Source organism: Camarhynchus parvulus, chromosome 8 (assembly GCF_901933205.1).
Source record: "Camarhynchus parvulus chromosome 8, STF_HiC, whole genome shotgun sequence".
Classification (NCBI taxonomy): Eukaryota; Metazoa; Chordata; class Aves; order Passeriformes; family Thraupidae; genus Camarhynchus; species Camarhynchus parvulus.
This window is the reverse complement of record NC_044578.1, coordinates 8,339,872-8,391,339: the sequence shown is the minus strand read 5'-3', so window position 1 is coordinate 8,391,339 and position 51,468 is coordinate 8,339,872. Positions and strand designations below refer to the sequence as shown.

Below are 51,468 nucleotides of genomic sequence, written 5' to 3'. Positions count from 1 at the left end.
CAGAAGGTCAAGCCAAGCTTCTGTTCCCCCTGGCAGCCTCCGCAGACCACTGTGGCTATCAGAAAACCCTGGTACCTGCTTTTTCATGCTGAGATCTTCTTCTGGAGTCCTCCATCACCAGGGCTGTAGATTCTCTGCTAAAAGATGGTTCTGGACTTGTCCCAGGGCCTTACAATGATCAAACCAATACTGCCCCTTTCCGCTTTTCTTCATTTGCAGCTCTGCAGCAACTTTGCCTTTTGAACTTTCATTGTTTCTTCCCCAGCAAAACCCCCTGAGTTTTCTTCCCCAGGCTGTGAGTGTTCATGGTTTCTCTTGCTGTGAAACCTCTGAAATACATGAGAAAGGTTTTTCTCTCCCCTCTACTGGTGGAATACAGAATGCAGAGGTTGGAGGCAGGATTAAACCCAGTTTTGCTATCACCAGAGATCAGATTCTTGCTCCAAATCCCCACAAATGGGTTTAGCCAGTTTGTCCCCTATGTTCCCTCCATATTAGCTCATCACTTGACATCTCATATGAACTTCAAGACAAACCATATCCTTTGTCTTCACCAGTAAAACTAAAAAAAATCTGAACCAGTAAACCAGAGTTTACTGGTTAATTTATAACTATAAGGAAGCCAGTTTGGTAAAAATTGACCCTGTTCATGGTCAAACTCGCTCTCCAGGGACTTTGTCAGCACTGAAAATTTCTGTGTTATTATAAAAGTTTCATGTGAAGCTGCACCAGAAGCTCCATCCATCAGCCTGGCCCCTCCACCTCTGAGTTTGGGGGTATTTATGTGTTATTTTGTTGGGGATTGCTGAAAGGTGCCAGCCAAATCAGTCTGGTAGTGATGTAGGTACCACAGGACATTCCAAACAGCTCCATTGGCACTGAACAAATGCTCAGCCATCACACCCCCCCTCTTTTCCTTGTGCAGAGCTTGTGAGGGACCCAAATACACAGCATCATAATATTTATGAATGTTCTGCAGGTCTTCACATGAGAGTTTGTCATGTCAAAGTGGGTCCCTTATGCTCTGGCTGTACCCAAAGCCCTCCCTAAGAGATGCCTAACCTGATTACAGCTTTCTGCCTCCTAAAGATCAACCTTTAACTCTGCCCTGAACTTTCACACAGACACAGATGGCCCGGTACAAAAAGATACACTAATTTTCATGAAGATGGCCAAGTGTGTGAAAAGGTAGCTCTGATCAGTGTAGTGCCTGCCAGGGATGTTCTCCAAGGCAATGACAATGAACCTCAGATAAACGCTGGTTTTGTCAGCAAAATGACCCTACAAGCAGAAAATGTGGGACATGGCTATTTTAGACTAAAACTAAAGGGAAGTGCCCAAACATCAGAAGTCCTCTGTCTCAGAGATGTGTTACACTGAAAGGAAGCACTCACAGAGTTCAGCAGCCCCTGTGCTGTAGCCTATCAGACTATGAACCTCCACAGCTGATAACCCATTTGATCCTCATAATATCCCAAGACACAAATGGGACATTATTTCAGCCCATCTGGGGATCCTGACTTTTACAATATGCATGGAAGGCACCCACACATGTCAGAGTTCCACCAACTCCACATTGCCATTCCAGGTTTCTGGGCTTATGGGATGGGAACCCAGGTAAGCAGCAGGATCTGCACAGGGATTGCAAGGAGGGTCTTACCTGGGCCCAACCAAGCGCCCATTGGAGAGGTAAATGCAGAGATGCTCTTTTGGAGAAGGTGAGATGCCATGTGGACAGAGGAAGGAGGGCTCACCAGGCCTGTAGAGAGAACATGGCCCTGCCATCACACCTCCCCATCATGTGCTCTCAACTTTCCTGCAACTCACTTCCCTGCTCTGCAGCTTTTCCTCTCTCATCTACTGACCATGGTGATTCCTCTGGACAGCAGTTTTGTCTCCTGGCTTGTCTGTGGAAGGAGCCCTTGGGAAGCAGGGCCACATCCCTTGTGTGCTGCTGGAGTGATGCCCACTGGCAGCACAGAGCTCAGCCAGAGCCCCAGCCTGCCTGCATCTCACCTTCTCCCTCCTCTGGCTTCATCCACCTGGGCATGGAGGGCTGTGGGTCTCTCAGGATCTTTGCTGGTCACCGTGACCCCAATAAATGTTCAAAGTCTCTTTTCCCAGCCCAAGTACTTGAAGAATGAGTTGGAGCTCTTCAGTTCTCGGTCTCAAGGTTGTTTATTGTATTTTATCTATAAAATTCTTTCTCCTGCCCTGCCGAGGTCTGTCCTGCAGGACAGTTCCAGGCACTCTGCCTGTCCCTGGGGCAGTGTAATGTCTTTATACTAAAAACTATGTATACAATGTTTACAATTATTTTCCAATACCCATCACCTATGTTAGACAGTGAGCTTCTACTCTAAACCAATCTGTAAGTGCCAACATCACAGCAGAAGATGGAGGCCAAGAAGAAGAAGGAGAAAGGCTGGACATGCCCAGATCCCTCCATCTTGCCCCCTGAATCCCCATTCTAAAAACCCCAAAATCTACTTTTTCACCCAGTGATAGCTTCACTATTATTCTACCTAAACTGTTGTGGCTTGCTGATCTTCATATAAGCTTGGTAATTTGCTCCATGGGCTATAATCAAACCCACAGGTGTTTTGGGCTCTGTGCCAGGGCTTCTGAATCCCCTGGCAGGGGTCCTGGCCATCCTGGACAGCCAGAGAGATGTCCTGGGTTCCCACATGGGTGGGTGTGACAGCCCTGCTGGCACTCCAGCAAAAGCAGGAAATGTTCAGAGGCTGGTTGTTCTCCAGGTTGCAGGGACAGGCTGCAGAAAGCAGGTCAAAGGGGGACTGGGTGCACAGGCTGCCGGCCCAGCTGACGCAATGTTTGCCCTGATGTTCCAGCAGCTATAAATTGCTGCCAGCTTCACTTCACCAGTCTCAGCTCCTGCACACGAGGAGGGAGAGGATTTTTACCTGCACTGAGTTCCCCACCTGGCTCGGGTGTGTGAGGAGCAGGTGAGAAACAGGGGGGAGAAGGCAGCGTCCCAGCCCAGCATGGCATCTCTGCTGGACAACATAACCAGACCTTTTGCTGCCATCCTGCAGCTGTCTGTGCTGCTTGGTGTAACCTGTGTGCTGCTGAAGGTGCTCCAGTTCTACTGGGAGAGGAAGAAGCTCATCAAAGCTCTGGAGGCATTCCCTGGGCCCCCAAAACACTGGCTCTACGGCCACAATCACCTGGTAAGGAGTAACTGGGCTCAGCCAGGGTGGGTTTGTCCCAGCTGTGCAAGGTGTCAGTCATGATGGGGAAGGGCTGGATGGGGTGTGCTTGTGCCCTGCTCCTGTCTCCTCCTACACGAGAGGACTTCTGCACAGGGAGTGCCAAGGCTTCAGCAGGGCAGGAGGAAAGGGTGCTGTAAATGTGGTGTGCATCATTTGGCAAAAAAGAATCATGCTTTTTTCAATCATGTCGTTAAACAAAGAGTCATGGGGCTTCCATAAAGTTATTTAAATATGAGCAATCATAATTATTATCTCTTTGCTACATTAAACCTTCTACCAAAAGGAGTGTCTTACCCTATAGCTGCTGAAGAAGACATGGCCACAAAGGCAGGGTGTTTTAATGCAGCCATTTTCATCAGGCTATAGTGCAGATGCTTTGCTTTTTCACACTGCATGCCCACCTTGCACTGCTGAAACTGGGGAACAGGGTTGTGACAGCCTTGGTCCTCCTGGCCTGTCCACCAGTCATCCTGGCATTGCCTGTGCCAGCCGCAGCTCCCAAGGGCAACACGGAGCTGCTCCAAGCCCAGGCCATCCTAAGGTGTCTCAGATACCACCAGCCCAGCAAGGGATTTGGTGGCTCAGGCAGCTTTGCCTCGGGTGCACAGTCCCTTTGCAATGTTCATCCTCTCCTCCACCTGCAGCATAAAAGTCCCTGTGTGGCAAGTCCGCCCACTCTTCCTTCATTTCCCAATAGACAATTCTGCTCTCCCTGGCTCTTTTTCTGCCTTTATTAATCCTTGATTAACTCTCATTGCAGTTAAAATCTGAAAATTTTTTACACCAAGTAGTGTCATGGGGAGAAGAATATCCCTATGCCTTTCCCAGGTGGTTTGGACCAATCCTGCCGTCTATAATCATTCACCATCCTGAATATGCCAAAACCATACTTGGCCGAGCAGGTGAGTCTCTGCCTCCAGTTCTGAGAAGTCTTTGACATTTTCCTACCAAGAAAATACTGGGAAACTTGCCTGGAGTTATCCCCTCTGCCAGCTTCCTTCACAGCTATTGCAATTCTTCTTTTGCTCCTCTTCACACACTCCCAGGTTTCATGGAGCAGTGTGTATTCCTGTGCACAACAGAGACCAGGTGCCTGTTCCTTCCAGTTTCCTGTCAATTCCCAGTTTGAGGGTCATCTCTCTTACTGCCTTCTATGGCTTCTAGCACCACAATATTTGTGCTTCCCAGTAAACCCAGTAAAAGGTGTGAGCTGCCATGGCAATGGCTCTCAGAAAGCATCTTAAGTCTTCTCCTCTTCTCCCTCCTGTGCATTATATCAGTGGTACATACTTGGCCTTTCCCAGTGACTCCCATCCATTGTTCTCAGTTTTGGAATTTGCCATGGCTGTTTCTTTTCCACACACATTTTCTCGTTCTAACTTTCCCTGATTTTTCAAGTCCACTGCAATCCTAATTGTAGATGATCACTTTTAAACTCTTACCTCTGGTGGTACAGTATTTAAATGAGATTATTTATATCATGTGATTTAAAGGGCAAAATCTAATGCAAATTTATCCTGAATTTTCTCTTTCGTTGCGTTGAATTCATCAGTTATTCATACATTTCTGACATTTATTCCATTTTACAGATCCCAAGGCTAGTGCAGTCTACAAACTCCTAGTTCCCTGGATTGGTAAGCCAAAAGCAGTAGTAAGGCTGTCAGAGCTGTGATCAAAGCCTGCAGGAGCTGACTGTGCCTTTGCTCTTTGTGCTTCAGGGAAGGGGCTGCTGATCTTGGAAGGAAGAAAATGGTTCCAGCACAGGAAGATGCTCACTCCAGCCTTTCACTACGATGTGCTGAAATCTTACGTGACCCTGATGTCAGACTCAGTCAAAGTGATGCTGGTAAGAATCCCCACTCCTGCTACTTTTACGTTTCAGCTGTGAAACAGTGAAAATAAAAAATGAGTAAGAGATGGCACTTAGAGAGTTTCTACTTTCACTGAATTTTTGGAGTAGTTTTGAAGTTCTAAAATTGCTCCCCTCACCTTCCTTTGGACATTCCACTTATTCTCTCTCTTTGTTTGCCAATAAAATCAACCACTGTAAGAATATCCTTTCATACCCTCATGTGTATCCTTTCATACCTGGGAATAGAAGTGCACAGAGAGTTAGATTAGGTTCACAGAATATATCATGAGTTAGGGCCTCTGCTTCCAGAAAAGAAAGCAATTAGCAGTGTGGATCTGGGAAGAGGGACAGGGAAATATGACCTGACCACAGAAGGTGGTCTGTCTCTCCTTACCTTGGCTCTTCCTCTAGGATAAATGGGACAAGAAGATCACAGAGAGGAGGTCAGTGGAGCTCTTTCAGGATGTCAGCTTGATGACACTAGACAGCATCATGAAATGTGCCTTCAGCTTTAATTCCAACTGTCAGACTCAGAGGTCGGTGCCTGAGGTTCCAGACCCTGGGAGAGTGAGTGCTCCTGTTTCACCACTCATTTTGCTAACACCAGCTTTGCCCTCGGCCTCCTTACAGCAACTCCCACTATTATATTAGAGCTGTTTTTGACCTGAGCTACCTCCTGAGTGATAGGATCCGGAATTTTCCCTTCAAGATTGTCTTCTACGACTTCACTCACAACGGCCGCACGTTTCAGGATGCCTGCAAGCTGGCCCATACCCACACAGGTATTCCTGCCCCTTTCTCCCAGCCCTGTCCCCCAGCTGAACCTCGCTGCCACTTGCCCCTGGAGTGTCTCAGAGTGGGGTTACAGCATGGAGTGGCCAGAGGGTTACACCTTAAACAGAGTCCAAGCTGATGGCTGAGCAGCCAAGCACATGAGGGTGCTCTGGAGGGACAGGATGCACAGAACTGATCTCTCCTCTGTGCAGATCAGGTAATAAAAGAAAGAAAGATGTTGCTCTCCAATGAGAAGGAGCTTGAAAAGATCCAGAAGAAGAAGCAGCTGGATTTTCTGGACATTCTTCTTTGTAGCAAGGTAAGTGTTTGAGATGATTGCACCAAATACCAAAGAACAGAACTGTGTGGCACTGAGGGTGCATCAGCACAAGAAGGGGAACACAAGAGACACCAAATCATACAAGTCCTTTGGGTATTAAAATAAAACACCTGTGTGCTTGGGAATGACGTGCTCTCCTCTTAGGATGAGAATGGAGCTGCACTGTCTGATGAGGACCTGCGTGCTGAGGTGGACACCTTCATGTTTGAGGGCCATGATACCGTGGCCAGTGGGCTCTCCTGGCTCTTCTACTGCATGTCACTGCACCCTGAGCACCAGCAGCGCTGCAGGGAGGAGATCCAGGGCATCCTGGGGGACAGAGACACCATTGAGTGGTGAGCAAGGATTTCTTACTCCTTTAGCTTGAACTCCTTTAATTTACCCTTGAAGGCCTTTGAATAGTTCCTCCCAATATTCTTCTCCCTAAACTGGAGGGAGAAGGATTTGATGGGCGGATTGTTCAGTGGTTGAGGGATTGTTTGGAATGTGGCATCCAGTGGGTGGTGGCCAATTGTCCAGATCAGTGACGAGTGGTTTCCCTCGGGGGTCTGTACTGGGACAGACCAGTAACACCTTTGTCAATGGCGTAGACAGAGGGATTGAGTGCATCCTTAGCAAGTTTGCTTTCAGGGAGGATCTTGGGAAGATGACCTACACCACGATGTGCATCAAAGAGAGCTTGCGCCTCTTCCCACCCGTTGCTGGTGTGTCCCGAGAGCTCTCCAAACCCGTGACATTCCCTGATGGACGCAGCTTGCCAGCAGGTCTGTTGAGTTTGTCCATCCTTCATGCTGCTGTCTGTGACAAGGGGGGCTTCCTTGCTTTGTGTGGAGGGGCTGGAGGGTCTTCCAGACTCCCTTCTCTCTCCTGGAGCTGTATGGAGCTACCACAGCTTGCTGCCACAGTGAGCCTGGAAAGAGTGGCCAGACAGAGTTCAAGGATGTGCTCCAGAGCTCAGAGGGGATTGTGGAGTGTTGTTCCTGGCCAAATGAAAGTGACAGACTGATAGAAAAAAAGAGACCCAGTTCTGAAGTCTTTGTTTTTGGCAGGAGATCCCCGCCAGATCTCCTGCAACGGCCCCTGCAGAGCACAGGGAGGGAGAGCATCCCAAAACCACCTCTCCTGCATTTTCACTCTGAGCTGTCGTGAGCTTTTCCTCACTTTTCTTTTACAGGCTGCCAGGTTGGATTGAGCATATTTGCTATTCACAGGAACCGGGATGTGTGGGAGGACCCTGAGGTATTTCACCTTGCTAACAAGAAGGGAGGATGGTCTTTGAGCCCAGACACCCATTCCCCTTGAAGAAGGCAGCCTGTGCCTGCCTGCTATGGCTTTTTTCCCCCTCTTGTCATTCCAACATCTAAATACAAAGTTCAGTTGAGTTACCAAACACCCCAAAGGCTTTGAACGTGACAAAGGGCTAGGAAAGGGTGTTCAATAGTCACTCTTTGTGCATGGTGACACAGAGATGCTCTGGCTGCTTCCAGCTGCCCTGCACACACTTAGATTGATATGAGTCCCAAGCCCCACAAAAGAGTGTGCGATTTGAAGATGATATTTTAGAGGCTTCAAGAAATCACTGGAAAGTTTGAAGAAGGCTGCATAGCTGCCTTTCTCCAGGCTGTCTGGAGAGCAAGGATCAGACATCTTTGGAATGGAGGGATCCTGGCTTGATCCTTGCTGCTGTGGATGAGAAAATCCCTGCAGGCATCTTGGGCATTGTAGTGGGTGACCTGGGCATGTCCAAGGGGAAGATCCACTCAGTGGCTTTGCAGAGAGATCACTGTCATCTGCAGCTCCCCCAGGAAGAGCAGAGGCCACATCCAGCCCTAACCTGGGCACCAGGGAAGGACCTGGTGCTTCTCAGATCACACCAAATGCTGACCAGATGGTCCTTGTTGCTCCCACAGGTTTATGATCCCCTGAGGTTTTCTCCAGAGAAGTCAGCGCAGAGGCACTCCCATGCTTTCCTGCCTTTCTCTGCTGGATCCAGGTGGGAGATCCTTCATCCCTCTCCTTCCTCTCAGGCTGCCTTGCATGTGAGACCTAACTCAGATGTGAGCTCCTAAGGCCAATCCTCCCTCAGTCTCCACAAGCCAGGCTGGCTTGGCCAACTCAAGCAGGCTTTCCATAACAGCATCTCCTGTAATAGGATTTCCACGCTCCATCAGCTCTGTGGTCACTGTAGGATTTCACACATTTTTTCCCGTGGCTTTGTGGAGATGTTTGCATTTTCTATTGCCTGCATTGGGAACACAACCCCCTTGTTTGGGGGTGAGTCCCAGGGTGCCTCAAAGCCAAGGGGGCCAAGTCTCCATGGGTCCCATGCTGTATCAACAGACAGATGTAGGATACTGAGGTGTCAGTACCTTGCAAGAGGATCACCTCACAGAGCCAGAAATAACCTTTTGGAGGTGTCTGGGCTTTTAGCTGGCTCCTGGCTGCACTTCCTAGTGAAGTGAGCCCCTGTTCTCTAAATCTCATATCTTTCGTCAATGTTTAATAATAAAATAAATAATAAAATAAATTATAAAATAAATAAATGATTACATTTATTTAATAATAAAACAAATTTGTTTTAAAATAAAATAAATATTTAATAATAAAATAAATAATAAAATCAATAAATAAAATTAAATAAATAGATAATAAAATTAAATAAATAAATATTTATTTTAATAATAAAATAAATTAAATAAATAATAAAATAAATAAAATAAATGCATCAGGGGCTTACTAGATAAGCTGTAGTGTTATCCTCACAGGAGCTGGAGGTGCCCCAGCTCTTACATGGGGTGAGTCCAGCTCGGGGGTGGCTGGGGACAAAGGCAGCAAGCAGAGCATGTGTCCCCTCCCTGCAGGAACTGCATTGGGCAGCAGTTTGCCATGAATGAGCTGAAGGTGGCCCTGGCATTGACCCTGCAGCGCTTCGAGCTCTACCCTGACCCATCCAAGATTCCCATAATGAGACCACAGATCGTCCTCAGGTCCAGCAGTGGGATACACCTGCATTTGAAGAAGATTTTCTGATCCCACAGGATACCATGGCAGCGAGGAAAGAGCTCTCCCAAGGGACACTCTCCACCCACAGGTTTGAGAGGGGATCACCAAACAGACCCACATGGACCTCTCCCATATTAACCCCTGTCCTACTGTTGTCCAGAGGGGCTTGCTGAGCCCACAGAGCAACTTCAGTTCCCCTCCTTGCCAGGGGAGCAGCACTGCTAAGGGGGTTCCACAGCATTGCTGCGGCTCATCCTTCACCTCCAGGGCATCCTCCATGTCCTGCTCATCTCCTCATCCCCAAACTGCCCTCATACTCTCCCTGACAGGACTGCTGTCCCCTGCCTGTAGACTTGCCCCATTGTCAGCTCCCCAGTGGGCTTAGCAGTGAGCAACACCCAGCCTGGTTTGCAGGGATGCCTAAAGCCTGGGCACAGCCCCAGCACAGCCCCTGCCCTGCCTCCAGCCTGGGTGTGCCAGGCCAGGAGGGCCCTCCCTGCATCCCCTCCCAACAATTCCTGCTCGGGGGCTGGCACTGAGCCCACCATTATGGAGGTGAATGCTCGTGGTTCTTTTCTACCCCAGCTCTGAACTTCCTTGAGCTGAGGGCGCTCAGGAGCCAGCGCAGAAAATGCCACCAGCTAACCTGAGGAAGCACTTGGCACGCTGGAAACAGCATGTGACCAGCATTGTTCTCCTCTCTGAAATGCAAAATAAAGCCTTGTGGGGATGAGCTCCAAGTGTGACTTTGGCTTCCTTTGCATTTGGGGGCCCAGCAGGGGCACCAGAGGAGTCCCAGCAGGCCAGAGGCAAGGCTGTGCAGTGCTCTTAGTGTTTTCTCAAGGCACAAGCACAGTTTCTATGCACCCTGTTGAGCCTGTTTCCACAGATCCCACACCATCCATCACCTCACCTGTGACTCCAGGCGTTTCCAATAAGGAAACAACTGAAATGATCTGTGCTCAAACAAAGCAAAACAGAAATACCACAAAACTGCTGGCGGTAAGAACAAAGTCGGCTTGCAAAATAAAACAAGAAGAGATGTGAGTCTTCCTCAAAGCCTGTCCTGCAGAGGCTGAGAACTGGCTGCTCAGTTCCAGGGGGGCCTGCCCAAGAGGTGCAGGTGAGCACTGGAACTGGGCTTGTGGTGGGGGTACAGCGCCAGTCCAGGCGGGCCATCAGGATGAGCTGCAGGCCCAGGGTGTGCAATGGATCAGTAGGTGGCAGTGGGACACTCAGAAAAATCCTCCCTGGTCCCCTTTAAAGGCCCCGGGCCTGGCAGGCGGCACAGCCAGGCCCAGCAAGGCCGAGGATGTGTCCTGTCCCTGGGGACATCCCTGTCCCCACCCTCAGCAAAGCAGCTACTCTGTCAGAGTCCCCCGTGTGTCTGGGCATTACCCGAAGCCCAGGGGATGTTTGTCACAGCGAGGGCCTGGGCACTCAGTGGGCAGCAGGGGACACTGAGGCACCAAGGCCTGCATGTGTGCCATGCCACGGTGACAGACAAGGCTGTGCAGCTTTCACCCCCTGCACTGGCATCACCAACACATCCAAACCATGTCTGTCTGCCTGTCTGTCTGCCTGAGCAGCTCTCTGCTGATGGCCAGATCAGGACAGACAAACCTGGGCATCTGGCTGAACTCCTGCAGCCCTCCCGCTCCCCATCTCTGCTGCCTGCTGCATCCTCAGTTTGAGAAACAAAATTCTCCTCGGGCTGGATCCACACCTTTGTTTTGGCTATGTGGCCACCAAAAGGGACAGGGAGGCTGAGACTAACCAGCAAGGTGCAGCCTGTGTTTATTTTGCAAGGCAGCTGAGGACCAAGCTCCTCTTCTCCCAGCCCTCCCCTTCCCACCCACACGTGCAGGTTGTGCAGATGCCAGTGCCACCACCCTGGCACTGCTGGTGGGCTCAGGTCTGAAAGGTGAGACTCCTGCTGTCCTCCTCCCCAGCTCCAGCACAGCCAGGCCTTCTGAGGGCAGTGGTTTAAAACCACCTTTTTGTTACTGAAAAATCCTATTTATCAGGCATTTCAGCCACCCATCTGGGAAGATGCAAACCACCTTGAAGCTCTGCTCACCTACTGTCCAGCAGGAGGTCCAAGAGAGGAGTTTTGGGTGCCCTTGGCCACAAAAACCCATCCCAGTCTCCTTGGTGGTGGGTTCCAAAGAAACCTGGTGACACTTAGAGGTGTCACTACAGCATCTTCTGGTTTGGGAATGGGGGGTAGGACTCCCAGCTGCTGCCCACTCCATTAACTGTACAGTGCCCTGTGTTTTGGGGCCATCACCCTATTCACTGCCATGACCAAAGCTGCCCATTTGGTTTCCAAGTGTCCTTCTTATTGGTAGATTATGAATGGCCAACCCCAACCACTTCCAGCAGAGACTTTCTCCAGGGAAACTGCTCTTGGTAATCTGCTTGGGAGAGAGAGGAGAAACTGCTGACATTTTTGATGCAAAAAATGGATTGTTATTCCAGGCAGCTATGACAGTAATTGAGGTAAACAGACCCAAGCACTTTAAAATCTCTTCCTGTTACCAGATTTGCACTTTGAAGGGCCAAAGCTTTTGAGGGAAGGTCTCACAGCACCAATGCACCGTGAAGCCCTAATGCAGCAGGAGAAAACTCTCCCAGTTTTCAGCTTAGCCAGGTCAAACTGAGCAACACAAACATCCCCCCACCTTCAAACGGTGGCAGTTTCTGGACAGCAGCTTGTACAAGATAACCTCCTCTGCCAAGCCAGCTCCAAACGGCTGGGAGAGCAGCAGAGGAGCTGTGTGAGGAGCGGGGCAGCAGGCAGTGACACAGATCTAATCGCCCATTTGCCCCAATATCTCCCTGGCAGGCAGTGACATTTCTGCGCTGTCTCAGCTCGCTCCTCCGTCACCATGGCTACAGCAGCCGCCAATCCAGGGCGAGCCCTTCCCGAGTACCACAAACCCCTGGGAGATGCTGCGAGAGCCAGCCCCTTTGGCACGGAGACACCTCGGGGACCCCGGGACAATCCACAGCACCAAAAATTTCCCTTTTCCTTTTTTCCCTTCTCCTTTTCATTTTCTCTTTTTCGTTTCCTTTTTTTTTTTTTTTTTCTTTTTGAAGCACAAACAATGGAGCTAAAAGGTTGGGTATCAGGCTGATAATCATGAATGACGTGTCGTTATTACACACCACACATCCATTATCTCCCACTCCAGCCATGTCACAGGCGGCTGGAGGAGGGCAGATAACGGGGTGCCTTCATGCAGATGGCTTATTATCAGGATGTTCCAGGAGGGGCTTTAAGACAGTTAGTGATGCTGTTTGCCAGTTAAAGATTAGAGACCCCAGAGAATAATTAACAATCCCAAAACCCAGTTTTTCTGCTGGATTCTTCAGCTTTCTCCCCCCTCCCCCATTCTCTTTAATCTATTCACTCTAGCAGGTGTAATAAAGTGATAAGGACAGGCTCCGGGGATGTTTGTTTGGCTACTACGGTGTATAAACCAACAATGGATGGCATTTTTCTTCTGGCTTTCAGTGGCTTGAATCGAGACCAAAAACTTTGCAGCCCCCTTGCCCACCCACAGCCACCCCTCCACGCTGTGCTCCTGGATTCCACCTGGGTGGCTGGACTTCTTCCCCATCCAAAGGACCACGAGGGTGGGACAGGCTCCTTTTTTCCTCTGGAGATCCACATCATACCTCCTGGGTGTCAAGGTGCCCAGCTCCAGGATATAAACCCCAGGTTTGCTCAGGTGCAGGGATAGAGCTGCTTGCAGCAGCAGTTTACCTGAATACAGCAAATCTGTAATTAAACCACCTTGGGATAATTTATGTTGTAGGTGTCCACCTGCCCAAACTGCTCCAGTTACAGCTGAAACATCCCAAACCTTCATAGCTAAAGACCCTCAGGAGAGATTGGGGAAGCATCAGAGTAAAGGTGGCTTTCAACAAGATATCTCTGTATCTGGGGCTCCAAGAGATGGGTTGCACCCTCCTAGGTCGCAAAGAAAAGTCATGATACACCTTGTAACGAAGTGGGGATGCAAAAATCCCCCACCCTGAATATCTTCTGCTCCTGTCTGCAGCAGAACACAACCCTGGGCATCTTCCTGAAGCCCAAGGCTTCAGAGATAATGGCATTATAGAATGGGGGGGTAGGATGGAGAACTCGTGGTGTCCTTACCCTTCACTGGTGGGCATGGGGAGGCTTCTGAAGGCCACCTTCATCCCCCTGTGCTGTGTGGAGAGAGGTGTTGGAGGGGATTTGGCCCTCAGGCAAGTTGGCTTAGGGCCCTTCAGAGAGGTCTGTGAGGCTGTGGGAGGTACCCCTCACCCAGGGGTCTCAGGTAGAGCCCAGACTCTGGAGGACGTTCCCCTGCTCATGGGGGCTGTGTGGAAGGCACGAGCACTGGAACGCCAGAAGTTGTCTTCCCAATCACGCTCATCCTGCCAGGGAGGGATGAGACAGCATTGTGCCTTAAAGAGCATCCCGACCCTATCAGCAAGAGATGAGATATCCTAATTATGGCAGTACAGACGAGGATCTGGGCTGTATCAGCCAGCACAGAAAGGTAAACAAGAAATATAACAATGGACCCTTAACACTCATTAGCTGTGTCAGATAATACCTCACTTTTCTCCCTTTGGGGCTTAAAATCTAATTAAGATTTTCCAACAATAAATTTCATTTATGCTCGCTCCCTTTTGTTCTTTTTAGGATCACACTGAGAAGTGTCTGCAACTGCACAGCTCGAGGGAAGGCAGCTTCAATCATCCTCGGCTTGTGCTTCACACAGACAAGGGGAACTGAGGCAGGACAGCACCCTGGGTAGTGCAGAGGTGAGATCCTGCTAGGACATAGCACTGGCCCCTGCACAAGGCACTTTCCCCAGGGAAGTGAACTCCAAAGCGGCAATGGTTGTGATAAGACCAAGTAGGGAAGCTCCTGGGCAAGCCCAGCAGTGAAGCCTTGTCCTTGCTCAGACTCACAGCCATGGCAGGGGTCCATGGGGAAAGCGACACTGAGACTGAGACCCTCTGAGCACACCTGCACTCCAAGCCCTCATCCAGGCATTGCAGGGAGGGCAGCTCGGGCATCTGTCACACATTCACTGTGTACACAGGGCAGGGAATGAACTCCTGTTGTTACTCATTATAAGGATGACATTGTTAACTTCTTTTGCAACTGAGAGGTAAAAAATTAATGGGTTCCCTTCCTCTTGCCACACCCCCAGCCCCAGTGCTGACAGGGCAGGAGCAGGCAATGACTAATCCTTAAACCCTGCTGAGTGCAGCAGTACCACTGAACCTTGGGGAGCTTGGTTTGCTCCAAACCCACGTGATGTTTGGCACCTGGGAGAAGAAAGTCAGGGGGCAGCATCCATCAGGGGCACAGCTGGGGTGCTCCAGGACCCAGCCTGGGGCTGGCCCAGCCTTCAGCTACCCAAGGGAGGGTGGAAGATGGCAACAGCTCTGATGTGATGTTGGAGATGCCACCATCCTGCCTTCATATCTGAGGGCTTGACCCCTCTAACCCTTCTGCCTTGTTTTCTTCTACTCCCATCCAATTTCTCAATGGGAGCTGTGATTTCTCAATGCCAAGGCTTTGAGGGCATTTTCAAAATACTCACCTACCTCAGGATCTGGGGAAAATGCCTTTTGAGGTGGGGCTGTTACTGGAAGACACCTGCCTAAATTTTTGTGTCTCCACTTGCTAGGGACATCAGCAGCTTCATCTGTGGGAAGTGCACAGCAAAGCCCTAGAAACACCTCACTCCCAGGGGCTGCCAAAATGCCCTCTTATAAACCTCCCACCCCAGGGAGTGGGGTGCTGCTCCAGCTGGGCTGCCCTTGATTGCAGAGTCTTTCTTCACTGGTCAGGGAGAGGACCCTTCATGCCACTGGAGTAACTCATGCTCCAGGAATGGCCAAAGCATCAGAGGTGTCTCATTTCAATCTTCAAATGCCACAGCTTAGAAACACTTGTTGCTCCCATGGTGGCCCTGGCACTGTCCCCACCACAGCAAAAGGCAGACCCTGGTTAATGAGCAGCCTGGCAGGAGCAGGTTGCACCATGGCCAGCTGCCCCAGGATAGCCAGCTCTGGCCAGAGTGGCCCCAAGCCACTTCCTGGCAGCATTGATCAATGACTGCCATGCTTCCAGCCTGGAAATGGCTCCCAGTTGGCTGTGGGGCTGCACACTGGGGTCAGTGGGATTCAGGGAGTGCTGCCTTTCACCCATTAAGCAGCATTGAGAAGTGCTGGATTGTTTCTGTGGCTCAGTAACCCCACCTGGCAAACAGAGGGGAATGATGCTCTCACTTCCCTGTAAATCCCTTTGAGGCTATGGGGCAGTCCAAATGCTGAGCATTCCCTGATGTCCTTCATTCTCCCAACTGCCTGAAGGCTGGGAGAGCTGTGAGATGCCAGAAAGTCCTTTGGCTGATTAGCAGAACGACCCTCTTTGCTGTCATAGGCAACAATTCTCTTTATTGCTCACCGGTAAGATATGTACAGAGGGGGAGGTTTGTTCTGACACTAAAATGCATGGTGTAGGCCATAAAAAGGAGGGTGAACAGGGAAGAAAAGAGCAGGTTTTCCATCAGCAGCTCCCTGGAGGGAGCTGGGGATGTCCCAGGCCCCCAGCAGGATCCCCTCTGTGTCTTGAACAGGTCAACACCCTCCTGGGACTTGGGACAACCAGGCGGGGTGACCACCAGGCAGGAGAGGTGGCACCTCCAGACCCCTCCTGGGGACCAATGCTCGTGTGCACAGCAGCCCCAGAGGGATAAGAGCATGTCCCACGGGTGGAAAAGGAGAAGATCAGGAGGTGGTGGTGCCGTGGAGAGGCCAGGGCCCCTCAGTCCCGGGGGTGCCAGTGCAGAGGGTCTCTGTGGAAATGCCCATCACAGCAGCGGGAAGTGGATCGAGGGCAGAGCAGGGTGGTGGGTGGGTGCTGCTACATGGCCGTGGTGATCACCTTCTCCTCAGGCTCCACGGTGTTCTCATAGGCATGCTGGTTCTCTTTGGACCTGCACCAAGAGGGACAAGTGCAATGCTGAGCTCAGCCCCAAGACCAGCATCCCCAAAGCCACCAGTGGTGTCCTGACCCTGTTGGTGCCGGCTGTGCTCAGAGTGAGGGGAGAGATGGGGACCACAGGAGGGGTCACCCTGAAAGGACCAGAGCCAAGTGTGGGGTGGGAATTGCTCTAATCGTTAGTGAGGGCTGTTTTGGCTGTCACCATCCATGTGGTGACTGGTGGTCACTTTTGGTGGCTTCCTGTGTTGGAAAGCTGTGACATAGCACAAGAAAAATGTGGCGTAGCAGGTTGTGAGGTGGAGGATGGATTGTGGGGCTCAGCTGCGAGGATAGGGAAAGATGAGGGAGAGGGGATTACTCCCTCACTGCCTTGGGCTTAGCCCCCGGAAAGGTTAAAAGCCCCCAAAATAGGTGCATGGGACGTGGGTGAGAACACAGCTCTGCATGTCTGAGCTGTCCCCAGGGGAACAGAGCAGAGCCTGGGAGCCATGGGTGAGAAGTCTGAGCAGGTCCTTCACCTGAAGTCAGCTGCAGCTGATATGTATCTGCCTTCATGGCCGTTGGACGTGACAGCATCTGGCTTGTCCTCCACACTCACCACGTTCTCAGCACTTTCCCTGCAGGGAGAGAAGAGAAGAATTTGCAGGAGCAGCAAAGGAGCCGTGCAGGGGAGCAGCCCCTTACTGGTGATGACACCACAGAGACAATAAACGACCTGGATGGGATTCTGTCCTCGCACACCCTGCTCAGCCTCCTTCCCAGCAGGACAAGGACATGGAGAAACACCCTCCCTGCAGGTTGGCAGAGGCTGTGCCAAGTGCCAACCCCTGTCTCCACAGCAGTGACTCCCAGCACCCTGCTGGCAGTCAGCAGGACTCATTGTCAATACGTGGGATTGTTTCCTGCTGCTAACTGGTTTTTCCAGTCTACTTCTGTGTAATCTGTTACAAAACAGTCCCCTGTGGATCCCGATGGACACAGAGAGAGCAGTCAGGGCTCCGCTGGTGCCTCAACCCTGGCACAGGAGGGCTGTCCTTGTGCACATCCATGTGAGAAAAGCTGAGCTGCTCTCTCTCAACAGTGAGCCTGGAGAAGGAGAAGGAGCCACTGGGCAGGGTGGGGTGTTTGGAGGCTCTGGAGTGAGCCTGTAGCCTGAGCAGCACTGGGGATTTAGCAGCAGAGGGTGGGTGCAGGTCCACCCTGCATGCACAGCCCTGCCTCCTCCAGCACTTGCCCAAGGGTAATTTCAGAGGTTTTTCCAAGGAACAGCCTGGCACAAACAGGCAGTGGCTCGAGCTGATAGCTGCTGTCACAGTGACAGCACAGAGCTGGCAGGGCTCCAGGCTGCTGAGCCTTGCTGCTGCTCTTCTGAAGAAAGGCCAGATTAATTAAAACAAGGCACCTTCCCTTCTCAAGCCCTCCTCAGCATCCTCTGCCTCCAGGCTGGGAAAAGGCAGCCAGGCACGGGCAGCAGTGGGAAACACCATCCCTGCCTGCCACTCCATGGGCTGGGGATTCCTTCAGTGTGAGGACAAAGGTTCCTTTTAGGAAACAAAGACCATAGTGGCAAATCAGACCATATAAATATATATACACACATGTTGTATGATGAATTGTCACAGAATGCATCCCAAAGGGATCTGCTTAAAATGCCTCTGGGGCTAAAGCTGACCTGCTGATGCTCAGAGTGTGAGCCAGCTGCCCACCTCCCCAGCCTGGAGAGGCTGCAGGGACGTACAGGTGCAAGGAGACTCCAGCCTAAAGCAACCCCACCAGTGCAGAGGAACTGGGAAACAGATGTGGGGTGCTTTTGGTCTTCATCCCCTGTTGGCTTTGGGCTCAGGTTCAAGATCAGGTTACTGCAACTTAGCTAGCTGGCCTTGCTCAGCTGAGCAGGAGCAGCAGCCTGTGACTCTGCTTGGCCAAGGCAAGAGTTAACCCATCCCACAGAGCCTTTTTCAGATTAATAAGGACACCACATTTGCCTGTGCCATGGGCTCCAGGTGGAGGGTACTGCCAGTGCCACTACCTCCCTTTTCCCCCGGCTCCTCTCAGTGTGTTCTCACAACTTGGCTCTGTCTGATTGCAAAAAAAAGCTGGTTCAGGCTTGTTATCCCATGGATATAAGGCACATGGGAGCTGCACCCCCAAAAGCCACAGAAAACCAGGCTGGGCCAGGTCCCTGAACACGTTCCCATGTGATCCAGCCATGATGCTGTGGCTTTGCTATTCCCAGCCCAGTGCTTTCTTTCCTCATGGCAGCATTTGTATGGTGCAAGCTCCCACCTGGCAATCAGTAACAGGGATCAGAGACCAGGACAGGGACACAAGGACAGGGAGATGAGGACAGGGAGTCTTTGCTCTCCCAGCCCATCTCCCAGCACAGCAAGCGCGGTGTTCCCAATGCTGGCACACGCACAGAGGCTGCTGGAAGTGACACGTGCAGCTCAGCCCAGCTCAGAACCACCTCCCACACTTACACTTTGTCCTTACACCAGAACCTGTTGACCACAAAGCGATGGCCACCAGGACTAGGAACACAACCACTGCGATGACACCCTGCGACCACGGCTGGAGGCTGCCCCGGGCTGCAGGGAGAGAACAGGACATGGTTAGAATTTCATCCTCAGCCCTCATCTGCCCAGCTCCTCCCATCCAGCTTCAGCAAGCTCCAGATGAGAGCTTGATCCTGCAAATCCGAGCAGAGCGTTGGTGTGGGTTCAGGCAGGCTCACCTGGGTGATAGCAATGAAATAAAGTACAATTAACAGAGTTTTCACTGGTGTTTGCATGTGGAGTGTGGTGCCTGGCAGCTCTGGGGCCCCATATCCACAGACATCCACATACAAATACATAAACATGCACCTTGGGGGGCTAAACATGCACATTTGACCCTGTGATGGGGCAGAAAAGACCGGGGGGACACCGAGGAAGGGAGTGAAGGAGAATGTTTGCCAAAGGAAGGAAGGCAGAGGGGTTTCAACAAACTGCTTATTCTCTGTCCCTAGATGCCACAGACACCATTCCTGGGATATTTTCCAAATACTGACCTGTAAAATAAGGATTCTGTAACAGGGTGAGTGTAAGATTTGGTTGCCACTCCCACAGCAAAAAGTTGTCGTTGTGGATTTTGGTAAAATGCACCAGCCAACAAGTTTCCAGAGCAGCAAATGATTTATGGCAGAAATTGAAGGCTGAGGCATTCAGAGGAATAACCTCAGCACAAAGAACAGGAGGGGCTGGTGGGGGCCCAAGCAGCATTGGGGTGGAGAGTGGGGGTCTGGGAGCTGGCTGGGATAGCCCCATTTCCCCCAGGGATGGAACAGACTGACAGGTTCATTTTTCTCTATCCAGACCTAAGCAGGAATCCAGCCATGAGTGGGAAGCCAGTGACACACATTCCTGGATGTGGGCAGGATGCAAGGGCAGGCAGTGAGAGGAGTAAACCTTGTCCCAGCCCTTGCTGGGATGGCTGCTCCTTGCCTCCCACTGGATTTTGGACAAATTCAAAGTTGTCAAACCCATCCTTAAGTGCCATCATATCAGCATTAAAGGACACCTTGTCCACACAGCCTTTGAGATTTAATTACTATTTACTCAGACCCGGCTTTTCCTGACCTGCTGATCAAAACACCAAGCCCTGCGCATACCCTGGTCCCTCTGCAGGGGCAGCTGGGGCAGGTGCAGGGTGACACCTGCCAGCCCCAGCAGCAGCCTCAGGACACTCAGAGCCAGCCAGGGACACCTGCAAGGCTGAGCTGCCCCAGGACGAGCAGTGGATATTTCAGTCTCCCTCAGGAACTCGACACTGAACACTTCGTCTGTCTCACAGGCGACAACCCTCTGCTATAAACAGAAAATAATCTTTACTAGCAGTAGTAAGAGTAGGCTGTGTGCTCCACACGTGCCAACTCCTAACCTACAGGCAACTTCACACTGGCTCTGCTGCTAACAGCTCTCCTCTCCTCCCTCTGATTTTGGGGAGGGAGGCTGTCCTTTGGTAGCATCCCCAGCTCCTGGAGTCTTTACTGCAAGAGACGTATAAATAAAAAATAATAAATAAAACCACAGCAAACCTCAATCCCCAGAACACAGCTCTTTTGTCCTCTTGGAAGTGCAATCAGCCTGGCCAGCTGACTGACCAGCAGTGCCAGTCTGGAAAGCAGTGGCACTGCTGGGCAAGGGGCTGTGAGAACAGCCCTGAGTAGCATCTCTCAGCCCCCTCTCCCCACAGAGACATTTGTCGTGTTTCTGCAAGGTCCCAGGGCAGAAACTCAAGCAGAAGGAGCTCAGACGGAAATTCCCTCACCATTGGATCAGCAGGCTGCCAGGGGTGGTGACATTGGGGAAGAGCAGGGCTCAGTCCCCCCCTGCCCTACCTGGTGGTCAAGGATGCTGCTGCCCTGCTGCCCACCAGTCACCCCTGTGAGTGCAGCCCCAAACACACCTATTGCCTCCTGGCTGAATTTTGGCTCTCTCTGCATCCTCCTCACTCTGCCCTTGGCTGCTGGCCACATTTATTTATTAGTTGTGGTTTATTTTTCCTGTCAGACCCAAGGTTTCCAGCCCAAGCCTGGTGGGGGTGGGGGAATGGTGAGGTCCAGCCCTTTGTGAGGCTCCTGCTGGGGTTAAGGGAGTTCAAGGGCAACCAGGGAATGAAGTCAGTAAAGACTTAAACTGCCAAATTTGTATCTCGTGATCTTCCAGGAAAGGAGGGGGGAAGAAAAGTGGTAGCAGACCTCCTTGGAGCAAGCATGCTCAGGAGGTACTGGATGCTTTTGCCAGTGAAATCTCACTCCTGTGGCTGCTCCCACCAGATTCCAGAGCATCCAAAGCCAAAAGGGAAAACACCAAACCAAAATCAAGGGTTTCTGGCTTTGAGAGGTCCTGTAGGGCCTGGCTGCAGGGGGAGATAAGGATAGTAGGGGAATGGCAAATGCCTCTGCATTGGGCTGAAACACCCGCTGGGAAACTTGCACGGGCATAAGAAAGGAGGAATGGGGATCAGGCAGGAGCAAGAGCTTGATAGGATCTATTCAGGGAGTAAAAGTTTGGGTCCCAACCCTCCCTCGGGGGCACTGCCTGGCTGCAGTCCCACCAGCAGCACACCTTGCTGCCCTGCCAGGAGGGACGGCAGAAAGGATGAGTCTCACCTGTGGAAACAGGGCTGTGTTCCTGGAAAAATGCTTCACCAGGGATGCCCCTCCTGGGTCAGCCTGTCCCTCGGGCTCTGCCACCTCCTCTCTGTGTTTCCCCGTGGTCATGATGGGGTTTTCCCCCACAAACAAGATCTCTGAAGCCAAGCTAAGCAGTGTGGAATGTGCAGCCCTGGCAGATGTGTCCCCTCACATCTGCAGCTACAAACCAGACCAAGGGAAGTGCCGGTGCCAAAATAAACCTGTGCACTTGTTGCAATTCCGCTTCCATACTCAACAGCTAATTTGAAAACACAGACCTGCTTTTTAATGCATCTTCTCTGAGTGTTTGGAAAGCTTTGGCTGCCCTGTCTTTTCTGCTGTCTAAGGAAGATGTGCCAAGCTCTGAATCCTCATTAAAGGATTTTTTTTTTTTTTTTTACTCTTTCCAAGCAAAACTTTCAACCCTGCTGACAATGGACACTCCAGACAGTTAAATCCTCAGCAAGCTGGTAAACAAACACAGGAAGAGCGGTCAGGGCTGGGGCATCAGGAGAAGAAATGGGGAGGGAATTTTCCGGGACTTTGGCAGCACCAGATGAGTTTTAATTACTCCTCATTATTTCTAGCACTGGAGAAGCCCTTAGTGATTTTCCTAAAAATAATACCCTAACACAGGAAGTTTCTCTGTTAAGTCTCTGGGAAAAGAAGAGGAGGTCAATTTGCTGAGGAAAATATTTGCTCCCTCTCCTCAGCAATGATCAAAATTACAGATTAACAGGAGGATCAGAGAGCTCAGGGAGCAACCCAGAGCAACACTTGCTCAAGGATAAGAGTGAGAAAAAAAGAAAGAAAGAAAAAAAAAAGCCTTAAGAAAACAGATTGCTCATCTCAGTGCACAGTCCTGCCAGAGGTAAAGCAGAGCAGTTTATCTCTGTGCAAGCACCTCAGATAAACCTCAGGCGGTGGTTCTGCAAAACAGGTAGAAAGTCTCTATATCCCGGCTCCAGCAAAACCTCATGGACACCCACCCATCCAGAGCTAAGCTCAGGAGTGGGGATGAATTTTCCCTCCCCAAGACGCAGGGATGAATTTTCCCTCCCAAGACGCAGGGATGAATTTTCCCTCCCCAAGACGCTCTGGCACTGTTATCCCTTGTCCCCCACCAGCAGCTCCCACCTGCCAGGGGCTCGCTGCCTTTCCCTGCCTCTGTTTCCCGGGATGTCAGGCCCTTACCTTGCTGGCAGGAGGCAGCTGGCAGCTGCAGGAGCAGCCCCAGGAGCAGCAGGCAGCGGGTGGGCATGGCGGCAGCGGGGCCGGGCAGGCAGGGAGAGCAGGGCACGGAGAGCCGGGCAGGGAGAGGAGGGCAGGAGAGCCGGGCACGGAGATCCGGCGGGAAGGCGGGGACAGCGGAGGCAGAGCGGAGAGCCAGGGAAAGCACGGGAGAGCAGGGCACGGAGAGCCGGGAAGGCAGAGCCGGGCACGGAGAGCAGGGCACGGAGAGCAGGGCACGGAGAGCAGGGCACGGAGAGCCGGGCACAGAGAGCAGGGCACGGAGAGCCGGAAGGCAGAGCCGGGCACGGAGAGCCGGGCACGGAGAGCAGGGCACGGAGAGCCGGGCGCGGAGAGCAGGGCACGGCGCCCTGCCGCAGGAATGAGCGCTTGGTCAATTATCAAACGCCCCAGGGAGGAAGGCCGATGCTCTCACCTGGTTATTCAAATCCTGCTGCGGGAAGGAGGTGCCTCTTCGCCCCGTCCCGCCGAAGCCGGAGGGGAATTCGGGGCGCGGTGACTTGAACCTGACAGTCCCCTTAGGTAGGGCGTGGGAGGCAACTCAGGCACAAAACATTTGCATCGGCCCAAGAGGGAAAAAACGAGACCAAGATGGGTAAACCTCTACCGAAGTGAAGAGGAGAGCAGTGTCCCGCAGGTCCCCTCCCCACAGGAGGAGAACGGGGCAATGCCCCTGCAATAACAGCCCAGCAATGCCCCAGCTCTGACATTCCTTCCCACCCTGTGGGACCCCCACTCACTTCCCTGCTTTTTCTTTTCAACAAGTGTCACTAATAACCCAGAAAAGCACATTTGTTGTGTATCCAATTAATAGACCAGACTCAGTGCTGGGCGCTGCCTCTCACCTCCCACACCTTGTTTAATGGTGACACTATTAAACAGAGAAGACCCAGCTTTCATTTTATTGAGTCATCAGGGCTGTCCCCAAAATTTCTTCAGTACCAGAAGAGGTAGAAACAGCCAAAGAGCTGCAGCAGGCCTCAAGGCTTGCCCTTCATAAAAGCTGCACAAATGCTGCAGGACAGAGAAAGTTGCAGGTCCCGAGTTAAGCAGTTTTCCAGTCCATGTCAGGTTTGGATGACTGGCAAACCAACCCCACAGGAAGAAAAAAATATATTTGGCTTCACAGCTGAGAAACTTCAGTTTCTCCTGAAGGACATTATAAAGTTTTGAGCCAGGGGTTCCATTGTCACTCTTCTTGTGAGGTGTCACAGCATCTTTGAAACCCCACAGCAGCATCTGAGTCCCAGGCCTCTGGGTCTGGGGATTTCCACTCCAGGGACCCTGCCTGGGTGCTCCAAATAACACTTTATCCCCATGGGACCCATGTTCAGGAATGTGCAGCACCCTCAGGAATGCTCAGCCACTGGAGAAGGACTGCCCTCCTTCACCTCAACCCTTTACCCTGTATTTACAATGATATCATTTATCCTGAAGAAAAACCAGGTCTGACTTTGAGCTGTACAAGATTGAAGGCCAGTTCCCAGCTCTTCCCCAAATTCCTTTCCATGGCCAGGCCCCCAGCTGCAGTGTGGGATAACCCCACTGCCAACCCCACTAATTTTTGCTTGCGAAATCCGTGGGGCAGGGACTTTCCTATGCACCCAGCAAGGAAGTGTCACAACAAGGGCCCACAATTAGGCCCTGTAAAACAATCTAATCATGTTACAGAGGAAAAGGAATGGCTCGTGCATGAGTAAAAATGAGAGTGAACTTTGGGTTCCCCAAGACTCGGGGAAACCCGGTGGGAAAGCGTGCAGATCTCTCCATCTTTGCTGCCTGCCTGTTGCTTTTCTCTGCAAAAGCCCAGCAAAAGCAGCCTGGCTGTTTGGAGCAGAAGGCTTTATCAGCAGATCAGAAGTCCTGGAGGAGCTGGTCCTGCTGCTGCCCCCGGGAAATTCAAGGTCTGGGACATTCTGCTGCTGCTGTCCACTCCCTGCCACGCCTGGGGCTGGCTCCTCAGGTTCCTCCTCCACTCCTCTGGGTTGTGTAATCACCCCAGGGCTCTGCACAGCACAGCCCCAGGGTCTTGGGGTGATTTCCCAAAGACAGGGAGGTCTCAAGGATCCATGCATGTGCTATGGTGAGTTGGGGTGACAGGAGATGACAGGCCAGGCCCTGAGATGAAGGCAGGGCTCCGAGCCTTTCATACAATGGTCTTGCTGTCAGCTCCATCCCGAGGAGCAAATAATACTTTACCAATTGCATGTTCCCACATTTCTATGACATTTAAGACAAGTCAATGATTTTTGGCTCGCTGATGAGGCCAGGGAATCACTCAGAGCTTATCTCAAAGCTCCAAAGCACGTTTAGCCATGAAGAAGGAAGGTGCCTCTGTGACAAAGCTCCTGTGGCACCTCCTTGGTTGCATATCCCGGGGTCTGGCCTAGGGGCATGAGAAACTGCAAATCATGGTAGCAGCCTCACTGCAGGGGCAAAGTCTGAAATTTCAACAAATTATTTGCCAGCCAGGTTTTCCCTTTGGCATCCTGGCTGTGGCCTGGGAGCTGCAATGACAAATAACTCTGTGTTTCTGCTGCTGGCTGATGGAAATCTTGCTGTCTCTCTCATTTAAGCCTCCAGCAAAACCCAGCCATAGTGAGGCAAAGCCCTACAGGTCCATTTTAGAGCTGAGGGAAACTGAGGCACAGAAGGACAAACCACGCTGGCAGCATTTGGTCAAAGCCAAGTGGAGCCAGAGCCAGCTCAATGTTCTTTCAAGAACCCACGTGAGCAGTGACCTGTATAACAGATTTTGCACAAAGCAGGGATTGGAATTTCAGGCTTTACACTCACATACTCCAAATATTGGTGATTATTTCCCCTAAAAAAATACATAACTTTTAGGAAAGAGTAATATTTGCTCAAAGCAATGTTCCTGGATGATATATCTCAAAGCACAGATGCCAGTTCCTCTTTCAAAAACACTGTGGGACTCTGTGTTTTAATGGAAATCGTTTTCTTTCTTCTTCACCTCCTTCATTTCCTTCCTTCCTTCCTCCCTCCTTCCCTCTTTCATCCTCTCCATTTCCTCCCTGTCTCCCAGACAGAGCCGTAAAAATTAAAAAATACTATAGGAGAGCAATCCTGAACATTCCCTAAAGAAGATTGTATTTTTTCATAGAAATGTAATTATAAATTTATTACATTACGATAGCTGCTATGAAACATAAAAAACCCACACCGAAAAAAAACAACAAAAAAAAATCAAATGTAAAATTTCTTGTTTCTTTTGACATCTACCATCCAAACCAAATATTCTTTGCTTGTGCCAGGGATCTCCCATTTCCCATTGACAGTTGTCTTTCAAATCCTGCCCACTCTGAATGCTGTCAGGAGAGAACCAGGAGCTACAACCGCTGTGAAAAGGGCATTTTCTTGGCTCAGTGTGCCACTGTGGGTAAAAGGCAGCAGAAAAAGGCAGCTCCTGCTCTGGGTTTTCATCTATCACAGCTCTGTACCCTGCTTCTCCTCTTTAAAAATGCCTTTAGACTGCCATGTATTTTCTTATTTATGTGTATTTTCTTATTTATGTTGAACACCCCCGTGCCAATGGCTTGGCAAAAGGCATCCACGGCCTTCCCTTGCCCTTAAGGCCAGCTCAGCAGCCCCACTGTGGCCTGTGGGTAATTCATGGGACATTCTGGATGGTGTTTTTTATCCCAGTTGATTTTGGGATGGAACTCTGGGCAGCATTCACTCCCTCCACTCCCTGTGCAGGGGCCTGATGCTGCTGCTCCTCCATCCAAGGGCAGCTCTGGGGTCTCTCCTCTGTCCACTGTCCCCCCTGAGCTCCCTGCTCCTCTGTCCCTGCCACCAGGAGCTGCCAGGGCTCTGACAGCACCTTCACATCAGCCTCAGGCCCCACAGCCTGGGAAAATCAGGCTGAGAAAACACCAACATGATCCACCCTGCCTGGGAGGGCTGGGAGGAATCAAACCAAAAATCCCTGCAGCAAGAAGAAACCCCACCTGCCTCTGCTTTGCCTTACTGCATCTGTGATTCCCCCTGGCTCTTCCATCTGCTCAGAGGGAATTCTGCACCCCCAATCACCTCTGAGCACGGGGGGGAAGCGCTGCTGCATTGCTGGAGTGGCAGATAGGAAGGTTCCCAATGTGTGTGATGCTCAGAGAGGGAGAAAGGAGCTGACTTTGCTCTGGATATTCCCTCCTGCCCAGGGATATCGAATGGAATGAATAATTCGCTATCCGATCATCTCTAATCTTCATCCCATAAAATCGGCAGCAAGCTGGGAGGGTTTTTGAAGCCTCCAGCTGCATTTGCTGATAAGACATGAGGCAGGAAAGATTGGAAGCCCATAAAAATGATAATCTCAGGCTTCAGTGTAACTTGGTGGAAGGGTTTTCTCCTGTCCTTTCATTAAGGATGGATTTCATGATCTCCCTTAAATAACAACAAGCCTCCTCACGAGGAATCTCCTGCCTGAAAACTGATTGCATCGTCATTAGGAAATAGGAGACCAAGAAGCCACGAGAAAATAGATGGAGCACAGCTGAGCTCCAGGCTAAGGCCGAGGGGCGGGAGGAAAAGAGGGAATTGGAAGTGATTTCTGAGCACAGAGAGGATCTTCAGGCATTGGGGCTCTGCCTAGGAGAGTCAGGAGCTGGCACCGCTTCAAACTGCTGGGCACAAGCCTGACCATGAGCCTGGATGTGGAGCAAAGCCTCATCTTGCACCTCCTTGGCATGAAGAGAAATATCATGTCCCATTTCAGTGTGATTTGATACAGCATCCTCTACACCAGCCCCAAATTCAGTGAATCTGGAGAGAAGAAGGGAAAGGAAAAATCTCAACTTAGCAACCATTTACATGTGAATCTAAACTATGATGGACAAAAGGAGGGGAAGGGAAAGATGGCTGGTTTGGTGAGGGTGGAAAGTTTCAGGAAATAATTGCCTCAGATGCCAGAAAATTAGGAAAAAATAGAGGGGAAATAGGAGAAAATTAAAAATGTAAACTATAATCAGATGTTAAATTGCTTTTCTTCAGCTAATTGAAATAATGTTTTCTCTGCTACCCACCACTCTACCCCTTTCAGATGCTAATCCCTATCAAACATGGACTTACAATTACAAATTCATAGGCATTTTTCCCAGGAGCAGAAATTGCTTTGCCCTGTAACCTCTAAGATGAGGTCTTAATAGGAATTCACGAGCAGCCTCTGGTAAAGCTTCATTAGCTGGAGAGAATAGACAAGGGCAAGTTGCAGTGCTCCCTAACCACTCTAGGGAAAAATTAATTTAAATTACTTTGTAAAGTAACAAGGCCAGATAATGTGTTTCCTTCTTGGATTATTGTTTTCCAACACCCTAATATGGGGACAGATTAGGTTACTTTGTCTGTCTTGATGGTGGTCCGTGCTAAATTGTGATTTATGGAGTGCAGAAGCCTTTGGAAACACTGACCCCTTGGGCCAGAGCTGGATGGGGCTGGGGCAGGGACCTGGCAGGATCTCACCAGGCTGTTGGGGGGCAGGGGAAGCACCTCCAGCACAACTTCCACACAGCCTGGGAGGGAATCTCAGCTATTAAAGGTGGCACTCCAGCCTTTCCCTGGTTGGAAACTGATCCAAGAGCCCTGCTGCTTTGGGGCAGCTTTAGATTTGTTTCCTGGAGGCCATATCCTAAGCAATGCTGAGTTCTGTGTTTCCAAGGGCTGGACCAGCGTGGAAAACCTCTTCCAGAGGTCCCTCAGCAAAGCTGCTGCATGGAACTGATTCCCAGCCACTAAAACCTAAAATGCACTAAAATATGCTGAAAATCAAGCCTGCAGCCCCAGGAGGGAAAGGCTGTGATTTCACACATCCCCTCCAGCCCTTGCCAAGCCCTCCCAAAAAGAGTCATAATTCTCTTGCCCTGGCACCAGGCTGGGTGTTCTTCATGCTGGGGTGGGTTTATGGAGCTTTGCAGAGAGCCAGGCAGGGGCTGTGGGGAGATGTGGTGATAAAGCCTTGGCAGAGGGGCTGGGACTCCTCTCAGCACCCTGGGCACTGCCAGCTCCAGGCATTTTTCACCTGAGCCTTGTCACACAGAATGGGCCAGTCTGGCTGAACCCTCAGGGATTGGAGCATCATTCAGAGAGGAACAAAGAGTGCAAAGGGCCTTTGGGCAACAGACAGCACAGATCATCTCTGCTGATTAAATAGGTTCCCAGCTGATGTGGGAGTCCTAGGAGACCAGCCTGAAGCTGGGAAGATTTATGGACAGCTACCTGAATTGGAGAGGGAATGTATTGATTTTATTCCTGGCATCCTAAGGGATAACTGCTGTTTCTCAGAGCAAAGAGGGCTGGTGAAAGATGCATTGAGACAGAGGGATGGATAGGTAGGTAGAGGGAACAAGGGCAGAAATCCAACCCATCTAATAATTTTTTTGTCCCCGCTTACCTGGGGGAAGATAAAAACCCCATGTCACTACTTTCTGTCATTCTCCCATCCAAAACAAGACTATAACCCCCAAGGATGCAGGTTTATAACATCCCAGCTTCTGCAGTCACTTGAATTTTTTTCCTCCCCATCAGCAGCCCACTGCTGTCCAAGCTCTGACAAATTCTGGACCACCTTTGCTGCTGACAAGCCCCGTGTTTTGACAGCTCCCAGCACAGTTAAGTGTGCTCTTGAGTCTTAACTTTGCTGTGTCACAGCAGGCAGGACCAAGCATCCTGGAAGGGAGAGGAGCAGCAGGAAAGGCCAGGTCCCATGAGCAGGATAACTCTGCATGACTGTCTGGGTCCCCAAGGGTAGAGAAAAGCCTGCATTCAGTAGGGCACCCCTGCTCAGCACCACCTGAGGAAGGTGATTTCCTTCCTCCACACATCCTTACCGGGAAAAAGAAAGTGCCCTTGGCAGAGGGAGGAGCATCCCCAGCACAGGAAACCATCCTGAGCATCCTTGAACTCTGGGCTGCAATCAACCAGAGCCCTGCCGGCAGGCACCAGCCCTATTTCCATGGTCAGCAGCAGAGGCAGCAGGTTTTCAGGTGGCGTCTCTCTTCTCTTCCTTCTCAGAACCAGGGCAAAAACCTGGAATGTGAAGGGGAAAAAAAATAACGGGACCATCGGCAGTAAGTGAAATGAACCTAGTAACCTCCACTTCTTTTCAACGAGCTCCAGTTGATGCTTTACAAGTGTACTCCAACCCTGGCGAGTGCCAAACAAAAGCTCCCCTCTCCTTCTCCCTGCCTGCTAAACAGCCTTTTTATTTCAGCGAGCTGCATCTGCTGGGTGGCAGCCGCGATTACCATAACACAAGGGTAGGATTTGGCCGGAATGCTTCCCCCTCGGCTCTACAACAGGCGGGAGCCTTGGGCTACCAGGAAAATAAAATGAAAAATAAAGGGCAGGGGAAAAAAGATTGAATGCATGAAGTCACTTTTCTGGCAGCCACCCAAGCAAGCAGATGCAGGTAATGGAGGAGAAGGGGAAATCGTCCTCGTTTCCTCAGAGCAGCGACTTCTGCTGCTGGGAAAGGGAGTGGGAGGGACATGGAAAGGCCAGAGGGATTTCATGTGAGTCCAAGACCTGAAAAAGGCATTTCTCAGGGTATAATGAAGTTAGAAGAGCTTTTTGGGAGTCTTAACCCATTCCTGAAGCTTTGGAGGCTGCTGGCCTCCCCAGGATGCTGCTGCAGACACCCTGAGAGGGGGACAGGGATCCAGAGCTCCTGCAGAAGGGACAGGATTGATGGGAAAGGGCTGAACAATGCCAAACTGTGCCGATGTGCCGCAGCAGCTCAGAACAGGCTCCTCTTGGATCCAGCCCTGAACAGGTTTTGAGGACAAAAGGCAAAGACCCCTGGGAGATGCCTTTGCCTGGGACTGAGGAGAACAGGTTGTTTCCAGGACTGGCGGGGCATTAATTAGAACTCAGTAATTAGCAGGGCATCGGCACAGCCACCGGTGCTCCCACTGGGGAATGTGAGTCTTCTCAGGGTCACCTCACCTCTGCTGAAATCCCAGGAGACTCGGCTGCCTCTGCTCGTCTGGCAGAGCCAACAGAGAGCTGGTGACCGCAGGCACAGAACCCACGGCCCTCAGGCTCCAGGGAGTGGGGACAGCATTGGGACCCCTACAGCCTGGCCGATCTGGGGTAACAGCAGCTGGCCCAAGCTGTCTCTCTACCTTTCTTACCCCAGAATACAAAATTCTGTAGGAAAATAGCTGCAGTGTTCAGATACAGCGGGTTTAACATAGCGATCATCGGTCAGCGGTAACCCCAGGAAGACCCGTAGAGGGTGAAGAGGGGAAAAGGAGAGGGAGGAATGGAGAAGGGGAGGAGCAGAGAACGTGAGGATGGGAAAGGACAGTCTTTAACACACTTTATTTGTAAAACATGATAAACACTAAACCCCGTTATGAGCAAACCCCGGTGCGGGCGCTGCGCTCCCGCGGGGCCGCTCGGGGCGGGGAGCGGCGCCCTCTGGCGGCAGCGCCGGGGGCGGCCGGGAGGCTCCGCTGCGGTTCGGAACCGCCCCGGTTCTGCTGCGGTTCGGCTCCGCTTCGGAACCGCCCCTGTTCTGCTGCGGTGCGGCTCCGCTTCGGAACTGCCTCGCTTCTACTCAGGCTGCGGCTCCGCTTCGGAACAGCTTCGGTTCTGTTTCGACTGCAGCTCCGCTTCGGAACCGCCCCATTTCTACTCCGGCCGCGGCTCCGCTTCGGAGCCGCCCCGGCTGCGCTCCGGTTCCGCGGCGGCTCGGCCCGGCCCCGCGGCGGGAGGCGCTGGTGCTGCGGTGGGATTGATGTTCCGTTTATCTGTGAGAGGGGCTTCCCACAGACCTGTTCAAAGGAGGCGCCCGGCCGGAGGAGGCGGCCCGGGGAGCGCAACCCCGCCCGGGCTGGGTGAGGGGCTCGGGTGGGACCCGCGGGTGGGACAGCCCCGCTGGGACCCCCGGGACACGGCACTGGGGAGGCGTCGGCTGCGAGAGCAGAGCAGCGGGCAGGGGGATGGTGCTGTGACAGTGTCCCCGCTGGAGGGGACAGACACGCTCACGCTCACATCGCCTTTTTGCCTTCAGTGTGGGTGTAGGGCCTTATCCCCATCCCGCGGCACCTGCACGCAGCGATAGAGGGGAGCAGCTCGGAGCCGCATGGAGCCAGCTGGAGGGTGGTCCCAGGGATGGGCAGGGAGCCGAGATAGGAGCAACGGCTGCCCCGGCTCAGCTCAGCCTTCCTGCCGCCCTGGAAACACCCCGGGAAAACATCCAGTACCTGCCTTGGATGGTTTGGTGCCACCTGACCCAGAAAGGAAAAAAAAACAGCTCAGGATTTGCAAAGGAGAGGCAGGGAGTAGCCTGTGAGTGATTTGTGCTGATGGCAGCCAAAAGCAAAGCCACCCTGGAGTTTTGTCTGGTGGGGACAACAAGCAGGGCAGCGTGCAAGGGGGGACACACGTGTGAGCACGTCATGGGCTTGGGTGGCTTGGGGACACGTGCAGGACTGCATGTCCACATCCATCCAAACGTGTGTTTAGGACTGCCCACAAATGTGTATCCATGGATGCACCCACAGGAATGGGACTTGCAAAACACAGGAATGGGACGTGCAAAAAGGAGTGTTTGTGTTTGTGCACCATGACAGAGCAAGGGCACCTGGGCTGTGCATTCCTGAGCAGGTCAGTGCACACCCCCATGTCCTGTGCATGGACAGGGGTTTGTGGGGTGTGTGTTTGTGACTCCCTGTCACACAGGTGGCTGTGCTGATGTGTCACTGCCAACCCACCTCAGTGATGTCCCACACTAGAGCCTCACCCAGGCTTGTTCCTCACCCTGAACCAGCATGAACAGGGCACCAGTTCACCAACTGCACCCCTGGCAAGCACAGAGGTTTCCCCGCCTGAAGCAGGCACTTCCCACTCACAGCATCCACAGTGGCACACTGCTGACCCCATCCAGAACACCCCTGCGAGCCTCCAGCTCCCCTTTCCGTGCCATTCCTGGGGATGGAGCGGGCTGGATGCTCACAGCAGTGGTGCTGCAATGCTGGATGGTGGCAAGACACAACTGGGACGGTGTGGATGTGTTTTGTTTCAGCTACAGTGACGTGTGAAGGGATATTTCACAGCAAGCAAAGTGCTCTGGAGATGGAACAGCTGCTGAAAGCATCCCCTGGCTCCCAATCCCCCCAGGCAGCCTTGGACTGGCAGTAGGTGACACCACAGCTGGACCCTTCAGACACGCAGGATGGCTTCACCCCTGGTGTCCGTGGGCTCTGGGCAAGGCCTGGCAGCTGGGTCCTGCCTCAGGGGCTGTGCTGCAGGTGCTGACAGTGGTGCAAGCAGAACAGCTGCAGGATTGGACACGTTCCCTTCCTTTCCCTGGACTTTGGCCATCTTCCCAGATGTACATCTGGAGTGGGACACTGTTGTTCCCTGCCACAAACACAGGGTGAGCAGGGCGTGCAGGCAGCACACTTCCCTAGCCACCTTAAGCTGGACCCTTGGCATTTCTGGAGCCATTCACTCCCAACAAGCCCCACATCAGGAAGGAGCACGGCTTGGCAGCCCCTCACTCAAAGACCTGCCACCTCCAGCCGGCTTATTTCACAAGGTGCAGCCAGGATGCTCTGCCGTGCCTTTCCTTGGACACCCTTGGGCATGCCCTCAAACCTCTCCTAGCCCAGCCAAGCAATCACCTCCTTCCCTTCTTTCCAGCACTCCTTGAGCAGCACAGCCCAGCAGAAATCCGCCCGCATTCAGGAGCGCGGCACCACCGCGGCTCTGCCGGCCCCTTTGCCAAAATCCCTTTGCTGCAGCGCCCATCGCCACCTTGGCACGGCCGGATCACGCTGGTGCCATGCGGGATTTGCCCGAGGGATGGGCAGGGAGAGGAGCCCCCGAGCCCCCCAGGTGCTGCCGGCCGGGCTCACATCAAAGCGCCGGGGCTTTACCCGGGCTCCAGACGCTCCCTCCCATTTCCTGCTGGATTCCCGTCCCGCTCCCTGTGCCCGCATCAGCAAAACAGAGTGTAAAAATAGAGGCTGGGCTTCACCAAAACACAATGGTAAATTGTTCCCCGGAAAGGTCACTGGGGAGGCTGAGAATAGCTCCAAGAGCAGGGGAAAAGGAATGTCTACCGGGGGGTCAGCTCTGAAAGCGCCTGCTGGACCCACCCCGGCAGGTTTCCTGCGTCCTCATCAGTGGTGCACGTCCCCGCTGTGGTCGCTGTGGTCTCAAAGCATCCTCATCCTCTCCCATCCACCCCTAGCCTTCTCTCCCATCCCATTTTGCGATGGAAACTAAAAAAAATAATTAAAAAAAAAAAAAAAAAAAAAAAAAAAAGAGGAGAGCGAGTAATAAGGTGAGAGGAGAGGCAGGAGGACCAGAGAGAAAAAACAGGACTGGGAGGAGAGAGAGAGGATCCTGCTCGCTGCTCATCTCCGTGTGACGGCGCGGTGTCCCCTGGGCACCACCGGCCGGCTGCAGCCTTTGTGCGGCGCTGGGAATGTCAGGGATGAGCCCCGGGATGGAGCGCGGACCGAGCAGTCCCAGAGAGCCATCAATTACTCCCTCCTGTTGTCACCTCGCCTGTCACAGCGAGAAGGAGGAGCTTTCTCATGGGCTGCCGGGGTGGGAATGTTTGGGTGCTGCCGTTTCCGTGAGCAGATTTAATTCAATTATGTGGGAATGCCCCTAATGAAGCAGGTCCCTGCTTCTGGCCTCGGCTGTGTTCCCAGGCAGGGCTGCCCCTGCAGGCTGCCCTCAACGTGGCTTTGCCAGAAAGGCTGTAATTAAAAACAGATCATGAGGCTGGAAAATAGTAGCTGCCCGAATTTGGAGTGATTTTTGGGGTTTTGTGTTTCTTCTTTCACCATTTTGGATATATGGAATCCTCCCACCTTCTCTCTGGTTTTTAATTCAATTTTATCTCAATGTCAAATCCCCTCTGTTGTCACTCCCCAGTGTCATCCATGCACTTGTAAGGGAAATTTCCTGTCCCTGGCAGCCTGAATGTCACTCAGTTCCTGGAAGACATTACAAAACTGGATGAACAAAACACCTTTAAGGGCACCTGTTTCAAGTTTGTGAAGAAACTGCTATTTGCCAGAAAATCTCCTGCCCCTCAGACCAGAACCCCCATCACCTTGTGGTGCCAGCAGTGAGATGTGGGCCCCAGAACTGTCCCAGCTGAGGGCAATGCCACCCATGACATCCAGGCTGTTTCCTTGCTGCTGCACCAATCCCTTCTGTGCAGGGACAACCAAGACCTTAGGGTGCTTTCCCCATCTTTCTTTTCTGTTTTGCATGAACAGAGAAAAAAATTGATTGGGTTGGGGTTTTTTCCCCATATATTTGAATCCACAGAGCATTACACATCACCCTTTGCAACACAACATGATTGTAGAAAGGAATTACCATTTGATGAGAAATTAATTAAATTTTGAAAGACAAGAACGGGAAGCACTTTAAAAAATTACTTAAAAAAAAGAAAAACAAACACAAAGGCAAGTGAATGTCTGCTGCCTTCTATGACATTTGCATTCTGGTGGCCGAGCAGCACCAAGGTCCAGATGCTCAGGAGAAAAAGGTGATGGAAGAAAGATGCTTCTTCCAGCATGGCCAGCACAAAGCCACCAGCTGAGGACACAACCCTGGAGCCTGTCCCAGCAGAACAGCACCCAGGGTGTCCCCACCACCAAGGTCAATCAGGAGTGATGCACACTGACCATCTCACCACGGAGCAGGTGGCACTGGAAGCCTCTCAGCCCTTTCCATAGGTTATAGAACCGATAAATGTGCACAGAGTTGTTTGAAGCCTTCACCCTGCAGGGGTTTTTTTCCCTTAAGGATGCTTTTTCCTTTGCTGGTTGCAAAATACTTGTGGCCATCAGGGTATTTTACTTGAAGAAAGCAAAAAAGCAGAAGGAGGAGGTGAAAGGAGAATTGTCCAGGCAATGGAAGGAGGGAGGGAGAAGGACAGGAGGTGGGAGGCCGAGATAACTGGTGGGTGAGCTATCAGCTCCTGCTGGGCTGGCAGCAGAACAGGAGACAGGGGTTAAACCAGATGTAGAGCCATGATCTCCCAGCCCCAGATAAACACCCAGCAGCCACACACTGCCCACACCTGCCCCACGCCTTTTCCCAGAGCCTGGCATGGAACCAGCCCAGCCCCGGCTCCAGGGCTCTGCTCAGCCTGGCTGTGAGGGGACACCCCCACCTCCCTCCTCCGGGGCTCTGGGCAGGGCTCCCCTCTTCCACCTGGGGGAAAGTTCACCTGGAAACCTTAAAAGCAAGCATTGGCTCCCAGGCTAATGGGGAGATGGGGCTAGCAGTGAAACTTTTGTGGGGAGGCTTTAAGAAAGCAAGGGATGCTTTAAAGGGTTTGTTTAAAAAGGCAACAATCTGTAATTCATAGAAATTAGAGACAAGAAAATACTTGTGGCACCATTCCTGCTCATCTGCTCTGTGCTCAGTATGGTGTCAGCCACCATCAGCAGCATGGTGCTGTATACATATATATATATATATATACAAAAATATATATGATATATATATATATCATATATCTGTATAAGATATATATATATACAGATAGATATATATATGTATCTATATATATACATACATATATTTTAAAACACACATACATACATGCATATATATATAAATGCATCTATATATATATGTATCTCTCTCTCTATATATATTTTAAAACACACACATGTTCAATGAACTGCTTAGCCTGTAAACACTCCCTAATTAGGGCTGTATATTTTTGAAAGCACTTGTGCATGTGGCTGTGATAATTTCTTTCTTAAAAAAAAAAGAGGAATTACTGCCTGTTAAACCATGGCCGAATGCCTGCCCTGGTGCAAGGGGAAGTAGCGTGGCCCCCAGCAGCCCCTTCCTTGCACAGCCAGCCTGGCCAGAAGAAGGGAAAAGGCCACGGGAGCCTTTGGGGGACCTGCAAGTGACAGCCGGGCTGAGGAGGGGGTGGCTGGTAACGCTCCCTGCCGCGGGCATTGCTTCATCGCCCGCCTTCCTTCCTGCCGGCCCTGAGCGCTCTTCCCCCGCCCAGGCTGGACCGTGTGAGTCAAGCCAGTAAAAAAAAAAAAAAAAAAAAAAAAAATCAGCAGATCCTTCTGCAACGTTTTTTGCTGCCCGTTTATGTCTTTGGCTGGCTGGGAATGCACCAGCCCGACATCTTCACCCCACGGCATTCAGGGATGATGGATTCGAGCTGGGAGGTGGGACAGAGGCAGACAGCAAGTGGAGGCTGCTTTGTAAAACTTTATTTAGAAATATTCTTGATATATTCATTATATATATATATTTATATATACACACACATTACAACAAATGTGTTTTCTAAATAGCACGTCCACAGTGGGTTGAGACTCGGGGTACCAGGTCTGGTTACTTCATTTCTGCAGAAAAAATGCAGAAATCCAAAGGGAGGGTGGCAGAGAAAGGGGTGGGGCTGAAAAAACCAAAATCCGTAAGGCAGGAATTCACTCACACGGTACGACATTGCCCCAGGGCGCTGCTGCCGACAGGAATGGGGGTGATGGGCCACGCAGCGAGAGGTGAAGCAGGCAGGAGGAGAGGTGGGCAGAGGAAATGTACCATTCAAATCACAACTAAAGTACAACTGTACATGCCCCGGGGGACCTGCAGCACTCCCTGCATGGTGTCTGGGGCTGTTTGGGGGTGCTGACAAGGTTGTACCATTTCCCCAACTGTGCAGCTCCCCAAAAAGCACAGACAGGAAGTAATGGGTTTGTGTGGAATGAGGGATTTCTGGGTATCAGCGAATTATTTTGTTTTCTTGCGTCAGGTTAATGACAAGGGTGTAAAACCCCCACATACCTCACCCAGGGTTATTTGGGAACCAGGAACAGCTTTACCTGTGTGACAGCACCCCCCTACTCCCCTCCCCACCCCGAGGGTCCCCGGCAGCCCCCCTGCTTGTTTCTCCTAGCCCTGGCACCAGTACCAGTCCAAACCTCTCCCTCAGCATTGCCTCCTCACCCCCAGCACCTTCCCTGGGCCCCTCCTCTAGTAAAAACCCCTGCACAGGCAACCCAGACCCAAGAATTTTCCTCCTTTTCCACAGTTTAAGATGGGGGAGATTGATGCTTTCCAAAAATTTGGGGGCTATGCTGGAAATCCTTGCATGGACCAGGATCCCTTCCCAGGCAACTAATTCTGCCTAACACGCCAAGCCACATGCCAGACTCTTACCTATTATTTACAAAGAGGCATCAAAACCAAGCAGGGATGGAAATGACAGGGCTCTGAATTAAGCCTGGATGGGCTTGCAGACACCCACTCAAATTCCCTGTGTTCCCTTGTACCTCAGCATCCTTGGGAAGGCACGAGCGTGGTGGAAGGTGTCCCCACTCAGAGAGATTTATTCCCTTCCAAAGGGGGTTTGTGTGTGGGTTTGGGGTTTTTTTCTGCTGTATCATGGTGGAGATTTCTGTGCCCTGACGTGTGTGCAGAGGTTCAGGATGGGTTTGGGGCAATTCCTCCATCAGGCTCAGGAGATGGGCTGGTGAGAGGTGGGCCCGATGCAGCAGTGGTGGCACAGTGTGGCTCTCAGCTCCCACTGCAGCAGCAGCAGCCTCCTGCTCCCCTGCTCTCCTGCTTCCCAAACATCCTCCTGGGGGGCAGCAGGGTCAGGGGATCAGCTCAGTCACAGAAATCAGCTTTGCAGCAATTTGAGCACTCGGGAGTGCAGGCTAATCCCACCACTGTTTTACTGCTTCCCCCACGATTCAGAGAGGCTGTAGACTCCCAGCAGCTGTGACAGGTGAGGACCTTCCTAAGACCAGAATAAATCCAGCACTATTGTCCACACTGCGGGCATTGGCACAGCTGAACCACCATTTCACAAAATAAAACCAAAAAATTCAAAGCATACCATCAAAAAACCTTTTTATAACCTTATGTACACGCACACTGTTGATACATTGACTCATTTTGCTCTTTTTTTTCCTTTTTTGAATTTAAAAATCCCCCAGTCCAAAGAGATACTTCACTAGCAAATATTTTCTTCCTTTACCAACTCTGAAATTTATCTTTCACGAGAGAAGCTCTGGCCCCACAGAAAGCACTGGAAAAAACCTAGGAGACCACAACAGGCTTGAAATTCACCTGCTGAGTGTTACCAGCGGAAGGATCAGGGACTGGGAGGGTGGCAGAAAATACCTATGTACCTTTTCATTCAGTGGATACTGCATGACAGTGTTAAACGGAAGTAATCCCACATCATAAATACAACAAGCCCAAACAATCCAAAATCAGATAGAAGACAAAGGAAGAAAGGGAAGGGAAAAAAAAAAAAGAAAGAAAGAAAATAGGAGAGAAAAAGAAATAGTCTAAATCCTTTTAATAGTTCTTTTGCTGAGGGTATTTTTTCACCTCTTTAAAAAGATACAGTCAAAAGCTCTCAGACAACAGGAATATGTGGCCAAGCTCCTGCTCAGACCAGCTGGATGTGCTCAGGCTGGAGGAGTCTGCAGCACTGGCGTGATGCAGCAGTTTCCAGCACCACGTGGAGCTGGAAAGCGCCGGCGGCCTCCGCGGGCAGAGGAAGAGGAGCTCCATGTCTCACCCAGATGGCTGTTTGAAAAGAGACGGTCACCAAGCGGTCTGGGAACCCTCTAAATGCTGGAGAGGCACAGCCACGTCTCCTTCCCCTCCTCAGAGTCCCATCCCGAGCAGTTCTGTACAACGAAGATGACCTCGACGCTTTTCTCCTCCGTACGGTCGCGTACCTAAACCCCGAACGTTCATCTGGGTTGGTCTGGTGAGTGCACCAGGCTGGGCAGAGCGAGCTCCCAGGGAAAGGCAGAGTCGCAAAACCCCACAGGCACAAGTTCCAGCAGCTGCACAGGCCTGGCCTCTCCCCCGTGGCTCTTGGGGAGCAGCGTGGGGGTCATCACCGCTGCGCGCTGCCTTCTACGGGGAGGATGGCGTGGTGCAGGCTGCCCGTGTGCTTCGAGTCCAGCGCCTCGTGCTCTTCCGTGAAGCTGTCCGGGCTCGCCGCCCCGTCCAGAGAGCTGCCACAGCTGGAGTTGGGAGACAACATGTCCTGCAGGAGGTCTTCCTGGACTATCCCCGAGTCTTTGTTCACCTTGCCCCTTTGGTTTCCTTCTTCCTCCTGGTCGTTGAGCAGCTTGGCCAGGAAGTTGATGTATTTCATAGCCAGGCGCAGGATCTCGTTCTTGCTGAGCTTTTTGTCGGGCGGGTGGGTGGGGATGAGCTTGCGCAGCTCTGCGAAGGCCCCGTTGACGTTCTGCTGCCTCCATCTCTCCCGGCTGTTGGTGAAGATGCGACGAACCACCTTCGTGTGAGGGCCTGCAATTCCAACCACGCAGAATTAGGAGCTGGGCTTAACAGGGCAGGTGTTACCTTGCTGAATAGGTCACTGCTTTGCAAATTAACTAACTGACTAATTTTAGTGAGGTTTAATCAGCAAGGCAGTGAAACAAGAGTTTCCAGCTAAGTGGAAGCTGACCCCGTGAGCAGAGAAAGCCATAACTTCTGTTCAATCCAATGGAAGAGAAAAATGGAGTTGCATCTCTTTGGATGTCCCCTCAGATATCGAAATTTACCTCTCCAAGGAAGAAGGCTTAGGCCATGATATGTGTGCAGAAGGGTGCTCTAATTTTGGGGAATCTCAACTCATCAACAAGGGTAACTCAGCAAACATGGTCCTATTAAAAGTTAATCTCACTAGATGGCTTGATTTTCTAGCCCAAAAATTGTCTAAAGGACACATTGTTGGGACAGGAGGAAATCAGCTTGAGCAGAGGCTTTGACAACTCTGAAATCCAGAGGTCTTCCATGCTGAGAGAGACCAGAGGGTTGCCAGCAGCCCTCTGAATGAGGTGGGGTGATGGGATTTGTCCCATAGGAATGAGAACAGGTAGGAAGTGACCACACTGACCCATACTGACCCAAGAAGTGAAGGCAGTGTCCTGCTGGAAGGGTGATCACTGTTTGGAGCAGCTTCACAGCTGACCTGAGGGCTGCCTGCTCTCTCTCCTCCTCACTGCCACAGGGCACAAACTGCCTCTGACACTAATTGGAGAAAGGGCCCCAAATTGCTGGAGGTGTCTGTTTGACCTAATTACACGTGACCTCCAATTACACCTTGAAATTTTACAGCCATGTTTCTGAGAGGGGATGCTGCACAGGATGAAGGCACAAAGCACACCAATTCTCCTTTCAGCACATCAGGGCGACTCCTGGTGTACATGAGAAAAGCTTTGTCTCTGTGCTAGAAGAGACCCAAAAGCACATCTGCTGAAAAGCACTGTTCTGCAGGAGCAGCAGTGCTGTAAATCAGGATTGCAGGTCCTTGGGTCCATGGAAACCAGCTCGCATGAGGGAACACTACCACAAGATGCTTCTCTTATTACATCCTTCCCATCATCTCCTCCAGGAGACATCAACAATGGAAGGTCACATCAATCTCATGAAAATCTGGAAGAATGACCAGGGCAGAAACTCCCATGGGATAGGAAGCATCACATACAATGAAAATCATCACAGAGTGGGAAGCAAAGCCTTGCAGGAAACACACTGGTGAGATTTACCCCAAAGGACTGTGCAATTCCCATTCCCCCCACCTCTCCCCTGCATTCCCCACTCTGTGACACCTGCCTAGCTTCTCCCTCCTGGCAGGAACAAGTCCCTGGCCTTGGTGAGCAGTTCAAGCCACAGTTCTGACATCACACAGCCGAACCAGCCCTCCAGGGCACATTTAAACACCTTTATTCTTTTCTAGCAAAACTCTTGGCTGCCTTGTGGCACAGGAACCAAACAGGTGTGACTCTTTATGAGTATCCTGGTCAGGCTGTAGCTCAGCAAATCCCACCCTGCACAACAGAAGGGGAATCCCTTATTCCAGCTGATCAGATACCATCAGATGCCATCACACTTTCCTCCCTTTGGGGGAAGCTGAGTCCCTGCAGCCCAGCACAGCCCTCAGAACTCCCTGCACTGCAGGGTTTGCATGGGGACACATTCCCAAGCAGCCAGCTAAAGCTGCCAGCCTCTCCAGTGTGTGAGCAGCCTCACAGCTCACTCCTCCTCACGGTGTGCTCAGAGCTGGGAGTCCCCTAAAGCCACAAACGGCCCCTGGGAAAAGCTGGGGGAGGTAGAAATGGCAAACACCTCTCTGACCTCTAGGATTGCAGTGTGATGCTTTAGTAAAGGCAATATTCACCCCCAAACAGCCCCTAATGCCCTCTGTATGAATTAAGGTACAAGAACTCATGCAAAAGGAAGGTTTCTTGTCCCTGATGGGTGCAGCCTGCTGTGCCACAGGACTGTGGGGAAGGTGACAGGGACCAAAGGGACCTCAGCAGCACTGCTAATTAAGCAGTGAAGGATGTGCTACATCCTACTAAAATAATATGATCTTTTTAACACTTTACTGCTCCTTCCAGACAAGACAAAGCAACTGGTCTTGAATCCAGAGAGAGATGGAGCTCAAAAGCTATTTACTCCCATAAGGATGTAAGAAATAACCACACCTTGGATACTGCTCATTAAAAAATATCCTCAAGAGACTTTCAGTCTTCAAATATTTCTGTTCACTGGAAGTTGATTACTAAAATGCATCTATTAATAAATCGGTGAGAAATCCGAAAGAAAAACAAAAAAACACCTGTTCATTTTCATCCAGAGACACCCAAATCAAGATTTAGTATATATAAAACAAATTCTGACACCACTCAAATTCTTGATTTCTGCCCCAACTGAATTAAACATATCTTTTAGAAAGAGATCAGGCTTTGGCCAAAACATGTCAAGCAGTGGAGGAAATTAAAATGCCCCATAGCTGTGTTATAATAGAAAATCTACTTCTCATAAAAAAAAAAACTTGCCTCATAATTAATTCAAGCAATCAGATGAGAATTTTTGCCTGGATTTTGTTCTAATGGATCGACTGATGCTTTTTTAAAATTAGAAATATGAGGGAAATTAATAAAAATATGATCTCCCCAAGTTCCAGGATATACTTTTTATAGATACATTTTTGCATTTTTATCTTCACTTCTAGTAATTTTTAAAGATATTAAATGGAACAAAATTTCCATAAAATAGATAAAAGAACTACTGCAAAAACCCCACCACTTATTCTCTCCCAGAAAAAACCACAAACACAAAGTGTCTGGCAAGACTTTCCTGCCCTTCTGCAGCCCCCAAGGGCTGAGGACCCTCGAGAGTGATGCTCCTGGATGTCACCCAGCAGGTGCCCATCAGAGCAATGAGCAAAGTGCCTCCAGACCACACAGGTGCTTCAGCATGGGATGTACATCCCTACAAATCGTTCCTGTTTACACAACATAATCTGATACCCTTTTCCCCCTCAAAAATTGTTGAGTCCAATCTTGGAAATTCACATGAACCAGAACCTGCAGGATTGGGCCATTTCTGCACACCAGCATCAAAACACGAGTTCAAAAACTTGGTTACAACCAAGTATTTCTGTAATCCTTAATACCTAATTTAATAGCAAGTGCAAAGCTTTAGTCAGACGCCGAGATTTGATGGACCTTTCCCCATAAATGCTAAAACTCAGACAAAAAGCCCTTCTTGTGCCGGGGCTGTAACATCCCCTGTCCCACGGGGCTGCGTCTGAAAGGACCGGGAGGGGAGAGGATTCTGATTAATGCAGATAATACCCTGAGCCTGTCATTTCGGGATGCATTATTTTAGACTGATGCAGGTTATGATTTGATCTTAGATTAGCCGGGAAGAAGGGAAGGGACAGCTAGCTGGAAAGGAGGAAAATTAATTGTCCTGCAATTGAAATACAGTGTTTCCAATCGCTAAAGATAAAACGCATTTCAGCGAATCTCGTGTGTACGGGCTATTAACTGCCGAGATAAACAGGCCGGCCTTCCACGTGCAAATCGTTCTTGCAAGTGTCCCTTTGCTTGAGCAGCAGCCCGCGGGCAGAGATCCCCTTGCACACCCCAAACCTGCTGCCAGGAGCAGGCAAACCCTAAAACGCGAGTAGGATGCCTGGGTGTTGGTCTAAAGGCAGGTGATCCTTTCTGCCCGAGGCTGTGCTCTGCAGGGCGAACGCCTCCTGGCTGGAAGGGTTTTACAGACGCAACATCTCACTGCAATGGCAATGGCCCTGATCCGCGCCTCAACAAAGACACGCATTTATTGTCTTCTTTCGGATTTAATCTCTAAGCAATTCGCAGAATAGGGATGTAATTAGCCACAGGCATCGCTGGATGCTGGGTGAAGGCAAACTCGCCCAACACGCTGCTGGGGACCGCTGCGGGCTCCGCTTACCGGAGAGCCCCCGCTGCCTCCCTGGGCATCCTACTCGCGTTTTACGCTTTGGGGCTTTAGTCCTTTTATTATTTGGGGGTTTAGTTCCAGAGTGTGGCATTGTGCAGGAACTTGCCCCCCATGGCAGATAGAGACACCCCTTCCCCCCAAAATGCGGCGTAGGGGCGAAATTCTCTCACCGTCGGTGATCTCCATCTCGTACGGAGAGGGTCTCCGCTTCACCCGGTTGCTGCCGTACATGGAGAAGGAGTCCGGTTCGCCGAAAAACCCGCTGCAAAGAAAGGCGGACAGGCCATGAGGACACACCGACATCCCCCCGGCCCGGCCCGTGATGGGGGCTGCCCCAGGGTCGGCGGGAAGCGGAGCTGCTCCGTGACCTCGGGGCGAGATCGCGGCTCACGAAGCCGAGCCCGGGGTCGTGCGGTGACACCACACGCAGCCAGCCGGGGACACGCAGCGAGAGACGGCAGCCCTGCGCGGGCGGGGGGATGTGAGCGGTGTGGGGAGTCCAGGCTTGCGGCTTTGGGCGGAATCCCCCCATCCCCGCGACTTCGTGCACGCACGGCCCCCCGACCGCAGCTTTCCCCGGGAGGCGAGGCGGGGTCCGTCCCCGCACACCCCCGGGGTGGCTCAGCCCCTGCCAGAGCCTCTGCTTCCCCTTCACAAACTCGCGGGACTCGTCGGAGAACAGAGAGAGCCCGGGGAGCTCGGAAGAGCTAAACCGGTTCTCGTCCGCTTATTGACGGACCCCTTCGCTCTACCCAGGACTTTACCAATTCCTTCAAGGAACGAATTTTTCGTTTCTTTTTTGACTTTCCCCCCGCCTTTCCCCTTTCTCTCTTTGCAAAGTTTGCGTGCAAACCCGCGATGATTTTAGCGACGAGCCCCGCGCAGAGGAAGGGATGCTGCTGCTTCTGCCCCCGCATCTCCGCCCCGCGCCCCCCGCCGCCCCAACACCGCGCGGGCACCCCTGGGACACCGCTCCGGGATGGGGATGGGACAGGGGACACACGGACCTGTTGATGGTGGCCAGCGGCTGGCCCAGGTTGTAGAGCATGGCCCTGCCGGGGGGCTGCAGCGGGAGCGCGGGGGGGCTCAGCTGCACCATGCGGGCCTCGCAGGCGGCCTCGGCGGCGCGGCACGGCTCGGCTCCCGGCGCTCTCTGCATCGCCTCCCCCGCCGCCTCACGGCTTTTTATGTCAAGGGAGCCCCCCCTGCGCACCAGCTCGATGACGGGCACAGGGGCGGCGGGGGGCCCGGGGGAGGGCCGGCCCGCCTCCTTGGCCGCCCCGTTGAGCAGCAGCTGGGGGTCTGCCGGCGCCTCCATGCCCCCGCGGCTGCTCTCGGGCTCGCTCGTGGTCTCCGCTTCCGAGTCGTGCCGCCGGGCGGGGCGGGCATCGCGGGGGTCACTGGGGGGCGGCGGCGCGGGCGGCCTGTCCATCGTCCTGCGGAGAGAGGCAGCGCTCAGGGCCGGCCCCGCTCGGCGAGCACGGCGGGGCTCTGCCCCTCCACGGGCACCGCCCGACGGGGGGGCCGCGGCGGGGCTCACGCCTCGCCGGGGAGAAACGGGGGAGCTCCTGATCACCCCAAATCATTCAGAGTTTGCTGGCGGGAGGGGGGGCGGTCTGTCCGTCCACCCCGCCGAGCCGTGCCGTGCCGTGACGTCACGGGGCGCCCCGGCCCTACCGTGACGTCACGGAGGCTGGCGGAGCGGCGCTTTGACGTCTGGCAGCGCCCCGGTCCTGCACGATGGGGACGGGCCGGAGCCCCCGCCCGGCTCCCGGTGCCCCGCGGGGATTCACAGCGGCACCGATGGGCAGCGAGGGGGCTCGGGCAGCGCCCGCAGCGCCGCCGAGGGTGCGGGTTAAATTGTGCGGGTTAAAGTGTGCGGCCAAATTACGGCGGAGGGCCAGCACACAGCCCCGCTTTTCTGGGGGTATTTCTCCCCATTTTGGGGTCCCCCATCCCCGTTTCGGCGGCGCTCGCTGCCCTGCGGAGCCAGCCCAGTCACCGCCCGGCCTGCTGTAGCGGCCTTAGCTCCACGGGCGGCCCCTTCTCCGCCCATGGCTATTTTTTATTGTTATTTATAAACTATCGAAATACACTTTTTGGGGGAGAGGGGGTTAACCCAGCCCCTAACAGAGTCAATCCCCCCGCGCATTCCCTACCGCAGGAAGGAGGAAGGGGCCCGGCCGCGGCCGCACGCACAGCATTGTCCCCCTTCTCCCGCAGAACAAATGCTGTCGCGACAGGGCACCTCGCGCCCGGGCAGATATCGCGATTATTTCTATGCTTTATCTCCCACTTATGCCCTCTTTCGTTTTGGATTTCTTTTTTTTTTTGTTGTTGTTGTTTTGGTTGATTGATTATTATTTTCTACATAAATAAGGAGCTTCACGGAGAAGCTGCCACCCATCCTTCTCACTCCTTTGCCTCGGGTTATTTTTATTCCGTTTCTGTTAAACTGATTGCGAGGAAAAAAAAAAAAAAAACAACCAAAAAAACCAAAACCAAACACAACCAAAACAAAAAACCAATTGTTTTTTTTTTTTTGCCATATATCACTATCTCTCTGGAAAATAAAAAAAATTACAACCTCCCAACCTAAAGCACAAGTTCTCTGCCATCCCTCCGGCCACTTTCCCGCCAGCCCTCTAGAAAGAAAAATCTAATTGCCTATTCCGATATTGTATAGGAAGAGATTACTCACATGTGTCATATTTAAGTAGGGACACCGCAAGTCTCTCCTGTTTCAACAAAAGCGCTCTCAGTGTCAGGCTGAATTTACTCCTCCCACCTCAAGGTACTTACGACTTTACAGAGAGGAAGGACACCCGCATCGGGATAAAACTGCTAAATCCTGGGAGGAAGAGAAGGGGGGGAGAAAAAAAAAAAGAAAGGAGAGGGTGGATCTCGTGGGTCCGGATTGCCAGAGATCAGCGGAGGGAGAAAGGTGCAGGGGAGAGGGAAGGAGGGGACAGCACCCCGGGGAGGCCCTGTGAGAGGGGACAGCGGCCACCCCCGGGTCCCCCCCCCGCCGCCGCCGGGAGCCGCCGCCTCGCACACGGGGCCACAACGAGCGACGGCCATGGCCTGGCGTGGAAAAACAAAAATAAACAGAGAAAAAAAAAAAAAAAAGGCGTGAAAAAAGCGCCCTATATTTGGGGCGAATTGGGCGGTTTTTTGGACACATTGCAAGCCCGGTCTTCCCGGGAGGAAATCACAGACGGGGCCGGACACGGGGTTGTTTTTCTCCCGATGGGCTCGCACGAAGCGGCGACGGCGGCGGCGGCGTTTCTCCCACGTCCGGCTGGAAAATTTAATTCCTAAAGGGGCAAATTAAATTCCTCAAGGGGCCGGTTACCGGCCGAGGAACCGCGAGAGCCGGCACCGGGCCGGCGGAGGAGCGAGCCCGCTCCCCGCCGCCCAGCCACAGGAAGGTGAGGCCGGCTCACCCCGCCAACGAAATCACGAAAAATTAGGTTTTCCCCTTCGTAAAAAAAAAGGAATAATCCTGATGGCGTCTGTCCCCGCATTTGTTAAAAAACGAAATACGCAACACCGCAAAGATATCAGCAGAATTTTGCCTTAAATTGAGGTAGTTTCGTTTAGAAAAAATGGAGGGGGGGGACATTAAATCCGCGCCCGCTGGTTTCTGCTTCGCAAAATCCTTTTGTTTTCCAGCAGCCGATCGGCAGGAAATTTCCAACCCAAAAGCGCACCTCTCCCGCCGGCCCTTTGTAGGGAAATCGCCCCAAAACGAAAGGGCGGGAGGGAGCGGGATATGCTGGACCCCGGTCTCGGGGAGAAGCGCTCGGGTTCTGGCCGTGGGCCGGGCCGTGTCCCGGTGTGTATCCCTGGGGAGGGCTGGGGGAGCCGGGCCCGGGGGCTCTTCGCCCCCAGCGCCCCCCAGCCCGTCCCACGCTGCCGCAGCCGCGGGGTCCCGGCGCCGCGGGGGTGCCGCACCCCGCAATTTCAAAGGGGAAAGTGTATTCTCCTCCTCACCCACCCCGCATCAAAGAATAAAAAAGATTAAAACCCAACCGCGGAAAAGATTGTGTGTTTTTTCTGGTCTCTCATGTGGGGCAGAAGCCCCCAAAAGCTCCCTCGCTGCCCTTCGAAGCCCCCCAAAACCACATCCCGCCGCCCCCAGCGCCCAGACTTGTGCAGAGCCGATTCCTCTTTACTCACCATTTGCTTTTCATTGGGAAAAGTGAGTGGAGCCATTTTGTGGCCTACGCATCGCGGCTATATTTGTAGTAAGTGTTGGGTGGCTTCAGCTGGGTAGGCTCTAATTCCACATCACGTCCAGTTTCCTATTTAGTATGGAGAGCGGAACACTACTGCAATGTGGCCGAGAGAGATAAAACCCCAGCAGTGGCCCGCCTGCCCTGATAAGCTTCTAAACCCATTATTTATGAAATGATTCATTATTATTTGGCAATTTTATCGAAGGAAAGCGGAAAATTATTGCAGGGATATGCATAGGAATAACTCCGGAATGCATGCCTTCTAGCTTTTTATGTGTGTGTGCTTAGATGCTCTTAAAAAGACACTAAAAAAAAAAAAAAAAAAAAAAGTAATAAAAAATTGCACTGTGGCTGCCCGCATCTGAATAGCGATTCTTTATTTTAGTCCTCTTGGAGGTTATAATGCCCCTAGTTTGTTTTTTTTTTTTTTTTTTTTTTTTTTTTTTATTATTATTATTAAATATGGAACACCTACTCCGTTCTTAATTAAATTTAATGAGCCAAAATAAATTGTTAGAGATGTTGAGAGAGGGGGAAAGGGTGTGGGCTGCTTTGGGACAAGAGGAGGTAAATAAAGCACATCGAAAAGAGATGTTTCGGAGAAAACCGTCCCCAATCCCCAGCCTTCCCCCCCAGAACTGTGTATTTTTGCTGAAGGGCTGAACTGGGGTGAGCTCCCTATCTCGTCTCCCGTTCTGGGGTGGGAGAAGGCCGAGCATCCCTGCCGAGCTGGGGGATGCTGGGGACCGTGAGCAGAGCGGGTACCGAGCCGGCACCTTGAGAAATTTGGGATGTTATCGGCGGATCCTGGAGCAGAGGGGTTTGGGGAAGGGAGAAAAGAGTCCTGGGTCACCCCGCAGCAGTGCGGGGCATCCAGCGGGGCTGGGGCCGGGTTGCGGAGGCCGGAGCTCGGGACGGACTGTGCGCCCCGTCGGGGCAGTGGCTCAGCCAGGCCGCGGTGAGCTCCGGGCCCGGGTGGGCAGGGACCCCCGGCCTGGGCAGGGACCCCCGGCCTGGCCAGAGCCCCCTGCCCCCGGAGCGGGCGGTGCGGGGGTCGCGGTGCCCTGCGCGGCGGTCGCAAAGCGACGGGAGGCGTGAAAACCTCCCCGAAATGCCCGAGGCTGCCGGCATGGACAGGGGGAAGGCAGGAATCGCTGGAGGGTCCCAGATCCGCTCCTCAGGGCACCGGCGGGTAGCGCGGCCCTAAAGGCAGCGGCGGGGAGCGTGTTTGGACAGCTCGGGCACCGGCCCGAGCGGGAACCCGAAAATCAACGAAATCACGGCGGGGGAGGGACTGCAGGGAAGGGGCCCGGGCTGAGCCCCTCCCGGGACACCCCCGGTGCCCTGTGCGGGGCTCGGGCCTCGCGCGGGGCCCGGGGACAAGCGGCGGCGGGGCCCGGCCGCACCTGCCGTGGAGCGGGGCCGGCGGCGGGGCCGGGGCGCGGGGGTCGCCATTGTCTCTCCGCCACCTGCGCGCCCTCCGCAGGGGGAAATGCCGGAGCTGTTATTCTTCCTTTCACTCCTTCCCCTCAGCCTCCCGCTCTGGACGCGGCCGTGGGAGAGGTTTCCACCAGCCGCGGCGGGGCCGGGGCCGTGTCGCGGGCGGCAGGAGCCCGCACGATGCCGGCGGCGTGCGTGGGGCGGCGGGGCCGGGGCGGTCACGACGCGCCGGAGAGCCCGCCGTGCCTCCCGCCAGGAAACACGACCATGTTCGAGCCGGCTCCTCTCAGCAACAGGAAGCGTTAAAGATAGAACAGCCGGGGCTGGGCGGGGGAGATTAGGAAGCCGAGCATCTTCTGAGCACCGAGGGCCATTCCCAGCCGTGCCTGTGTCCGCTGCGGCGGGAGCCGGGCCGTGCTCAGCACACCTCCGGCCCGCATTTTGACTTTATTGAAGAGGGATCAAACCCATCAGTCAGGGTGGGGAGCACCGAAATTATCCAAAGTAAAGCAGTCAGTGATGCTCTGAGCAGGCTCAGCACCTTTTCAGCTAGCACTATAAATATCTTCCCTTAATAGTAATAAAGAATATAATAAAGAATAGCTTGAAACAATAGAAGAAAAAAAAAAAGCCCAAAACCAAATCAATAAAGCCTTAATGTTGCCCCATTAGCCATGCCATCACCTCACAAGCCAGCTCTGGAGCTTGGGCCTCAGTGCTCAGTTAACAAAGCCAGATCAGGCTTACTGCGAGGTTGTTTGGTTTGTTGTGTTTTATTTTTTTTCCCTCAAAATGCAGTGGATGCTTCAGGGAAAAAAAATCCAGACATCTCAAAATTACTCAGCACCACACTCAGAAAGGAAAATGCTGCTTAAAGGGAAGGGTGTTTTTTGTTGTTTTGGTCCAGTAAATTAACATTTTGCTTGCTTGGAGGTTGCTATCCAGGATTATATGCTTTGTGTAACTTATTATAACACCACACCCTTGTCCTGAGCTGTGTGCAAGTAGTTTGGCTTTTGTTTTCAAATTGTTTTTAGCCCTTGAGCATTTGAAGAAAGTCTTTAAAATATTAACCAATACAGCTGTCATCTTCCTGTGTTTCCAGACATTTTACAATAGGAAACAAAGAACAAAACCCTGCAACAATAGCTCAGAGGTATGAATTGCCTCATTCATCTCACTGGAATGTTCAAAAACATTAACTATTTTTTGACTGATTCAGCAGAAAATGTGCTGGCAGATAATAAGCTTTTGCCTGATCCAGGGGAGATTCAGGGACTGAGAAAGGTTTTATTTTTCAGCACAATAAAGTAGCACCTTTCCTGAAAGGAAGCAAATATCCTTGTTGATGGAAGAGGCTGCGTGAGAGGAGAAATTCTGGCTTAAAAGGAGCTGCTGCCTTCCTCTCTCTATACTGGCTTCAAAACAGCACATGGTTTATCTCAGCCCAATTCTGTAATAAATTAATTAGCAATTAGTGCCCACTGAAACACACCAAGAACACTGCAGTCCTTAGGATGTGACTGGGAAAGGCCCAGGATTTCAGTACAGGGTGTTTTAATCTTTGCTTTAACACTCAGAACAGGAAAGGCAAGGTCAGCCCCAGGCTGAACTGCAGTTGAGACAATGCCATCACTAAAACAAAGTTTGTTCCAAAGCCTGTGAGAGAATGCTGATGCACCTAAAAGGCCAGTGAGAAAACACATGGCTCTACCATCATTTCACTGTCCTCCCACCAGGAATGGTGGGAATGGGAATGAATCACCACTTCCAGCCAATTCTTCATCTTGTGCAATATTATCATCACAAGGTTATGGAAAAGAGCTGCTTCATTAATAGACTG

General features: G+C 52.0%; 3 protein-coding genes across 8 annotated transcripts; 1 reads left to right on the top strand and 2 right to left on the bottom strand.

Annotated features, from left to right (window-relative positions):
* Positions 1–2,888: 2,888 nt before the first annotated feature.
* LOC115906305 (cytochrome P450 4A6-like) lies at positions 2,889–9,229 on the top strand. Its single transcript, XM_030953417.1, has 12 exons — positions 2,889–3,191; positions 3,994–4,135; positions 4,823–4,867; positions 4,952–5,079; positions 5,497–5,621; positions 5,716–5,867; positions 6,072–6,178; positions 6,344–6,534; positions 6,830–6,963; positions 7,374–7,438; positions 8,110–8,192; positions 9,061–9,229. The coding sequence occupies exons 1-12, from the start codon at positions 3,006–3,008 to the stop codon at positions 9,227–9,229; spliced, it is 1,527 nt and encodes a 508-aa protein (XP_030809277.1). The 5' UTR covers positions 2,889–3,005.
* A 6,916-nt stretch (positions 9,230–16,145) lies between these two features.
* On the bottom strand, positions 16,146–22,663 carry PDZK1IP1 (PDZK1 interacting protein 1). Its single transcript, XM_030953926.1, is given in 5 exon segments — positions 16,146–16,218; positions 16,745–16,843; positions 18,707–18,743; positions 18,746–18,814; positions 22,597–22,663. Coding segments are annotated over 5 exon segments (345 nt in total).
* Positions 22,664–36,887: 14,224 nt separating this feature from the next.
* TAL1 (TAL bHLH transcription factor 1, erythroid differentiation factor) lies at positions 36,888–48,249 on the bottom strand. Of its 6 annotated transcripts, none has more exons than XM_030953866.1 (5): positions 48,127–48,249; positions 46,747–46,795; positions 44,952–45,380; positions 44,115–44,206; positions 36,888–39,969 (listed from the first exon to the last, which is right to left on the bottom strand). In XM_030953866.1, the coding sequence occupies exons 2-5, from the start codon at positions 46,773–46,775 to the stop codon at positions 39,551–39,553; spliced, it is 969 nt and encodes a 322-aa protein (XP_030809726.1). In that variant the 5' UTR covers positions 46,776–46,795; positions 48,127–48,249; the 3' UTR covers positions 36,888–39,550. The 6 variants fall into 6 exon arrangements, with proteins under 6 accessions (XP_030809726.1, XP_030809729.1, XP_030809725.1 ...); XM_030953869.1 differs by having other exon boundaries at positions 46,646–46,795; positions 48,127–48,246; XM_030953865.1 differs by having other exon boundaries at positions 46,747–47,261; positions 48,127–48,175.
* Positions 48,250–51,468: the final 3,219 nt, after the last annotated feature.

Bases quoted from the DNA above. Each gene is read 5' to 3' on its own strand.
- LOC115906305 (XM_030953417.1), top strand. From the start codon at position 3,006: ATGGCATCTCTGCTGGACAACATAACCAGACCTTTTGCTGCCATCCTG. The intron at 5,868-6,071 runs GTATTCCTGCCC...TCCTCTGTGCAG, and splicing joins GCTGGCCCATACCCACACAG to ATCAGGTAATAAAAGAAAGA. The intron at 7,439-8,109 runs GTATTTCACCTT...TTGCTCCCACAG, and splicing joins ATGTGTGGGAGGACCCTGAG to GTTTATGATCCCCTGAGGTT.
- TAL1 (XM_030953866.1), bottom strand. From the start codon at position 46,775: ATGCGGGTGTCCTTCCTCTCTGTAAAGTC. The intron at 45,381-46,746 runs GTAAGTACCTTG...CTCTCTCCGCAG, and splicing joins TCCTTCCTCTCTGTAAAGTC to GACGATGGACAGGCCGCCCG. The intron at 44,207-44,951 runs GTCCGTGTGTCC...CTTTCTTTGCAG, and splicing joins CCGCTGGCCACCATCAACAG to CGGGTTTTTCGGCGAACCGG.